The sequence below is a fragment of the Zalophus californianus genome, chromosome 17 (assembly GCF_009762305.2).
Source record: "Zalophus californianus isolate mZalCal1 chromosome 17, mZalCal1.pri.v2, whole genome shotgun sequence".
NCBI lineage: Eukaryota > Metazoa > Chordata > Mammalia > Carnivora > Otariidae > Zalophus > Zalophus californianus.
This window is the reverse complement of record NC_045611.1, coordinates 51,979,625-52,040,572: the sequence shown is the minus strand read 5'-3', so window position 1 is coordinate 52,040,572 and position 60,948 is coordinate 51,979,625. Positions and strand designations below refer to the sequence as shown.

The 60,948-nt window shown below is 49.9% G+C and overlaps 1 protein-coding gene, 1 long non-coding RNA gene and 1 pseudogene across 2 annotated transcripts; 1 reads left to right on the top strand and 2 right to left on the bottom strand.

The window, feature by feature from the left end:
* Window positions 1–2,232: 2,232 nt before the first annotated feature.
* Window positions 2,233–9,531, top strand: LOC113935489. The gene is made up of 5 exons (XR_003524046.1): window positions 2,233–2,283; window positions 4,618–4,650; window positions 6,990–7,130; window positions 7,373–7,520; window positions 9,413–9,531. It is a non-coding gene; the product is annotated as an uncharacterized LOC113935489 (long non-coding RNA).
* A 554-nt stretch (window positions 9,532–10,085) lies between these two features.
* LOC113936495 lies at window positions 10,086–10,458 on the bottom strand (annotated as a pseudogene).
* Window positions 10,459–32,102: 21,644 nt separating this feature from the next.
* Window positions 32,103–34,454, bottom strand: CRX (cone-rod homeobox). Its single transcript, XM_027619890.1, has 3 exons — window positions 34,355–34,454; window positions 33,612–33,763; window positions 32,103–32,750 (listed from the first exon to the last, which is right to left on the bottom strand). Exons 1-3 carry the CDS (start codon window positions 34,452–34,454, stop codon window positions 32,103–32,105), a joined length of 900 nt encoding a protein of 299 aa, XP_027475691.1.
* Between the last annotated feature and the right edge of the window lie 26,494 nt (window positions 34,455–60,948).

Below are 60,948 nucleotides of genomic sequence, written 5' to 3'. Positions count from 1 at the left end.
AGTCTTTAAAAAAAAGAAAAGAAACACTTTAAAAATAAATAAAATTTACCCCCCAAAAGGGAGAAATGGTGGTCTCTTCCCTGACAACAAAAACTCCAATATCTGCCGCAGACATTAGCTGATTTAAATAAGAGGTGTGGAGAACTGGTCTCACATTCTCACTGATTTTGTTTGTAGCATCCTAAATAATCGTGGTTATGGACTGGGAACAATGGTGTGATGGAAAATGATTAACTCAAAAAAAAAAAGAAAAGAAAGGAAGAGAAAGAATATTCACTGGGCTCTCGAATGGAATGTGTGTAGCCCCAACATTTCAGAGATTTGGAATACAGGCTCAGAAAGCAAAAGGAACTTTCCAGGGCCACTCAGCTGGCTGCCCGGAGTGAACCTGTGCTCTGCCACTTCTGCCTCAGTTTCCCCAGCTGTCAAGCCAGGGACACGATTCCCACCACATGAAGCTGTGTGAGACCCCTCCCAGCCTTGTGCCGGCCCTGTTGCTTATGTGGGACTAACAGGTGACCTCCCTATCTGCAGAGAGGCCAGAGGCCGCATTAAGATCCATACATTTTAGCAAAATAGCAGAACTCAAGAAACAAAAGCCTATGTGGCAGGTGGGAGAAATGCAGCTTCTCTGGGCTCTGTGCTTTTATCAAAGTTTCTCCAGTTCCATTTTCTCATCTCTATTTGGAAAAGGCAGATGTGTTTCTAACCAGGAGCCAGTCCCCCAGTGTTTGCAAATGGGCGGTAAGTGAGGTAACTCTGGGATGATCTTAGCTCAGACCGATGCTGAAGGGTGAGGTTGGTCCCCTCCCTTCCCCACGGCCAGCTGTGGTGATGTCTGTTTCAGAACTGGGGTTAAGATCTGTCCTTCACGTGGGGCACCTGGGTGGCTCAGCCGTTATGCCTCTGACTCTTGATTTCGGCTCAGGTCAGGATCTCAGGGTTGTGAGATCGATCCCTGCATGGGGCTCCGCACTCAGTGCAGCATCTGCTTGAGATTCTCTCTCTCCCTCTGCTCGTCCCCCCACTCGTGTGTGCACTCTCTCTCTCTAAAATAAGTAAATAAATAAAATCTTTTAAAAAAACAGTAATTAAGGGAGTAAATGGCACGAAATGGATATGGAAGGATCAAGCAAGCTACAGGGCAGGGGTTCCCAAACTTCAGCGAGCATTGGGGCACCTGGAGGGCTGGTTGCTATGCAGGTCCTGTCCCCAAAGTTCTAGCAGGTCTGGTGCGGGGACAAAGGATTTGCATTTCTGACTCGTGTGCAGGTGAGGGGGTTGGAGCTAGTGCAGGGAGCCCACTCTCAGCATGCTGCTATAGTGCATTCCCAGGTGGATGTTCCTGATTCTTCTATGCACCCCGCGAGTTAGGGCACGGAGAACCTGCCGTGGAGTCAGTCCTGGTGCCCTGTGCAGTGAGAGAGCAGCTCTCGTGGGAGGGGCAGAAGCAGAGCCTATAAACCAGAGGCAACGTCTGCTCCGGGGGCAGGCCGTCTGCAGGTAACTGGAGGTGATGAGAAGTCTAGTGAGCTGGCTGTCCTTGGCTGTCTGTGTGAGTGAGCTGAAAGCAGGTGGGTGAAGGAGGGGAGCTGGGGTCACGGCAGGAAGGGGAGACCTGGGGATGCAGCGGTTGTGGGTGAGCAGGGCAGGAAACAGATTCCCCCAACTGTCTCTGGGGTCTTTGACATACAGCATAACAGCTGGTGCAAAATAGAGGGTGTGGAGGCTCCGCTTATATCAAGTGTCTGAAATTGTCAGATTCCCAGAAACACAGGGCAGAGGGGCGAACGCCAAGGCTGGGGAGAAGGGAGCCGGGGGCTTGCTGTTTAGTAGGTGCAAGATGAGGGCGGTCTGCCTGCAGTCGGCAGGACTGTAATGTGGACTTGAACATGTGTTAAGAAGGTAGATCTAATGCAGAATGTTCCTACCACAATTAAAAAAAAAACAGAAGAGAAAGAGGACATTTATTATATGCTATTTTGGAAAGTTCTCTTTCACGATTTCCCTTTTGTAACTTGGTTGCCGTTTGAACCGTATAAATTGCCTCCCCAGGAAACAAATTCAGTAGACAGGAAGTGATCTTTATCTCACGTCGCTGGGGTAAGGATTAAAGCAGAAACGGTAGGCAAAACCCCTGGAACAGTCCTGCCCTGCATGCACGCACGAGCGGTCCGCGTTAGTTTCCCCGCTCTCCGGAGCCAGGGAGACCGCGCATGCGCCGGGTACCAAGGGCAGTCCACGTCGAGGGTGCTGGAACCGGCTCCGTGGTTTGGGCTCCAGGTGGGAGGTTTGGGGGCCTGGGTCAGAGAAGCCGGAGTTGATTCCATTGAGTGCTCCCAGGGAGCAGGGGTGATTCTGTGCCTGGGTGTCCACAAACCCTCTCTGAGGGGAAGGCAGACCAGAAGGAGGAGGAAGGTAGTCAGTCGGTCAAGAAGCAACCGCCACCCATTTCAGCCCAGGGACGGGTGTGGTTGGTAATCTGTGGCACAGGGAGCAGTAGAGGCCAGGCTTTTGGATGTCGGGCAGCTTTGTTTTTCCCTTTCTCAAAACCCAGTGGGCGCACTGTAGGTCCTCAGTCAGTATCCATGCTGGTGTTTCTCCAGCATCATTAGCTGGAGGAGGACCTGGAGGACCAGGTGGGAGGGGTCAAAACCATTTCTCAAATGGTAAAAATAGTCATATTTGGCCGGAGGCGTGATGTGCTAATGACCTAAAGCACGGGGACAGAAGATCTGTAAGGATTTGGTCGTATTCTGCCATATCAATAGATGGGAATGGCCAAGGACCATTTCTGGGGGCACCAGGGTCTGAAAGAAATAGCCAGTACCCTGGAACCAGACCAAGGTGGACATGAACCCGGGCTGCACCCATTTTTGACTGTGGACAATGTTTGGGTGAAAGTCTCTCTCTGCTCTTTCACCTGTAAAATGAGAAGGCTGTGGGGATTACAGACAGCAGAGATGAGAGGTGGGCGAACATTAGCCGTTGTGTTGGCAAAGCCAAGAGCACTGTGACAGACAAAGCAGAAAACTCACCCAGTGGCAGCTGGAGTTTGTAATGAAATGTCAGCACCTGTGGTTTTATGCTAAAAGTATCCTAACTCACCACCAGGACACAGAGGGGGCTCAGCTTTGTGGCAGCTCCTAGAAGGGTTTCAGGGACAGAAAGAGCACCCCCCAGAGGCAGGATCATTTTAGAGGCTCAGTTTCTGGAGCGTGAGTACCTGAACTGTTTAGTTTTGTGGCTTTGAAAGTGATTTCCCTCTGTACACCTCCATTTGTGTATCTACAAAATAGAGGTCATTATTAATACGTAACTGATAAATATATAATAATCCCAATCTTACAGGGGCAAGCATCAGTGTCAATGAGATAATTGGCATAAGGTGCTAAATACAAAGGCGGGCACCTAAAAAACCACCCCAATGACCATTTATTTAACCATGCCTTCAAAATTGTTGACATGTTTTTAGCTTCTTTCTGAAGAGCAGGGCTGCAATCCCCTAACATGGATGCCAGACACACCACACAGTAGCTCCTGAGTTAGAGTCTCATTTGAACCTACAAATTAGCATTGTTGTATCAGAGACAAAGTGAGACTCATGGATTAAGTCACTTGCGCAGGGAAGTGACAATTCCAAGATAGTATCAATATCATGTTCAGAACACAGCCTCTGAAGCCAGACTTCTTGACTTTGGACCTGGTTCCCACCAGTTGCTGGTCACCTGACTCTCTCTGTTCCTGTTTTCTCAACTGTAAACTTTTGGGGGAATGGGGAGAAAGAGAGAGCTCTAAATTAGAACCTCTCCTAAGGCTGTTTTGAAGGTCAGCTGAGGAGAGTAGCTGGAACATAGCAACAGCGCATTAGACATTGTCAATGTTATTGGGTAACAAGCCTTCATATTTCCCTTCTAGTCTTTAGCAAGGCCTAACCTGGCTTTTATGGTCTAACCTTACTCCCTAGAACAGGCTCAGGGATGATACAAGAGCAAAATTTTCCAAGAAGTGAAAACACAACAGAACAAAATCACCACTGAGGCTACACTGAACAAACAGGTTGTTTTCCTGAAACGTTGATGTGGGCAAAAGCTACAACGTTCCCTCCAATCTTCAGACTTGTGGAATTTCAACCAATGGGTAGAAGTTGGGTGACACTAGATTTACTCGAACTTACTCCGAGAAAGACCTTGAGTCTTTAACACCTGAGTTAAGTTAATGGGCCTTTCTTGGGTAGATATGAGACAGCCCGCCCCCATGGGAAGTGACCACAAGTCATCCAGAATGTGATAGCATGGGTTTTTCTGCAACACGAAGGCAGTTGGCTACATGTACTTCAAGGTATTTTAATAGTCATTAGTCAGGCACCTGGGTGGCCCAGTGGGCTAAGTGACTGCCTTTGGCTCAGGTCATGATCCTGGAGTCCCAGGATTGAGTCCTGCATTAGGCTCCCCGCTCAGCAGGGAGTCTGCTTCTCCCTCTGACCCTCCCCACTCTCTTACTCTCTCTCAAATAAATAATAATAATATAAAAAATAAAATCCTTTATAGTCATTAGTCTAGGAATGGAGTATTTTAGGAGGTGGTCTAAATTTTACCCATTTTTTTTCTCTTTCAGAATTGATTACCCATTTACACCCTCCGGTCCTAGGTAAGGAGACATCTCTCTATTCGTTAGCATCTCAAATGTTAGCCACACCGATATCATGTTCTTGAAACTCCTTGCACTTTCCACCATTTTGCTTTCTTTTGCTATTCTTCTGGCACTAAAGGCCTTCCCTAGTCATGACAGCCAACTCACATATTGATAAAATTCACCCATTTCAAGTGTACCATTCAATGATTTTTAGTAAATTTACAGAAGAGTATAAACATCACCACAATCCAGTTCTAGAACATGTTCGTCACCCCAAGAAGAGCCCTTGTATCCATTTGCCATCACCCCCCCATCCCCATCCTCAGGCACAAGCACCATGAGTCTCCTTTCCATCTCTATAGATTGGTCTTTTCTGGACATTTCATATAAATGGAATCCTACATGTGATCTTTTGTATCTGCTTTTTAAGTTAGAAAGTTAATCATGGAACTCTTACGTGCTCACCATAGATAACGTTGCCTCAGTGTCTCAGTTCTTGGAAGAAGTGGACCATTTCCACGTGTGGATGACTGGTTTTAACCTACGCACTCATGAAATCGGGGGTTTCGAGAGAAATGGAGATGTGGGAACACTTTGTCGGGTAGTCAAGCCAGTGAAAGGGAAACTTGAGTCCCAAAATGTTGGTTGGTTTCTTAACTGCTTCAATTACCAATCACTTGTTTAGGGGTTGAACCAACGTAGCCTGGAGTATGTACTGGAAAATGTGGCCCTTCAGCCCTCTTGGCTTTGGAGTCAGAAGAAAGCTATTTTCAGGGTAGTCGGCAGACAGCAGGGTGTCTATGCGTAGGGATCACATGCTGAGGACCAAAGCTGACCTTAGCAAGAGCCTCATGACAGTTCCCTGGACTGATGTGAGGATATCATTAAATGCATTAGTACTCGTAAACTATGTGTAATATGTCTGGCAGAGAGTAAGCTATATTATATAAATACATAATAATAACTAATTAATAATAAACATAACAATAACTAATGCTATACACATTGTTAAATAATTTAAAATATTAAATAATAAACATCAAAATAACAAATAACATGGTTAAATAACATAATAAGGTTGGAAACATAATTGTTAATAAATATTATTAAATAATAAATATAAATAACACATATCAATAAATAATAATTGTTAAATGATAACAATACATTAATCTTATGTCAAAATTACTTCAGGCTTATGAAGGGCCAACCAATATTCATTCATTAAGTCTCTATTGTGTGCCAGTCCCTATCGCTTGATATCATGGGTCTAGCTTTGAACAAGATACATGGGGTCACTTCTGACAAATGAGAAAGACCCTGAACAAGTCATTATGCATTAAATAATTATAAGGAGGGTGCCTGGGTGGCTCAGTTGGTTGGGCGACTGCCTTCGGCTCAGGTCATGATCCTGGGGTCCCGGGATCGAGTCCCGCATCGGGCTCCCTGCTCAGCAGGGAGTCTGCTTCTCCCTCTGACCTTCCTCCATCTCATGCTCTCTCTCTACCATTCTCTCTCTCAATAAATAAATAAAAATCTTTAAAAAAAATAAAAAATAATAATAATTATAAGGAATGGGAACCTGTACGAAAGTGCAATACAAGTGGATCTAGCATAGTTTGGATGTTCCAGAAAGTTCCATAGAGATTCACATCTAGGCTGAACCTAAGAGGGTAAAGAGGCAAAGGGTGTGTAGTGTTCCTGCCAAGCAGAGAAAATCATGTCAAAATCCCCAAGGCAAGAAAGATGGTGGCACACGCAGGACACCTAACAAAGTGTGAGCAGAGAAAACACAGGAAGGGTGATCCAAGGTGAGGCCTGAAGTCTAAGATCAAGCAGAATATCATAAGCCATTTCAATGCTACTTCTGATCCTAAGAGCAGGGGGGTATTAATAGGTTGGCGTCAGGGGCAGGCTGGTCTTTGAGAATGAACATTCTCCCTGCAGTGTGGAGAACTGATGGGACAGACAGGTTGGAGGCATCCAGAAATAAGTTATTGTCATAGTCAAGGCAAGGTGCGATGCTAGGTAGTGATAAAAGTGCAGAGATAGGTGGATAGCTTTGAGAGATACTCAGGAGCCAACTCTGGCAAGCTACCAGATTACTTTTCTAGGAGAGAGGGAGAAATGAGACTAGGAGAAAGACTCAAGAATTTTGGCTCAGGAGGTGATGTGTGGGCCCTCTGGTCACGTGTATTTTGTGCCACACACAGGGAAGACAATTAGCGAGACCAACCACATTTGGACGCGGGGCAGTGGGTGGGCAAGCATGGTGCAGATAATTGGGGCAGGTGTTAGAAAGTCAATTCCCTTTGCAAGCTTGCCCCACACCCAGCGTGTTTCCTCTTTTCCAGAGTTTGTTAACAGTACCTGCGTCTTTCCATTTCTGTATGGTGACACCATCTACTACAACTGCATCTCCATCCACAGCGATTATGATTGGTGTTCACTCGACAAGAAATTCCAAGGCAGATGGCGATACTGTACCGGGCAAGGTGAGCATCACTATGAGGGGCTGTCTTGGATGCCAAGGATCCGAGAAGCGACTGATAGTAGCTGGCTAAGTGACTTTGGTGTTGGATATACCTAAGTCCGAATCCTGATTGTTCTCCATGTGTTGACCACTTTGAAAAGAGTTGGGTGTGGTAGACAAAGCATGTGTGGTGAGTTTAGTGATGGTTGATCCTAAAACGTGCCATGTTCCTATTTCCCCTTCTGCTCCTTCCTTTCTCTGCAGATCCCCCCAAGTGTACCTTCCCCTTCTTCTACGGAAGAAAACTCTTTCACAAATGCACCAAGGAGGGCTATGTTTTGAATCGGAGTTGGTGCTCACTGACAAAAAATTATAACCAAGATGGAAAATGGAAGCAATGCTCTCCTCATGAGTAAGTTGGCTGGGGAAGAAGGGTGGGTGTGTGTGTGTGTGTGTGTGTGTGTGTGTGTGTGTGTGTGTGTGTTGCGGGGGTCTCTTAAAGTGGGGAACCTTCTAGGTTAATGGAAAGGGAAGCTTGGGGTCTACATTACCCAGTGATGGATTAGATTGGGGGTCAGCAAATGTTTCCTGAAAAGGGCCCATTCATAAGTATTTTAGGCACATAGGTCTTATGGTCTCTCACACACTCAACTCTGCCCAGTAGCACAAAAGTAGCCACAGGCAATAAAAAACAAATGAACATGGCTGTATTCCAATAAAACTTAACTTATAGACCCTGAAGTTTGAATCTCATATAATTTTCAGGTGTCACAAAGTATCAATCACCTTTTGACTTTTATTTTCAGTTAGCCACTTAAAAATAAGAAAACCAATAGCTCAAGGGTCATAAAAACAGATGGCAGGTTGGATTTGGCCTCTGAGCTCTATCTTGCTGGCCCTTGGGTTGAATGATCTGTCCTTGACCCCATGAGGATGAAGAAATGAGGTCAGTTTCCACTGAAAAGAAGATGCGGGAAGAAGAGCCTGGTCAACAGACCATGGAGAGCTCACTCATCTCCGTGCTCTTGAATTACAGTGAGGATTTTATTGAGTGTACAATAGTGTCTCAGTCAGCCTTCATGATGACCTTGGGGAATGATTACAGGTGTCATTATGCCCACAGAGAAATGAGGAAACAAGGCGCAAAGGGATAGGTTATACCCAAACTCAGTGTTAAATCCCATCATCTTTATGAGGTTTTGTGCAGAGAGCACTTACTAACTGGTCCCATTAAATGAGCCCCTATGATAGGCTCAGTTATTAGATTTCCACTCATTACCTCTTTCCCCACCAAAATCGCCTTTTTATGGATGTGGAAACAGACATCGAGAATATGCCCATCGAGATCATGACCTGAGCTGAAGGCAGATGCTTAACTGACTGAGCCACCCAGGCACCCCTGACTTTTATTTTTTTAAATACTGATTTTGATTTACACAAGTGACTCATGAACAGATGCTCACTTAAACATTGAGGCAGCACGTGAATATGGGGAGTAAAACATCACCCCTCTCTGTCCCGCTCATATTGCCTCTTTGCTTCCTACTCTCTTCCATGGCGGGAAATCCAACCAGCTGCTCAGGATGTGTTCTTCCGGGTTTATTCCATGCATTTACACAAAGATAACAATTTTAAGGTCCTTTAAAACATGAATGAATAATACTATCCCTTTTGTTCTGTGACTTGATCTTCATTTAAATATACACATTATGGCGATTTTTCCACCTGAATTCATAAACCTACCTCACTTTTCTTCATGCTTTCACCAAATTCAAAATACAGATATACTATTCTATGAAAGTATAACCTGCTTGTCTTTATTGGGTACTTTCTACATTGATGTTTAAGTGAGTGTGTGAGGGTTGGCTTTTTACAATTTATTATTAGAATAACTGAGTGGAATCACTGCGTCAAAGGGTATGTGCATCTCAAGTGTGGGTGTGACATTTTAGGTTATTCCAAATTATCCTCGTCAGCATTATTGGCCTGCCTATTTATAACTTTCTAAACACTGAAAATTACCAATTTAGTAAATTTGTTCAAATAAGAGACTATGTAACTTGTGTTAAATAACCAATAAATTAAAATGATCGATAGTGGTGTATTAAATTTGAGAGTGAGAGAGAAAGCCTTAAACCTTCCTATGGCCACTGATCAATGCACCTGTCGTTCTCCTGCTCTACTTACTCATGCTAGTTAGTTCTGAGGGGTAGACCAGATCTCCCGTTGGAGAGGCAACTGATCATCCTGTCTTGGAGGGTGACAGACTGTGATACTATCCTAATCTCTGTTTTTCTTCCACAGTCTTTAAATAAGTCTTGGTGTCCTTGAAGAGACAGAATTTGTAGGATTCATCAGCCACCTCTCAGAATATATCGTTTCCCTGATTATTGTGACAATAAAGATTTAGCGTCTCTTCCCTGTGGATGACTCCTTTCGTTGAAAAAAGGCACGGCCAATGCTTAATGGTAATCATTGCAAGGCTGACCGCGCTAGGGCGGGGAACCAGTAGGACATTTGTGGGGAGGAGCTTGCATTCAAATCAAGATCCTGGTGAATTGCTAACTGTATAAACTTTGGTGAGTTAAGTAAGTTCTCAGAGACTCAAGCTTTCCCTCATGCAATTTTTAAATGAAAGTATAATACACACTTTTAATTTTTTTGAGGTAAAATGTATGACATAGAATTACCCATTGTAATGTGAACAATTCATTGGCATTTTGTATAGTTGTGATGCTGCGCAACCACCACCTCTATCTAGATCCAAAACATGTTCATCACCGTGGAAGAAAACCCCATACCCATTAAGCAGACAGTTCCCCCTCGCCCCTCCTCCAGCCCCTGGCCACCACTCATCTTCTGTCTGTTGCTATGGATTGGCCCATTCCAGATGTTTCATATAAGTGGAATCCTACAATACATGACCTTTTGTGTCTGGCTTCCTTCACTGAGAGTAATTTTTTTGTTTTTGAAGTGAACATAACCTCAAGATTTTATTGTCTTCATAATATAACAAAATATGAAGCTTAGAACTGGATCACTTGGCCCTTTCTCTTCTTAGCTCCTCCCAGTTCAAAATGCTTGCATCTCTTAATAGCCAGCATTCTCTTAAATCTGCAATTGGGCTCAACACGTTCAAGCCTCAACACAATCTTCTTTGTAGATTTAGCCTTTTTCCGGAAAATCGGCTTAGTCTGTCCACCATAGTCACTCTGCTTCCATAACGTCATAACGCCACTTTCCCTGGCATAAAGAGAATCTTTGCCTTTCTTCTATTGTGTCACTTTGTGGGGTAGGTGCTTGCCACACTTCTTGCAGAAAAATCCGGCGGGTTTAGGAACATTCACCATGTTTGCGAGAGAGCTACCGGCACAGAAAGCTAGAATGATGTTTTTGAGGTTCATCCACTTTGTAGCACATGTATCAATACTTCATTTCTTTTTTATGGCCAAGTACTAGTCCATTCCATGGATATACCACACTTCACTTAGCCATTAATATGTATATTTTATAAAGACATAGGTGATGTATGTAGAGACGAATTTTCACAAACTAAAAAGTCCATATAACTGACAACCAGACTAAGAAACAGATCATTTCTGGGGCGCCTGGGTGCCTCAGCTGGTTAAGCGTCTGCCTTGGGCTCAGGTCATGATCCTGGGGTCCTGGAATCGAGTCCCGCATTGGGGTCCTTGCTCAGCGCGGAGCCTGCTTCTCCTCCCTCTGCTGCTCCCCCTGCTTGTGCTCTCTCTCTCTCTCTTTCTGACAAATAAAATATTTTTTAAAATAATAAAAATAAATAAAACCACACGGAGACACTGGGTGAGTTCTATAACGAAACACCCAAGACAGGGTGGCTTATAAACAACAGAACAACAGAAGTTTATTTCTCACAGTGCAGGAGGCTGGAGGTCTGAGATCAAGGCACCAGCATGATCCGGTGAGGGCCCTCTTTTGGGGGAGGGGAGAGGGGTAGACTTCTGCTTGTCTCTGAACAGGGCAGAAGAGGGGGAGCTAGCTCTCCGGGTCCTCTCTTATAAGAGCCCACTCCTAATCAATCCATCCACCCCTCTGACTTAATCACCTCCCAAAGGCCACCCACCTCCTAATACCATCACTGTGGGCATTAGGTTTTCTAGATAAGAATTTGAAAGGGGCACAAACTTCAAGCCATAACACCAGCCAGCAGAAATGCAAAATGGAAAACAAGCAGCCTCTTACCAAGTTGCCTGCTCGCCGTCAGATCAGTGTCATATTCTGTGTCTGGCTCCCTTGACCATCATCACATTCCTGAGATTCGAGCTCACCTAACAGTTATTTCACTGGGCGAATACACCGAAACTTATTTTATCCGTTTTATTCCTGACGGGCATTTGAGAAGTTGCTAGCTTGGGTTTATAATCCTTAATGCACCTTCGACTGTATCTTTCTGTACGTGTCTTGGTGTACCCCATTTCTGACGGGTATACACCAAGGACTGGGAGCATCTCTCCCATCCAGCCCAAGGTCCAGGCTCAGAAGAGCGGTGTGTGGGTGACCCCTGGTGGCCTCAGGCTGTTACAACAGGTATGTGCACACCCCGTTTCTCTGTCCCCCCAGGGTGGCCCTGAATGAACCCCATCTTTGATCTGACCTGTGTCTCTAGGCACGTTGTTTACTGTAACAACAATATTAAAGGTACACTAGTTTAGAGGTATTTCCTATTAGGCACTTATTTAGAGGAATTTCAAGTAAAGAGTAAAAAAAATGGTGTTTTTTTTTTTTTTACAAGCAAAGTCACTAGTGGATACTGTGTTCGTTTACTATAAAAAACAACTACCTTTAAAAACCTGTATTTTTGTGGCACTTGATTTTTTTTAGATGGATTTTAGCAAAAGGGATAATCAGATACAGCAATTCTGAATTTTCTTTTAGTAAAGTGAAGTCTGGTATGGTCTTAATAATGACAGCAATATTCAACTCCCTGAGTCCATCTACTCCTCAACAGAGATTTGGATTTTTTTTGAGAGAGAAAGGGAGAGAGAGAGCATGAGCCGGGGAGAGAGGCAGAAGAGGGAGAAGCAGATCCCTGCTGAGCAGGAAGCCTGACTCCGGGCTCCATCCCAGGACCCTGGGATCATGACCTGAGCGGAAGGAAGATGCTTAACCATCTGAGCCACCCAGGCGCCCTCCTCAGCAGAGATTTGACTGAGAACAGATCTCAAGCTTTGCACAGTAGACTCCCGGTGCCCGGGTCCTACCCTAGAGACATTGCTTAATTGGCCGGGACTATGGGAGTATTAAAACCCCCAGTGGGTGGCAAAGTTTGAGACACATGATTTAGAACAGTGGTTCTCAAATGGTAGTACCCAGCCCAGCAGCGTGAGCATCACGTGGGAACTGAGAAATACAGAGTCTCAGGCCCCACCTGCATGTACTGGAGCCAAACCAGGGATCTGGACTGAAAGGGGGTGTCTAACTGGAGCAGCCTCCCTGAGATGAGTGCCCTGCAGGGACCTGAGAGACTCTGGCAGACCTGGAGCTGGAGGGAGCTAGGTTCCTCGGCAGGTTGGCTAGAGGGCTCCCGTGAGCAGGTGCCAGATTAATCCAGGTGAGGTACCGAATGTCCCACCTTCCCTCTGGCCAGCTGGAGGAGCCAGCACCCCTGGGTCTCCGGCGGATGATTGTGTCCAACTCATACAGTGCTCCATCATCTGCACCAGAGGAGACTCAGAGACTCAGTTTGTTGCTCCTAGGAGATGGGTTACCTCTTCTATTTTCTCCAAGAAGTTGAGACTAGAAACTGTGATCATTCCTCCAGCCACCTGGACAGTGGCTATGTTCTTTGCATCCTTGCCACACTTTCTTCCTCCAGGATATGGAACATCTTGTGTCCCTGGGGCCAAATCTATCCCATGCCATTCCCTGGATATCTCAAAATGGGTTTCCTCTGCGCCTGCTGATTCAGAGAGCCCGTCTGTCCCTTCTGGCAAATGGTCCCTCACTTCCAGGCCCACCAGGGTTTCTGCTTGACTTCCTTCTCCCCTCTCCCCACTCCCCACCAGGTAAACACACTTCTCCCCACACCACCTCCGTCTCCAACCCAGAGCACCCAGAGGAGAATTGAGCTTCTTGAACTCAGCCCATTTGTGGAAGCTGCAAACAATGGATTCTTCATATATCGGGATTTCTTATCCTCCATACCCTGCGGCTGAGTCTGAAAGCTTCACCTTCGCCAGAGTAAAACGCAGTAGATTCTTACCTCTACCACTGATGCCGTGGATGCCAATGGACCTAAAAGGATCACCGTGAAAACCACCAAAGAGGGAGCACTCTGGATCATAAGGATCCCCATGGGTCCCACCAGATCAACAGTATCGACGGGCCACATGATTGAATGATCCACAGCGCCATCATTTTTAAATTTTATTTATTTATTTATTTATTTATTTATTTATTTATTTATTTTGCTACAAGTTGGAAAACAGAGAAATCCTTCTCGGGGGCTACCTTGAGGGATAGATATAGGGAAGTCCCAAGACCTGCCTTTTTGAGAAGTTACCATCCCCACCCCCTTCCTGAGCTGAGTGGAGGGCCCAGATGCTTCCCTTGGGGATGGTCCGGACACAGCCCAGGAAAGTTTCCTGGGGGATAACAAAAGTTCTTGGATTCAGCGGGGGGTAGGGGGGCTGGGGCTGCTTAGGTAAAAGGTCAAATGTAATTGGAAAGGTGGGAAGGGGGGAGTCTGTGCTACTTAATCCACTCACTTCCTGTGCAGCCAGTCAGGGCAAAAGCAAACTGTCTCCAATGTTACAAAATCCATCCATTTGCCATTTGGTGGTGGCTGCTGGGTGCCTGGGGGTTCCCAGGGTCACCAGCCTCCCTCCCCCTGCCCAGGGTGTGAGTCTGAATCTCATCTAACCCCCTACCCTCCATCCCCGGGAAGCCCTCAGAAATTCTACTTGTCTCAGCTCGTCTCCTGGGATAGATGCAAAATTAGATTTCTCCCAGGGACGACTGGGGTGGGGTTTCGGTGGTTTGTGTGTACATCCTTACCAGGGTCTGTCAGATAAGGAGAGGCTTTCAGTACATCTTGGCAGTGTCTCCACATCCCCATACCACACACACACACACACACACACACACACACACACACACACACACACACACACACACACACACACACCCCCCCCCCCGGAGAGCCGATCACATGAGTGTCCCTCCCCCCAAATCTGATCTAATTCTCTCTCTGCTCTGCTGAGGCTGGCCTGGCTTAAGAGGATTGCAGCATTTGCTAAATGGGACCAGGACAGGGTCAGAGAAACAGCTGTGGGGAGACCCAGGAGACAGGAGGGCCACAGGGGGTAGCAGAAGTTGGGGAGGGGGAGACAAAGGGGCCGGGAGAAGGGGTGAGAGATTCTCCTGGAGGGGTGGTTGAGAATGTCAAAGAAAGGCACAACTCTAGCTGACTCTTCAGGAGAAAGTGTTTACAAGAGGACCATGAATTTTATTACAAAGTATCAATCCCCCAAACAAGGTCCAGGTTAAGTCATTAGAATTAAAAGCATTGAACCAGGTTCCTGGATACAAAGTAAATATATCAGCTGAATCCTAGATACAGGACAAACAGATTGGAAAAATAAAATTTTCACTTATCATCTAAAAAGTCAGGCACAAGAGATAAAATACTACAACTAAACGGACGCCTGGGTGGCTCAGTTGGTTAAGCATCTGCCTTTGGCTCAGGTCCCAGGATCCTGGGATCGAGCCCCTCGTTGGGCTCCCTGCTCAGTGGGGAGCCTGCTTCTCCCTCTGCCTGCCTCTTCCCTTGTTTGTGGGCGCTCTCTCTCTCTCTCTGACAAATAAATAAAATCTTAAAAAAAAAAATACTACATCTAAACCTCCAGAAAGATGTCTATAACACCTCTGTGCTTAAAGAAGAACATTTGGTGGAGAGTCTTTGTAAACAACGAAATGAACGATAAGTAATATCCTTAGATTGGAGCACTCCGTATGGTAAAGATGTCAATTCATCCCCAAACCATTTACGGATTTCATGCAATTTTTGATTAAGTTCCCAGTGAGGTTGCTTGAGGCCTTTAGAAAGCTCTCGGCGCATCCACGAAGCAAACAGAGGGAGGGAAGCAGAGGTTCTATGGGACACCTGGGAACCTGCAGAAATGCCCACAGGCGCCCTAAGTACCAGTGGGAACACTCACAGCAGCATGACGGGTGGTGACCACAGTGAACACGAGATGCCGCCTCAGCGGGTGGGATGAACGGGGCTGTGTTCCCGCTGCAGAGGAGTAATCCGGGGTGCAGCCCGACCCGCCACCGCTGTCCCCACCCACATGGAGGCCGCGCACGAAGATGGAGGACGCCCTAGTCCCCTCTGGCCCTGTGGGAACTACAGGACTCTGTGGGGACAGATTCCCTCATAAATCCAGTAACCTCCTGAGTTCTGAGTCACTGTCATCCGCAGGGTCATCTCCCTCTTGGGATCTGGACATCAAGGGGAAGGAGGGTTCCTCCAAGGGGTCTTGGGGCAAAAGGAGGCCTGTGAAATTGGGGGCCAGCATGGGGTCTGGAGAGAGTCCGAGGCAGGGGAGCCCTGAGGCCTGGCTGGATCCGGGGCTGGGACGGGGCCTGGGCGGCAGGGACATGCTTCCAGGAGCACTGCTCTGGGTCCCGCCGGGCAGGGACCCGCGTGGGGCTGTGCTGAACCACACTGGAGATGCCTGCGATCCCTGGGAAGGCGGGGCAAGCAGGGACCCCAGCCGGGGCCCGGGAGGGGACAGGGAAGGGGGCGGGGCAAGGACAGATGCGGGGTCTCTGCGGCCCCGGGGCACAGCAGGGGCTCCCCAACCTCGCCCTTTGGGCAGTCCCTGCAGCCTGGAGTGCTTGGCCCTGCGGTTCTTGAGCCACACCTGGAGGGAGGGACAGAGGGGCCTGGGAGGAGGCGTGAACGGGCTTGCCTCATCCCAGGGGTGGGACCGCTCCGGAGAAAAAAAGCGGGCCTCCTACCGCTATGGCCCCAGGCCCAATTCAAGGCCCCTGGGGTGCGGCAGAGGGTGCAGAGGGTAGGAGGGGCAGGGTGTGGGCACCCTGGAGCCCAGGGTGCCAGGAAGGAGCCTGCCGAAGAGGGTCTCCCACCTCACGGAGGCCCCGAGCACTGGTGCCTGGAGATCCATCAGGGCTTCAGTCCGGGCAGGATCACGTTGGCTGGTTTGGACAGCACGGGGGGTGAGGTGAACTTGGAGTCCAGCCCTGGGTCTACACACGGGGCCCCTTGCTAACTTTGTGGGGCCCTCTGGCCTCAGTCTGCTCAGCGGTAGCGGGGGAGGGCTCAGCCCCCAGGAAGTGCCACCTTCTTCGGGGATCTTGTGAAGACTGGGGACACAGGGGGCGGGGTGGGGGTCGTACCTGCACTTGATGTTCATCCAGGTCGAGTCTGGCCGCCAGGCTGAGGCGTTCCCCATAGCTCGGGTAATGGTTCATCGTGAAATGTTTCCTCAGCTCCTGCAGCTGCTCCTTGAGGTACACCGTGCGCTTCTTCCTGGGCCTTGGGAGCCTTTGGGGTGCTGGGGGGCCTGGCCGAAGGAGAAACGGGGTCAGACAAGCCAGGGACAGCCCCCAGCCCGCTCTCCCCCTTCCAGCCCGAGTCCCTGGGTGCGTCTGGGCCTCAGTGTCCACGTCCTTGAAATGGGCCTGATAACAGCTCCGGTCTTGTGATTCCAGGGCCCACAGCCATGGAAGGCAGGCACGGTGGGCGCCCCAGGCTCAGCCAGGTTGCTGCCTCAGGTGGGCTCCCACCTCGCCCGGCCCCCGGCCCCTCCCACCAACGGCCAAAGCCTCCCTCACACTTGCAGGGGACGAGCACCCACCAGGTCCTCTGCTCGGCCCACCCCAAGAATTTAAGTCCACGTAGCAGCTCCACAGAAGTCCCCACAGCACAGTGTGGGATCCCCCTCCACCCCGCACAGGGGGCCTCCCCAGCCTCGGCCACAGCGGCCGGCCCCACAACCCACCCCTGGCCCAGGCCGCTCAGGCAGGCCCGGCGCACCTGCGGGAGGGTCTGGCTCCTGCATCCTCGCCGCTGCTCGGCTGCTGCGTGTGAGGCTCGGCCCACAGGACCTGGGGCTTAAATCCCACCCACCGGCAAGCTGTGCCCACCCAGACCCAGCCTGAGGGTCCTGGGACTCTCCCTCTCTCACCCGCCCTCAGCCCCACCCCTGGAGGAGTCACAGTGAGTGAGTAATCCTTTCCCCCCTGTGGGTGGGGGCGGGGCTGGGGGCTGGGGGCTGGGACCTCAGTGGCAAGACAGCCTTGGTCGCACCCTCAGGGGGCTCTCGCCCAGGGGAACCCCACGCTGCCCACGGTGCGGGGTCCCCGTCCCAGGAAAGGGCCCCTCCAGCCAGTGCCCTGGGGTCATCCCATCCCTTCCCAGTCCTGGGAGCCCCAGCCCCCCACTTCCCCATCCAGCCTCCATCCTCTCCTGCCCGGTTGGTCCAGCAGCCTCTCCCCTTGCCCCCCAACACCACTCTTGCCTTCTGGTCCCTTCTCTAAGTGGCCCCCGAGTCCTGGACAGAGGGGTGCTCAGACATGCTGGCCCCGGTGGTGGTTTGGGGTCCGTGCTGCTGGTTTTCCTACGGGATGGAGCCCGACGGGGGTGTCGGTGGACGGCTGCCCCTTCCTCTTAGTGAATGAATGAGCGGGGGCTGCTCTGTGTGCTGGAGTCAGGGGCTCGGGGCCCAGGGAGCCAGCCTCTCAAGCTGCACAGACCCACATCTAGACATCGGACTGAGCGAGGATCCTCCCTGGCGTAGGGTCTGCTCGGGACTCGAGTGGGGGGAGAAGACGGCCTACAAGGCTCAGGTCCCGGGGAGGGCTTTTATTGTCGTCGGTGAGAGAGGAAGGGTACTTCGGATAGGGGATCAGACACAAAATGAGGCAAAGCAAAGGGATCTCGTCATTCGAGGGTTGCCCCAGTACTTCACGGTGGTATTCTACCGTAAGTGGACACCGTGCCCCTTCCTTTCTGGCAAGATTCTGCCTTAATCGGACATCTTTTTCTCCTTCTTGGGCGGGTGAGAACACACAGGTCACCAAGTCAATGGCTCTGCTGTCCACGGGGGAGCGTCTAGCAATTTCCTTGGTGTATAAAGCGTGACCAGAGGCCAATTTCTCTCTCTCTCTCTTTTTTTTTTTCTGAAAGATTTATTTATCTGAGAGAGAGGGAGAGCGAGCAGGAGAAACAGTGAGCCCCCAGGGGGGGTGGGGGGCAGGGAGACAGAGGGAGAAGGAGAAGCAGGCTCCCTCTCTCATTTTTAAAAGAAATTAAATGTACCATTTTGTAGATGAGATTGGCTCGGATTGAGAAGAAGGGTCTCACCTGGGTTGGCGGGTGGGACCGTAAGAGCGCTCCCACCCATCTTAAGGGTTAACTTGTTCAAGCTGCTTGCTGGCTGACCTAAACCCCACAGTTTGTAGCAGAACAAACTAGCCTACTTCCTTGAGATCCTGCAGGCCACTGGCTTTGAGGCACAAAGGACCAGACGTTCCAGAAGGGGAGGCCCTGGAAAACAGCCAGGGGTGTCCTCAATGATCGGTTCCTGGTGCAGGGAAGAGTCTGGATGCAGGTTGTTGGGCTGACAGACCAGCCTTTACTGGGAGACACCTGGGAGCCTTGATGACTGGCCGATTACTGGGGGAATCTGGAAGCCTTGCAAGGACAGATGGTCAGCTACTGAGCATGCAGCCCCCTCCCCATTTTCTGCACCTTCCCCTTTAAACCCTCTGGCTTCCCCCCACCCACCCCCGATGAAGAGGGTGGTCTTTGAGACATTCATCCCCAGTCACCAGCCTCCTCAATAAGGCCACCTTTCCTTTCCCACCAACACTTGTGTCTTGAGTATTGGCTTTCCGGCAGCAAACAGCCAAACCTGAGTTCGGAGCCTGTCCTCTGTCCCATAACAGTGGCATGGGGAGTCTGTCTCATGCTTTTGGAGTATAGGTTGGTTTCTGAGACAGACATGGTGCTAGCTGTCAGTGTCCCTCAGCCAAGGGCCGTCAGGAGGACGTCAGGAGTTGAGCACATGTGGGTTTATCATCTCATACCTAGGGGCATCTCGGTAAGAGGGTGTTTGAAAGAACCCATACAGGACATGGGCTTGTGTTTTATGGGGCGGGAGGTTCAAAGAAAAGTGATTTTTATGCGCAAAAGAATCAAGGTCAGGGGGACGCCTGGGTGGCTCAGTCAGTTAAGCATTTGCCTTCGGCTCAGATCATGATCCCAGGGTCCTGGGATCGAGCCCCACATCGGGCTCCCTGCCTTCAGCTGGGAGTCGGCTTCTCCCTCTCCCTCTGCCTGCCACTCCCCCTGCTTGTGCTTTCTCTCTCGCTCTCTTTCTGACAAATAAATAAAATCTTTACTTATTTATTTTTAAAGATTTTATTTATTTATTTGACAGAGAGAGACACAGCGAGAGAGGGAACACAAGCAGGGGGAGTGGGAGAGGGAGAAGCAGGCTTCCTGCTGAGCAGGGAGCCCAATGCGGGGCTCGATCCCAGGACCCTGGGATCATGACCTGAGCTGAAGGCAGATGCTTAACGACTGAGCCACCCAGACGCCCCATAAATAAAATCTTTAAAAAAAAGAATTGAAGTCAGGGACTCAAGCAGATACTTGTACATCTAGAGACAGAAAGTAGATTCCAGGTTACCAGGGGCTCGTGGGGGGGCGGGCGGGGGCGTGGGGAGTTAGTGCTTAATGGAAACGGTTTCAGTTTGGGACGATGGAAAAAACCCTGGCCTGGGGGGTGGATGATGGTGATGGTCACATAACATTGTGAAAGTACTTAACACCACTGAATTGTGCATTTAAAAATGGTAAAAGGGATACATTTTGCATTCTGTAGATTTTACCGCAGTTTTTATTTTTTATTTTTCTAAATGTTTCTTTTCTTTTATTATTATTTTTTTTAAATTTGAGAGAGAGAGAATGAGAGATAGAGAGCACGAGAGGGAAGAGGGTCAGAGGGAGAAGCAGACTCCCCGCCGAGCAGGGAGCCAGATGCGGGACCCGAGCCCGGGACCCCAAGATCCTGACCTGAGCCGAAGGCAGTCGCCCAACCAACTGAGCCACCCAGGTGCCCTTACCGCAGTTTTTAAAAAAAGATTATTTTATTTTAGAGAGAGCGCGCAAGCTGGGGGCGGGGCGGGCAGAGGAAGAGGCAGAGAATCTCAAGCGGACTCTGTGCGGAGCATGGAGTCTTGATGGGGGGGGCTCGATCCCACAACCCTGAGATCGTGACCTGAGCCAAAGCCAAGAATCGGATGCTCAACCCACTGAGCCAGGAGCCCCTATTTTACCACAATTTTTTAAGGAAGGAAGCGAGGCTGTGCTCTGGGTTGGATTATGTGGAGGAACGGAGGTCATCCTACGATCAGGGGTCTCATCTAGAAGGTGAGGTGCAGGGTCGGGAGCCATGGTTAGCATGGAAAGTGTCACCCGTGCTACCTGCGTGGGGAACAGCCGTCTCTTTGGCGGTTTGGACAGTGTTCGTGTTTCTGCTCCGGAGAGAACCTGTCACAGCAGCCGGGGGAACCCACCCCTGACCCCACAGCTTTGTTCCCCCACCCAGGGCAGAGTCACTGGGTATCTGCCCGGTCTCCACCCTTTTTTTTCTTTTTTATTGTTATGTTAATCACCATACATTACATCATTAGTTTATGATGTAGTGCTCCATGATTCATTGTTTGTGCATAACACCCAGGGCTCCACGCAGAACGTGCCCTCTTTAATACCCATCACCAGGCTAACCCATCCCCCCAACCCCCTCCCCTCTAGAACCCTCAGTTTGTTTTTCAGAGTCCATCATCTCTCATGGTTCGTCTCCCCCTCCAACTTACTCCCCTTCATTCTTCCCCTCCTAACTTCTTTTTTTTTTCTTAACATATATTGCATTATTTGTTTCAGAAGTACAGATCTGTGATTCATCAGTCTTGCACAATTCACAGCGCTCACCATAGCACATACCCTCCCCAGTGTCTGTCACCCAGCCACCCCATCCCTCCCACCCCCCACCAGTCCAGCAACCCTCAGTTTGTTTCCTGAGATTAAGAATTCCTCATATTGGGTGCCTGGGTGGCTCAGTTGGTTAAGCGACTGCCTTCGGCTCAGGTCATGATCCTGGAGTCCCGGGATTGAGTCCCGCATCGGGCTCCCTGCTTGGCGGGGAGTCTGCTTCTCCCTCTGACCCTCTTCCCTCTCGTGCTCTCTATCTCTCATTCTCTCTCTCAAATAAATAAGTGAAATCTTTAAAAAAAAAAAAAGAATTCCTCGTATCAGTGAGGTCATATGATACATGTCTTTCTCTGATTGACTTATTTCACTCAGCATAACACCCTCCAGTTCCATCCACGTCATTGCAAATGGCAAGATCTCATTCCTTTTGGTGGCTGCATAATATTCCATTGTGTATATATACCACCTCTTCTTTATCCATTCATCTGTCGATGGACATCTTGGCTCTTTCCACAGTTTGGCTATTGTGGACATTGCTGCTATAAACATTGGGGTGCACATACCCCTTCGGATCCCTACATTTGTATCTTTGTGGTAAATACCCAGTGGTGCAATTCCTGGATCGTAGGGTAGCTCTATTTTCAACTGTTTGAGGAACCTCCATACTGTTTTCCAAAGTGGTTGCACCAGCTTGCATTCCCACCAACAGTGTAGGAGGGTTCCCCTTTCTCCGCATCCCCGCCAACATCTGTTGTTTCCTGACTTGTTTGGTCTCCACCCTTGATAAGAGATCACACATTATAATTGCCTGGAGAACCAGATTCCCTCCCTAGCACCTCCCTGGCAGTGATTTTCAAAATCTGTGCACATCAGAATCCCCTAGAAGGCTTGTTAAAATCCAGACTACCTGGGCCTCCCCCGACCCTCCCCCGACCAGTTTCTGATTCAACAGGTCTGGGGGCGGGACCCCGAATTTGCACTTCAGACAAGTTCTCAGATGATGCTGATGCAGCTGGTCTGAATCAGACACCATACTTTGAGAACCATCTCTGTAGGGGAATGCCTCCTTCATCCACCTGGGCCCCTACCACTGGCCTTGGTCCCAGAGCTTAGCTTCTTTTAGGGGCAGGAAGAAGCCAGTCAGGCAGAAAGGGGAGGATGGAGAGGTGAGCCGTGGCAGGATCTTGCCACCTTGGAGCAGCTCTGAGGTTATTCCCAGAAAACAGAGGAGAGACATAAGAGATAAGACAGGCAGGAGCAACAAAGGCAAACAGAAAATATATATAAGAGAGAGAAATTCAGGGCGCCTGGGTGGCTCAGATAGTTAAGCGTCTGCCTTCGGCTCAGGTCATGATCCCAGGGTCCTGAGATCGAGTCCCGCATCGGACTCCCTGCTCCTTGGGAGCCTGCTTCTCCCTCTGCCTCTCTCTCTGTCTCTCATGAATAAATAAATACAATCTTTTAAAAAAAAAGGTGAGAGAGAGAAATTCAAATGCATTTTTCTTATATGCCAGGCACTATTCTAAGTGCTTTATAATCATTAACTGGGGTCTCAGCTGGCTGCACCCCCAGTGTTAGTCCCTCCCTCTGCCCACCTGTCCGGCACGCTCTCCCCTCCCAGCTGGGTGGACAGGACACGGTCCTCCATCCCTCAGAAGACTCTCGTGGCCTGTCACTCCTTTCCGCATACATTCTCTGTACTTTCGTGCCCTCCAGAATCTTCCCTCCTGCCCCCAAATTATCCAGCTTCCAAACTCCAATACAGTTTTTTAAGATTCTGTTTCCTCCTGTCCATCCATCCGTCCACGTATCTTTCCGTCATTCCGCCCCCCGCCCCCACCTATCTATATTCCCACTGGTTCTGAGAACAGAGGTTTCTGGAACCAAATTTGAGAAGCAAACCAGAAGCCAGAAAGTGTGGACACCTGGCAAGAGGACACGGGTACAATTTTGCCCACAGCCAGGAGTGAGAAGGGGAACAGAAGCTGACACCCCACAACCCATCCCCTCTACCCCACCCCACCACCCGCAGGGAGGGGGGTCCTGTGCGACATTCCTCAGGCACTTCTGGCTGCCCTAAAAGTAAGGGGAGGGAAAAACAGAAGTTTAACTTAAAAAGATCACAGTCCTGCAGGACAGGAGTCTCCAGCAGTTTACAAATGTCTTCGTGATTTACAAGAAATTTACAAGAAAACCTGGAAGTTAGGTTATTGCTGGAGGTCCATAGATTCAATTTCCTGGAGCCCTAACATTGCCCCCCCCCCAATAGTGATGTAGAAAACCAAGGTCAAAGGAAATGCAGGTCAAATTAAATTTCCTTCTAACCTGTAGCCCAGTGACAGATATTTGAGGCAGGGTATAACCTTCCTCCAGGAAACTCCTGTCTCAACATAAATGCTTTGCTAGAGGGAAAAACAACCTTAGCTTGACAAGGGCAAGGCTTCCAATACCTTGTAGGTCCTCTTTAGCATAGGAAAGTTCTTTTGCAAGCCTCCCTTTCCCCTTACCTCCCCCAACTCCCAACTGTATAATCTGTCACCCCTCACAACCCCGAGGCAACAGCTCTTTCTGCCTCCCCACCCCAGTCCTGTGTCCGTGCCCTAATAAAACCACCTTTTTGCACCAAAGACGTCTCAAGAATTCTTTCTTAGCCGTCGGCTCCGGACCTCACCCACATTCAAAAACTGCATCAGGAGGACACACGAGGAGCTGCAGAGCTTGGGAGCCCGGAGGAATCCAATAAAGGGTATCTACAGACGAATCCTATAGAAAACATTATGTTTAATGTTTAATTAACAGGACTTCAGGGCTTGAGAGAACTTACCTGGCACTCCCTGCAAATTCCCCACAGCGCAGTTAGGAACGCTGTGAGTGTATAATAGAGAAAATAAGATCCAGTCTCTTTTTAGAAAATTGCTTCCTTTTGTTCTGATCTCTCTGGGCCACATTTCTGGGAATGATGCTTCTTCCAAATTCTTCTGAGACTCCGGTGGACTTCATGGAAGGGTAGCCCCTTTCCCATCCACTGCTCTGTAGGTTTTCTCTGAAAAACGTCTTCCCTTTAGCCCAGAAAATGGGCTTTAGCTTTATCACCCGGGGAAACATTAAAAAAAAAAAAAAATCAAAGGGAAAATTTCGCTGAAGTATCCCATTGAGGAAAATGCAACAAATTATCACATGGGTGGGGGATGGGCAAGATGGGGGATGGGTATTAAGGAGGGCACCTGTTGTCATGAGCACTGGGTGTTGTACGTAAGCGATGAATCACTGAACCCTACTCCAGAAACCAATATTGCACTGTACGTTAACTAATATAATTTAAATTTAAAAAATTATCACAGAGAATACCCTGATGTCTGCCTCCTAGAAAGAAACAGAGTATTCCCCCTCAATACTCAAGCTCCCTCATGGCAGCTCCCAGTCTCTACCAGCAGAGATAACCACAGCCTAGTCTTCTGATATTACAGGTTAGTTTCCCCTGGTTTTGAACTTCACAGGCACAGAATCACAGAACGTGTCCTCTTTTGTGTTTGCCTTCTTTCGCTCATCATTGTTTGCAAGTCAGGCCTGTTGCCTGTGACAACGGTCTGTCTGTGGTCTCATGCCCGACAAGCTTTCCGGAACATGGTATAGCACCTTTGATTTCTCCATTGCATGCGGATTCTTTTGGGATTTTCCTAGGAGTGGAATTTCTGAGCTCAGCTTCAGGAGATTCTGTTTGATAGATGCCCAAAGTGATTTTACCAGTTGATACCCCCTGGGCTTCCATATCCTCCCTCAAACTTAGCACCATCTGTCTTTTAGCTTCAGCCACCCTGATGGGTTGGCAGAGAAAGATCGTTGTGGCTTTATTTTTTATTTTCCCGATGGCCAATGCAGTTGGACACCTTATCCATTTCTGATGGGCTATGTTAGTTGGTCCTTCCAGTTGTTGTATTGTAGAGTTTTCTGCGTACGCAGATTTTGTTAGATTTTTTTCCCCCGTTTGATGTTATTGTACATTGTATCTGTTTCTAAACATTTGTTTTCTAATTATTTGTGGCTGGGATATAGGAAAGTGAGCAGTCTTTGTTGTGGTGACTTGTATCCGGTGAACTTGTGAAATTCTCGCACTCTAAACGATTATCTGTAGATTCTTGTGAGTTTTCACCTCAACAGTCATGTCACCTATAAACAAGGATAGCTTGCTTGCTTCCTTTCTAATCTGTTATAACTTTTCTTTTCCTTCTTGACCGTATTTTTACATCTTTATCGCCTGGACCTTCAGCACGGTGTTGAAGGGAAGGAAGAGGAGTGGATGTTTCTGTCTCGTTCCCAGTAATGGAAGGCTTTCAACATTCCAACATTAAACATAATGTTTTCTATAGGATTCTTTTGCAGATACCCTTTATCAGATTAAGGCATTCACTTCTCTTCCTCATTTCTAAAAGTTTGTCATTTTTCTTTTTTTTAAAGATTTATTTATTTATTTGAGGTGGGGGGGGAGAGAGAGAGAGAGAGAGCTCACGCACACAGGAGAGGGAGAAGCAGACTCCCCGCTGAGTGGGGAGCCCAATGTGGGACTCGACCCCAAGGCCCTGGGATCATGACCAGAGCCGAAGGCAGATGCTTAACTGACTGAGCTTCCCAGGTGCCCCTGTTATTTTTCATTAAAAAATTGATTTTGAGTTTTATCAAATGTTCCTCCTGCATATATTGGAATGATATGATCTTCTCTTTATTATATTAATGTGACAAATTACCTCCCTTGGTGTTTAACCAACTGAGCCACCCAGGCGCCCTACCTCCCTTGGTGTTTAAATCGGTCTTGCATTCCTGGAATAAACTCAGCTTGGGTCAGGATGTATTATCCTTTCATTATATATGCTGGATTCCATCTGATATTTTGTCTAGGATTTTGATTTCGTGATCTATAATTTTCCTTTATCTCAAAGTTCTTGCCAGGTTTTGGATATCAAGGCCTCATGAAACAAAATGAAAAATGTTTCCTCTCTTTCAGTTCTAGGGAAGCTTGATAAGATTGATGTAATTTCTTTCTCAATTGTTCTGTGAAATGCCTTGGCAAAGCCAAGTGGGCATGGTGTGTTCTTTGTATGAAAAATGTTACTTATGGATTACTCTTCTTTTTAAAAAAATAATGTACTTGTGTTTTTATTTTTATTTACTTATTTATTTTTCAGTAATCTCTACCCCCAACAGGGGGCTCCAACTCACGACCCCGAAATCAAGAGTCACACGCTCCACTGACTGAGCCAGCCAGGTGCCCCTGGATTATTCTTCTTTAATAGGACTATTTGGAGTTTTAATTTTTGTATGCACTTGTTTGGGTAAGTTGTGTTTAGCTGGGAGTTTGTCATCTAAATTTTCAAATTTCTGGGCATACAATTGTTCACAATATTCTTTTATGATCATTGATATCTTAATGTAGGATTTTTCATGATGCCCTCTCACGTGTTCATTCTTGATAGTAGTAATTTCTTTTTCTCTTTGTTAGTGTTTTTGGGAGCAACTGATTTCCAAAGCCTTTAACAAAACGGCTTGTCTTTTATTTTTTATTGTACATTTTTTATTTTATTAATTTTTGGTCTCATCTTTACTATTTCTTCCCTCATTTCTAATTTCTTGAGATGACGTTAAAGATGGTTGATTTTAGGCTTTCTTTTTATCTGGAGCTGATATATCATTTAATGCTATGGACAAATCAAACGGAAATTAGGAGATCGTGAGTAAATGTATGCCAACAAATTTGACAACGTAAGGAAAAATGGACAAATGCCTTGAGAAATACAACTTTCTGAAACTGACCCAAGAAGAGATCTTAAAATATGAACAATGGTTTATCTGTTAAATAAATTAAGCACATAAATTGCCTTCCTACAAAAAAACTCCAGGCCCATATGCTTCACTGGAGAATTCTATCTCCTACTTAAGGAAGAAGGCGTACCTTGCACAAAAGTCCCCTCCTGGCATCTGTCTTGGCTTTTCTTTCCCTACCTAATCCCTTCCTCTGCTGTGCCTTCTGTGCCTCCCTCCTGGAGCACACTTTCCTCTCCGTTTTCACCCCCCTCTTGCTGCTCCCCAACTCCTCTGTACCCTGAGGGGCTGAAAGCACCATCCCCAAGGTCACATTTGCACACGGCATGGCCCCAGCCACTCCATCCTTGCCTCCCAGCCTCTGTCCCATCTCTACTCTGAGAAGCACCAGGAAGGCTAGGGCTGGACCCCGTTTGCCGTGGGAAGGTTCCTTACCCCTTCCTGACCCATGAAGTAGGGGAGCTGGAGGTTGGAGCCCACTGCATGAAGCTGTAATGAAGATTGGGGGGGCAAAATTTAAGGAACCTGCCTAATGGTCCCTGGCACGTCACAAGCGCCCAATGAAGAGTTTGGCTGTGATTTTATTATTACTGCATGTCCTAGGCATGATTTGCCATGGAGGAAGGCATCACGTAGTTAAAACTCATTTGTAGGGGGCACCTGTGTGGCTCAGTCGGTTAAGCGTCTGCCTTTGGCTCAGTCCATGATCTCAGGGTCCTGGGATGGAGCCCCGCGTCTGGGTTCCCTGCTTCTCCCTCTCCCTCTGCCCCTTATCCCCACTTGTGCTCTCTCTCTCTTTCAAATAAATAAATAAAATATTTGTAAAAATAAATAAAACTCATTTATCTTCACGGAGCCCCTCCCCCAGGGGATCATGCATCTGAACCTAATCCCTGCTAATTCTGCTGAGGCTGGACCATCATAAGAAGATTGGAGCATTTGCTAAATTAGTCCTGTTCAGGGACGGAGGAAACAACCGGGGTGGGGGGGCTCAGAGAGCAGGAGGGGTGGGGTGCGGGGAGAACGCAGACATAAAGGGGTGAGGGGAGAGACATAAGCACACCTGAGCTTGAGACTTCGGAACAGGGAAGAATGAGCGGGGATCAAAATCGGAGGGTAGGGGATAAATACCAGCAGGGTCTGGAGGGCCCAGCAAGACGAATATAAAACCCAAGTACCTATTCCTAGTTGTGGGATCTTGGGCAGGTCACCTGACCTTCCCGCAGCCTCGGTTTTCTCATCTGTGAAATGGAGAGAATAAGAGCATCTATCTGACACAAATAGCATCTCTCCGATGGATTGTTTTGAGAATCAAGAGTGTTTGGACTGGCTTTCTCCAGTGTCTGGCAAACAGTACAGGCTCGGTGGATTTTTCTTTTTTCCTTCTAATGTATTGAGGTATAATTTATATCCTGTAAAATCTACCCATTGGAACAGTACAGTTTGAGGAGTTTAGACAATCATATACGGCCATGGAACCACCACCATAATCAAGATATAGAATACACCGGGGGTGCCTGGCTGGCTCGGTTGGAAAAGCATATGACTCTTGATCTTGGGGTTATGAGTTCGAGCCCCGTGTTGGGTGTAAAGATTATTAAGAAAATATAAATAAACTTTTCCTTTTTGTGGCCAAGTAAGAATCCATTGGATGGGGTGCCTGGGTGTCTCATTTGGTTAAGTGTCTGCCTTCAGCTCAGGTCATGATCCCAGGGTTCCGGGATCAAGTCCTGCATTGGGCTCCCCGCTGAGCAGGGAGCCTTCTCCTTCTCCCATTCCCCCTGCTTGTGCGTGCTCTCTCTCTCTCTCTCTCTCTCTCTCTCTGTCAGATAAATAAATAAATTCCTTTTTAAAAAAAAAAGTCCATTGGATGGCCCGACCACATTTTGTTTATCCATTCAATAGTTGATAGACGTTTGGCTTATTTCTGTCCTTTGCTTATTGCAAATAATGCTACAAGGAACAGGAAGCCTCAAGTTTTTGCTTGAACACCTGTTTTCAATTCTTTGGGGTATATACTCAGAGGTGGAATTACTGGGTTGCTACTTTTTTGTCGCCTAATGTACCTATTAAGCAGTCACTCCCCATTCCCTCCCTCCCAGCCAGCCCCTGGGCAACCACAACTCTGCTTTCCCTCCCTATGGATCTGCCTCTTCTGGACAGTTCATATGAATGGAATCCTACACTATGTGGCCTTTTGTGTCTGGTTTCCTCTGTGAATGTACTTAAAATCACTGAATTGCAGACTTTAAGAGCATAATAATGGGGGCACCTCATTGGCTCACTCAGTAGAGTGTGCAACTCTTGATCTTGAGGTGGTAGTTCGAGCCCTGAGTTGGGTGTAGAGATTACTTAAAAAAAAAAAAAGATCTTTTTTTGAAAAGATGACAGTAATGGTTAATTTTATGTGCTGTGTGTTTTACCACAAAAGTAAATGTTTATTGGGCACTTACCACGGACCAGAGGTTCAGGACCAGGTACTTAATGTAAGGATCTCATTTCGTTCTCTCGAGGTAAGTTTTCTCCGTGTTACAGGAGGGGAAGCTGAAGCTGGGAAAAATGAATCACCCAGGATCCTGGGACCAGAAGTGGCCAACCCAGGCTCAGACAGCAAGTGTGTCTGACCCCACCAGCCCTGCGCCCAGCCCCCCACACACACACCCACAACACACACACACACACACAAATCTTAACCTGGGACTCCGGGACGGAGAAGGACAGAAGCAGACAACAGTGACTTACATTTGGAGAAACAGAAAAATGGGCAAAGAAAAGAGAAGAAAGAGAAAGAAAAAGGTACAAATCCAGCAAAGAGAAATGGGGACCTGGGAGTCTGAGGGACAGTCAGAAGGAAAAGAGAGAAGCAGAGGTGAGAGGGACATGGTGGGGGGTACTCGAGGCTGGCTGACAGGGAGGCCCTGTGGACCCTCCCATGGGCCACTGAGGCAGGAAGCGTGGCCACCACCCCCTCCTTGCAGAGGGGCACTCAGGGGCTCGGCGAAGTCTCAGCAGGTGGAAGCTGGCATCTGGAGCCCATGTCTCTGCTTAATTGGCTTTAGGGAGATACCAAGGAAAAGACAGTGACCAGACAGAGAAAGCACGCGGACCGACCCATGTCCCCAGAGACCGGGGCGGGGGCGGTTGGAGGGACAGAGCGACCTCTTTTTCCACCTCCCCTGGTCGGCCCCTCCTCAGAAATTTAAAAAAAATAAAAATCACCCAGACTTTAGGTGGGATTCAGCATTTTAATCATTGTCACTCTGTGGGTGGCCTGGAGGGAAGGAGACTGGAGTCCCAGTGAGTGGGAAAAGGGACACAGAATGAGGGCGGCTCCCGGACGCTTCCTTCTCCCCCTTGTCACTCGCCCTGGCTTTAGGAAGTAGAACATTTGCCATCCCCAAAGTTCAGGAGGCTGGCCCCGGGAAAGGAAGCCGGAAGCTCCTGAACAGATTCACCTCTAGGAATTCTGCCTGGACCTCCCAACCCCCACCCCAGCTCGCGCTGTCCTCTGTTTATCCTTCGTGCCCCACACTGGACTCTGAGCCACTCCTGGGTCTAACGTCCCAGAGGCCAGCATGACTCAGGCCCATGAGAGAGTCACGTGGTGTGCTGAGTAAACCTTCCTTGTGGGCTCTAGTGATGGCAGTATGCCCTCAGGGCTCTCGGGGGTCTAGGCTGTGTGGACCTCTCCTGGCCTGGACCCGGAAAAACCATCTGAGGCCTCCTGACATCCCTTCCTGCACCGAGGACCTGGAGCTAGCTCCTACCAGCCCATGAGCGCAGATGGCATGCATCGGGCTCTGAGTCCCTGACCTCAGATCGGCGCCTAGATATCAGTCATAGTGGGAGAATTTGCACCATGGAAACTGGCAAATGCTAATATCAGGGCTTTTCCTCTTCTTTGGAGGGCTAGTGGTTACCACATACCAGCACACCGCCGCCTTCCTGCCTTACTTCCGGCTAACTTGTGAAGCCCCCCATGAAAGGCTCATGGCTTCTGTCTCCCCCAGGGCCAAAAACGAAAGAAAAAATCAGACTGAGGAAGCAAGGCCAAAGCACCAAACTTCCAAGAGTGTCAAAATGCTTGACTCCTTCTTAAAATTCTCTCAGGGCTTGTCTCTGTCGCTGGGGGTCAAGTTGCATGGGAAGAAAGATGGCACCGCCCCAGGGAAACTCCCTCAGGCCAGGCTCTCTGGTCCAATCCCCGCAATGGGAACAGGAAACAGAATCTAAGAGAGGAACTGTGTATTTGAAATGCAGGGCTTCCTCCAAATTCACTTCTCTCCCCTGACCCCCATCTCTTGCCTATTTACAGATGGGAAGCCTGCCACCTCCTCTTCTTTTTCGAAATACCCACAGCTAGAGTTGGGGCCCGCAGTCGGGCCAATTGCAACTACCTCAGTTCCTCCAACGCTTGGGTGAAATTCACCTTTAGAAAATCCTAAAACAAAAGGAGAAAAAGGAGACATGAAACAGGCAGCTTGCCTTCCATTCTCCCACCAAATGTGCCCATTCTGAAAGAATGCATGAATGAAGAAATGTCTTTAAGAAAAACCTAAGAAGAAGAAGAAGAAGAAGAAGAAGAAACATATATATATACATATATATATATATCAAAGAGCCCCCTAAACCTACCATATAAAACCTGACGTGTGCAATCTATAACATCCCCGAGTGGATTTTTTTAATTGAACTGTATACAGTTGGTCTAAAGCTTCCATGGTGGGGCTGCTTAAAAGTCTGTCTTTGGATTTTCTAGAAGGATCTCTAGCCATATGCTAAGGAAGTGTCCTGAGTGGAAGGTACGGAATTGAGCCTCCCTACCTGTCTCTCTGTTCAAGGGCATCTCGAGGCTGACCTCACCAGTACCCCCACATCAACTGCGAGTGTGGTTTAATTTCGTCTCGGGGCACATTCTCGGCACCAGTTTCTGGAGTCTGGGGCTCGTGGTTTACAATGGCAGCTGGGTTGAGGGTCACTAAGACCTACTGAGCCTCACCCCAGGCCCCACCCACCCACCCACCCACCGGAAAGCAAGGAGTCCCTGACGGGGGCGGGGGGGGGGGGGTACTGTGGTGAGAAAAGCCACGGCCTTTGGAGGGAAGGCCAGCTCCGAGGCTTTCCCAGGGAGGCCCGTCCCGGGGCGGGTTGAGACAAGACGCAGGAGCATATCCTCTACAAGATCTGAAACTTCCAGGCACTCTGATCCTTGTAATCCAGAGGGTCCATGGGGTTGTAGGTGAACTTCCAGGTGCCTGTGGGGTCCTTAAATTCCAAGCTGTCCACAGGACTGTACGTGCCATAGCTCTGGCCCGACAGGGAGGTGGGGGACTGGGCCAGGGAGGGCCCCACGGACGGGCCAGAAAGGGGGCTGAGAGCCGGGCCCCCCAACTGGGGCACCATGGGGGAAAGATAGGGATCCAGGCCACTGAAATAGGAGCTCGGAGACCCATAGGCTGAGGGGGAAGAGCAGAAAGCAGAAGCGGGGGCGTAGGTCATGGCGTAGGGCGCAGAGGTCAGAGGAGGCCCCGAGGCCACCAGCCCCGCCCGCTGGGCCTCCGGCAAAGGGGACTCTGAGGCCGGGCTCCAGATGGACACGGTGGCCACAGCCGTGGTGGGGGAGCCTGAGGGGCCGGGGAGAGGGGGGCTGTAGGAGTCTGAGATGCCCAGGGGGTCCGGACAGACGTCGGAGGAGGATCTCGGCGACAGGCCTGCCTTCCTCTTGGCAGGGCGAGCCTTGGTCTGCGCGCCTGGGGGCTGCAGCTGCTGTTTGTGCTGCTGGCGCTGTTGGCGACATTTAGCTCTGCGATTCTTGAACCAAACCTGGGGAGGGGGAGGGGGAGATGGCATGCGTGAGTGGGGAGGGAGCCCCGGAGAGCCCCCACGCTGCCCCGGAATGATGGTGTTAATTGGTGAGGCATGCCGGAGTCACACCGCCCCACCTTGCAGTCGGTCCTGGGGCGCCCGGTCCGTGCATCCTACCAACTATCCATCCATCCATCCCATCATTCCTATCCACAATTATACACACACACGCACAATCATACGTACATACAAATAATCACACATGCAGTTGTGCGTATAATCGTGCGCACACGCACATGCATCCATCCAATCATACAGTCATACAAATGCACATATGCACACTTATCCAGCAGTCAATTAAGAAACACGCACGAACTACGACTTTGGGGCTGCCTCCGTGGAGCTGACATTCTTGTTGAGAGTGACAGATTAGAAATCAACAGTGAGTACATTGCATAGTATTTTAGAAGGTGATCGATACTTTGGAAGAACCAGTGGAGCAGGAGGAAGGGGCAGCAGAGTAGGGTGTCAGGGGACATTGTGACTTTAAATGTGAGGGTCCATCTAGGTCCCATTGACAGACACGGTGACCCTGATTGGTCGATAAACAAAGACTTGAGCAAAGCAATGGGGAATAAACCTTCCAGGTAGAAGGAACAGAGAGTGCAAAGGGCCTGGGGCCGGAGCGTGCTTGGCAGGCGTGTTAGGGGAAGAATCGGCTGGCAAAGAGAGTGGGAGGAGGGGTAAGGGGCAGTAATGGGGGTGAAGCATTATGAGAGCTATACATGACTTCGTTATGTTACTGTATGACTACTCCCCCTCCCTTCACTCTGGGTCCCAGGAAGGGCAGGAAGGGGCCCAGGGCCCCGAGCACCCCACCTGAACCCTGGACTCGGGCAGGTTGATCTTCAGAGCCACCTCCTCTCGAGCATACACATCCGGGTACTGAGTCTTGGCAAACAGGGCCTCCAGTTCCTCCAGCTGGCTCCGGGTGAAGGTGGTCCGCTCCCGCCGCTGCTTCCTTGGGGCACCTACGGCAGGAACAGGACAACGGGACCATCCAGAGACCCGGACCTCCCAGTCTCTTTGTCCGCTGGCGGGAAGCCCTGACGTCCAGCGGGAAGCCAAGAAGCCCTTTCTGGGGGTGCATCTTCCCAAAAGAAGGGTGCATCTACTCCCTGATCTTATAGACCTCACTCTGTACCCCCCTGGGAAATGGGGCCCCTCTTGGTCCGTCATCTTGGGTCTCATGCCTCACCCCGAGAACTGGCCTTAGCCCTGTAAGCAGGTGTATGAGTTTGGTTTTTATCCCCTTTCTAAAATTTCTTACGAACAAAGGCATGTTCAGTTGAAACACGCCATTGAGAGTACTCAACGCCTTCTGGTGTAGAAGAGTGACAGGTCCAGCTAAAAGGAACCACTTCCTAAATTGCTATGAACACCCCTACGCTTTCCTGCACCCCTCAGTGACGTGGAGAAGTGTTTGGCAAATTGCAAAGAACTACATACGGCTGGTGTGTGACTCCGATATCACTCCAGTAAGTTCCCAGCTTCTTCCTGAGAATAAGGGACCCCGAGGGGCCACCGAGAGCTTGGGGGGTCAGAAGAAGGATGGTACTCACTTGGATAGGACACAGCTTGGTGCATCAGATCCACGCTGGGACCACTCAGGGCCAAGGCGTTGACCGAGTAGTGGGGCCCCGGGTTCATATACGCCATCATGATCTTCGGGGACACCGTGGCCCAGGTCTGTGGGCCTGCAAGAGAGGAGGGGGCGCTCAGACACTCCCCAGTTACCGCGTGGTGCCTGGCAGCCCAAGTCCAAGTCCTGCTTCAGACTCTTCTTAGGTGTGTGACCTTGGGCACCTATCTCTCTGTGCTTCGGTTTCCACGCCTATAAAATGGCCTTCTGCTTAAAGTGGGCAAAGCTTCCCAGAGACCCAGTCTGCAACAGCAGCTGACACTGTAATGCGAATCCTGGGCCCCAGAAACGATGTCCAGCCTCGCACAGAATCACCGACAGCAGGCTGACCCGCTGTCCCGGCCTGCTTGGGACGGGGTGGTTTCTAGAGAGGCAGGCATTTCCCCCACAAACACGGGAAGAGTCCCCGACAAACTGGGGTGGCAGAGTAGCATCCAAACAAGTGAAGGATGATCTTCCACGACCACGTGTGACCCATCAGGTGGGCAAAGATAAAAGAGGTCCCTTAGCCCCAGAGCCAGCCTGGATGCGGAGAAGCAGGCGTTCCCGTGTCCGGTCGGGAGCGCCGAGCAGCGAGCATCATCCATGCATCGGAATAAACTGGAAGCATTGATCAAAATGAAATGCCATCTTTCCTCTCCCCACCCCCTCCTTCCCCGGGGCAATTTGCCTTCGGGGCACCTCCGTCCCCTCGAGGGAAAATGGGAATGCAAATAGCATTTACATCTTTAGGTGGTTGGGTGGGTAAATCCAAGATGCGTTATCAGCTCCTTAAACTAGCACCTAACACCTCGGTCAGCGCCGCGCAGCGAGAAGCAGGGGGCGCCCCTCGCCGTTTGCAAGCGGATGTTTGCACAGACTCTGCAAGAGGATTTCCAATGCGCGCGTGTACAATCGCCAAAATGCGGAAGCAGCCTCTATGTCCACCAAAGGGGAGGTGGTAAGTAAATTATGCAACTAGATGATGTCACATGTATTCAAGGGCATTCCGTCAAGTCACTAAAAGGCCGCCGCGAACTGATTTTTACAGCTGTCTAGTAAATAGTTAAGAGAAATGATCCTACACCTGGCAATAAGAGGAGACGGTGTGTCATTTCTAGATCATCCTGGGAGCCTGTTTAACAGAACCCCTCCCAGCCCAAGGGTTATTTCATTTTCTAAGGGACGGGATCTCTGTTCGGGTTACTATTTGCTATGGATCAGCCTCTGGGCTCTGATAAGGTAATCGGTAACTTGCAAGAAGTTTGGTGGCAAATGATTTGTCTCCACAGAAAGGATGACCTCAAGGTTACAGAGGATTTGCTGCCCTGTTGCCCAGTTTCCTTTCTGTTTTCTGCACGTTCCCCGAAGAACCGAATTAGCCACTGCTCCTTGACTTTCCCCCTTTGAAACAGCTGGTTTCCTCATTTAATAACTTAAATAATATTTGATCAGGGCTTATTATGTATGTGTCTGAGAGTCAGGTTTTCCAATTTTGTTAAAATTAGGGATGCCTGGGTGGCTCAGTCGGTTAAGCGTCTGCCTTCAGCTCAGGTCATGATCTTGGGGTCCTGGGATCGAGCCCCACATCGGGCTCCCCGCACGGCAGGGAATCTGCTTCTCCCTCTCCCTCTGCCTGCCGCTCTCCCAGCTCATGCTCTCTCTGTCAAATAAAATCTTTTTTTTTAAATTCTTTTTGTTAAAATTACACTTTTTTAAAGATTTTATTTATTTATTTGACACAGAGAGAGAGACAGACAGACAGAGACAGAGAGAGAGAGAGACAGAAAGTGGGAGAGAGAGAAATCCAGGTTAGCGTGTAGCAGGCATATTGTGTATGCACAGAAAATTTCCAGGAAGGACAGAGGATACCTACAAGTGAAGCCCTCTGGAGAGGTGTCCTATATCCAAGCCTTGTTTTTGCAGTTTGGACTGCTCTGTCACCGTACGGACATATAAGCTTTTCAAAAACAAAAGCAACGGGCGCCTGGGTGGCTCAGTCGGTTGAGCGACTGCCTTCGGCTCAGGTCATGATCCTGGAGTCCCCGGATCGAGTCCCACATCAGGCTCCCTGCTCAGCGGGGAGTCTGCTTCTCCCTCTGACCCTCCCCTCTCCCATGTGCTCTCTCTCTCTCTCATTCTTTCTCTCAAATAAATAAATAAAATCTTTAAAAAAAAAAACAAAACAAAAACAAAAGCAACAATAAAATCTAAACAAAACAAAAAGCCATGAGACCCTTTCCGGGGTTCCCGATCGCCCCCACTAAGATGGCCTCGGGGAGCCTCCCAGCCTCTCTGGGTGTGTGCATAAGCCGTTCCCTGGGTCAGGAATGCCTCTTGTCTGGTCCCTGTCATAGGCAACCCCTTCTCTTCCTGCAGGCTCCAGCTCAAGCATCAACTTTCCTGGGGAGCCATCTTACATGCTAACCTGGATTTCTCTCTCTCCCTCTTTCTGTCTCTCTCTCTGTCTCTGTCTGTCTGTCTCTCTGTCTCACACACACACACCAATATTTCAGAAATAAGTAAAAGTAAAAAACAGAAGACCTTTGCTTTAGCCCCTTCCCCCCTCCCGCTCCCGCTAGCCTGTCCTTCTCATCACTCACTTGGGGGATGGTGTTCTATTTATCATAAACTGGGGTCCTACTGCCCCTCCAAGAAAAATGTTTGAGATTCCACCTTGCTGTAGGAGGTGGGGATGTAGTGAGCAATGAGGCACACAGCATGACTCTTCTCATGGGATTGAACCTCTGGGAAAATGAAATGGGGTAACAGGATAGTGATGGGGTTTGGGGCGAGGGAAAGACAGCTCATCTAGACGGATGGTCAGGGAAGGTCTCTCTGTGAGGATGGGACCTTGGGACGGAAAAGTGATGGGCTCAGTCACCGTGGGAAGATGCCTCCAGGCAGAGGGAACAGCAGCTGCAAAGCCCTGAGGCTGGGATCATTTTGTCTCGTTGGAGGAGGAAACCAGGTGCCCAATGTGACTGGAGCAGAGCGATCCAGGTGGAGAGCGAACCAGATGATGTAGGGCCTGGCCAGGAAGGTCATGGGGAAGCTCAGTGCTGGTGGTTACAATAAAAGCAAAAAGCCGCTTTAAATCCGAAGACCTGCTGGGCGTTCTAGGAAGCCCCCAATAATCTTCCCCCTGGTAGTTACCCCCTTGTGTTGTCCCCTCCCACAGAGCAGGGCTGCCATGGGCCCCCCATTCGGCACTGCAGAAATGACAGAGTGACCTCCAAGGCTGGCACTGCTCTGGGGGGAGCCGGTCGGGGTCATGGAGTGGGGTGCGTCCAGGGGGCCAGGAACTGAGGCATCCCGCCAACAGCCATGGGACCAAGCCCCACATGGAAGGTCAGTTCCAAAGCATCAGGCAAGCCCTCCAAGGACTCAGCCCTGGTCGACATCGGACTACATACAACAGTGCGAAGAGACCTGAGCCCGAATCATCCAGCGGAGCTGCCCCGGATCCCTGTCCCTCAGACACTGTATGAGACCCTAAGTGTTTGTTGTTTTAAGCAGCTAAGTTTTAGTGTGACTCATTACACAGCTAGGGCTAACTCACACACAAGCCTTCTCTATGCAGGACGCCCTTATATCAACAGAGCCTTGGAAGGCAGACTTGGCATTCCTGTTATGCTCCCATTTCACAGATGGGAACGTCTTCAGGTTCAGGCAACTTTGCTTGCCCAGGGTCACACACGGACTGTTGGGGACCCGGGATTCCAACCCTGGGTTGGAGGCTTCTGAAGGCTGTTCTCCCGGCACCCAGCCTGGGTTCCCTCTGTCCTCTCGCTCTTCTCCAGGGGAGCTTCTGGAGGGTGCAGAAACAGGGAGACCTGTGGCACTGCCCTGCTAGGGACCAGGTGCAGAGCCTGGAACGAGAGCACCCACGTTCATTGTCTTCCCCGTCGACTCTGCGCCCGGTTAACCAGGCTAAGCGGTTGGCCTTCCAGGAAAGCCCGGCATTCTGCACTGGGGTGATCCACCCCACAGACAGGGAATCTGAGACTGGGGTGAGGAAGGTGCTCACCCAAGACCAAGCAGCTGGTCATGACAATGACCTCCAGGATTGAGCGTTTGCCAGCTTCCTCAAGACAACCCGCAAGGGCTTTGTGGACAATACGTCCGCAAAGAATAATAACAAAAATAATGTCGGACATCCACTGAAATTTTTCTCTGGCAACAAGATGAGACAGCTAGTGAGATCACGGCCTCAGGACTTGCCCGCTCTACACAGGCTTTTGGTGTCCCATCCCAAGAAGCACAGACAGCAACAGCTAGGATGTCTACCTTTTGTTGAGAATTTACAATCAGCCTGACAGCAACCCTGTCATCATCCCGCGGGTGAAGTTCAAGGCAATAATGCTTCATTGTCCCAAAGGTGGGCTGAGGAACACCACTCTCCCTGCCCTGCGGATCAACCCGTGGAAGCCGAGGCTGGCACTTGGGGCTTCTGGGGTTCAGCAGCCACTGGGTCCAGGCTCCCACCTGAGCAGGTGCTCTGACAGGTAAGGCCTGAAGGCTCGCACCCACCTTGTGGGTAGTCAAGGAAACGATCCCATTCTACAGGTGGGGAAACCGAGCCTGAAGGGTACAGAGGAAGGTACCCACCCCCAGTCAGGCCGCTGACAACCATAAGGACCTCCAGTCATGATCCCCCAACTGCGCCTCGAGAACAAGATCTCAGGGAACAATCATCCCGATAAAACTTCCTCCAAGGTAGGTTCTACTATGATCCTCGCTTCACAGAGGCGGAAACCGAGGCTCAGAGAGTAGAGTCCCCTGCTCTCGACCCCCAACTCTGCCCCCGATCCCCCCAAAGCAGGATGAAGCCAGCTCCCTCTCCTGGGCTCATTGCAGGCCAGGCCTGTGACATGGGGTCCCAGTGGCTCTTCATGGCAACTTGTCATTGTCACCACTTTAGCAGACTAGGAACCTGAGGCCCAGGGAGGTCACGTGAATGGCCCAAGGCCACACAGTGAGTAAAAGGCAGGCTTTAAGCCCAGACTCAGGGGGCCCCACAACAGCCCTGGCAAGACTCCCCCAGGTCAGCCACGTTCAAGGTCCTCCTTTGCCTTGTCTGTGCCGCCCCCATGAGCTCCGCCATCCGGTGGGACGAGGAGCTGAACTATACATGCTCCTGACCCAGATGGGACTTGGGGAAGCAGGAGTCTCTAGAGTAGGGAGGCCCCCAGGTAATCACTCCACCAGCATGTGAGCCGAGAACCTCGGCGCTCCCGGCCTGGTCGGGGCCCCCCCAGGGTCTACCCTTCCTCCCTCCTGCTGCCGGCCAGTGGCTCTTGCGTTCTATTTCTGTCATTCAGCACCTACTCAAATAACTAGGCACCCCAGGCATCTCCCCCATGCCCTGTCCACCCTCACTCCCTCCTGTTGCGCTCCCAGGCCCCCTGCACCTCAGACACCAGGATGGAAATGCCATTCCCTAGAGGACCCTGCAGCAAACATCACACATCCCTTCCTCTCGGCCCCTGAGAACTAAGAACTGAGTCTCCCCTCTCTCACTCCCCCGCCCTCGGTCCCCTCTGCTACTCTTGCAGACACTCACCTTCAGAAACGGGGGGGTGGGGAGGGACAGGACGGGGCTCTCCTGGCAGGTGGCAGAGGCTGAAGGAAACGGGTCCCCTCACAGGGGGAGATTTTAAGCCCCGGCTGGGAGTGATGTCATTTGCGGTGGCCTGGATCTCAGAGGGTAATCCTGGCCCCGGGTGGGGGACTTGACTGGACGCCAGGAGGTGACATTGGCTGGGAGGGGGAGGGGCACCCGTCTGCCTAATCCCCCTCTCCTCCCCAAGGCATCTTGGCAATTAGAGCTGATGGGGACGGGAAGCCCCAGCTCCTGCCTGTGACAAGGAACCCCCACTCTTCAGGGAAGTTCTTCCTGAGGTCTAACTGGTGTCCCTCCCGCTTTGGCATCTCATCATAGAGGGAGAGAAATGCTGGGTGCTGCCGAGAGATTATTTGAAAAATAAGGGGTGCAGGGCTTTCTGCCTCCCCTCCTGGGTCACGCTTTCTCTCCCCAGCATTCTGTCTGCCGACTTATTCAAACCTGTCTGGCCCCATTGTTCGTGGCTTCTGGCTCAGTTTCCCCTTTTCTCTCTGTTGGCCTCGGCCTCCATCACTTTGGTCTCCGACCTTTCTGTCTCTAACGGACATCAGCTTCTCCTACTTGCTCTACTGGTCTTTTTGGGGGGTCTCTGTGCCTCAGTTTCTCTCTTCCTCGGGCCCCCGGCTATGCCATTCCTGCCACTTCACATGTGTGCCCCCCACCTCGTTCTCCAACTCCGTGCCCCTCTGTCCCTGTCTTGATTGATTTCCTTGCATTTCTGCCTTGGTCTCTTGTTCTCGGATCTCTCATTCCCTTTTTTTTTTTTTTTTTAAGATTTTATTTATTTATTTGACATAGAGACACAGCGAGAGCAGGAACGCAAGCAGGGGGAGTGGGAGAGGGAGAAGCAGGCTTCCCGCCGAGCTGGGAGCCCGATGCGGGGCTCGATCCCAGGACCCTGGGATCATGACCCGAGCCGAAGGCAGACGCTTAACGACTGAGCCACCCAGGCGCCCTCCTTCCCTTTCTTTCTCTGCGACTCTGTCTCTGTTTTGCTTTGGGGCACCTGTGTCTCTCTGTCCCTGTGTCCCTGCCTGTCCATCTGTCCCTGCAACTCCGGCATACCCGCTGTACCTCTATGCTTCTTTATCCAACCCCCCAAGTTCCAAGCTCTGGTCTTGTTTCTCTCTCTTTTTCACCAACACCTCGTTTGGTTCTCTGATTCTCGCTTTCTTTCTCCCACTTTCCCCCCAATTCTGCTTTTTCCCAATCTCGGTAGCCTCTCTCACTCTGTACTTGTGAGTGGCCTTGTCTCCATCTCCCGCCCTGGGTCTGTTCTATTTCGCCGAACACCCGAGCGTGCACACGCACGCGCACACACCCTCACACACGTACATACACGCGTGTGATGGTGGTAACCCTGCCTTGTGGCTGGGTCATTGTGTCTCACCATAAGGGGCTCTTTCTTTCTCCACCCACACGAACCCCCTGCCAGAGGGAGATTAAGGCCAGCAGCCTGGCTGGGGAATCAGGCAGGTCTCATTAGCTTGAAGAACCAGGGGTGACAGGGAGAGAGGGAGGGGCTGTCTGACCCTCAGTGACCAGTCAAGAGGCTACTGATGGGACAATCCAGTGCTGTTAACAGACTGTCCTGGCCCACTGGAGCAGGGAAGGAAAGGAGGCTGAGCAGGGAGAGCGAGAGAGAGGGTCCTTTCGGCCCCATGGAAGAAAAGTATCAACTTCTCCACGTCACCTCCTCCTGGGACTGTGCACCCACCTGCCTGTCAGGGCCCCCCCAGGGTGGGAGGGTGTGCAGACGTGGGTCTCAGAAGGTCATGCACATGGCCCTGGGGGGCAGTTGAGTCCACATTTAGGCCCTTCTTCGGAGCTGGATCCCCCCAGGAAAAGTCAATTTCTTTCTCATTTCCACCTAGAGACTCAGGAGGAGATTTTGTCATTTAGCCTTGCCCGCTCCCTTTTTGCTCACGTTCGTCCCACAGCCAATCCATCCCTAAATCCTGTCATCTCTTCTTTCAGCTAATTGTCCCTCTACAAACATCAAAGCTCTGCTGGGAGACGTTAAAGGAGACCCAAGTCAAGAGTGAAATAAACCAGGGATTGGGAGACTCCATATTGTTAATATATGTCAATTCTTCTCAGACTAATCGTTAGTCACTGCAATCCCAACCAAAACCTCTCAAAAGTGTGTTTTTGTAGAAACCGACAACCCGATTCAAAAATCTCTATGACAATTTAAAGAATCTTGGGGCGCCTGGGTGGCTCAGTCATTAAGCGTCTGCCTTCAGCTCGGGTCACGATCCCAGGGACCTGGGATCGAGCCCCGCATCGGGCTCCCTGCTCGGCGGGAAGCCTGCTTCTCCCTCTGCCACTCCCCCTGCTTGTGTTCCCTCTCTCACTGTGTCTCTCTCTGTCAAATAAATAAAATCTTTTTTTTTAAAGAAAATTTAAAGAATCTAGAATATCAAAACAATCTTTAAAAAAAAGCTGGAAACTTATATTACCTGACTTCAGGACTTACTGCAACGCTACGGTAATCAAGACAGCGCGATATTGCATAAGGACAAGCAAATCAATCAATGAGACAGAATACACAGTTCAGAAATTGGTCAAAAACTTTATGATTGATTTTTTGACAAAAATGCCAAAGCAAGTCAATAGGAAAGTCTTCAATACATCATGTTTGAACAATGGAATATCCACATAAGAAAAAATAAAAGAAAGAACCTCAATCACAATACACAAAAATTAATTTGAGAGAGAGCACAGTCCTAAATGTGAAAAAGCAAAAGTATAATGCCCCTAGGGGTGGGGAAAAAAACAAAAAACAGAAACATATTCTTCTTGACCTGGGGATAGGCAAAAGTCTCTTAAACAGGACAAAGAAGGCAATCACCATGAAATAGGAAATCAATAAATTAGATGTGATCAAAACTAGAAAATGCTACTCTTCAAAAGATATCATTAAGTACAAGAAAATGCTAGGCACAGTCTGTGAGAAAGCATTTGCAAAACCTATAGCTGGTATAGACCTTATATCCAGAATACAGAAGAGTCCTTCAACTCAATAATCAAACCCCTGGAAGAAACACTTCATAAAAGATATCCTGATAGCCGATGAGCCACACACACACCACAGACAACATTTGTCATCAGGGAAACACAAATTAAAACCAAAATGGCATGCCACAACACGCACACCAAAACGTTTGGTCAAGATGATAAAACCTGGAGTGGAGAGGGGTACGGCCTGCAAAGTGGCCTGAGGGAAACTCCGGTCAGTGCAATATTGTGTATCTCCAGAGGCACGGTGATGACATGAGAGCACCAATCTGTCAAAATGCATCAAACTGATCATTTAAAATGGGTGCATTTTATCGATGTAAATCGTGCCTCAATTAAAAAAAAAAAAAAAAGAGGATGAGGGAAATACCGCTATCCCCGGTGTAACCTGCTCTCACCAGCCCCACCGCTGGGAGCAGCGAAGGATTGCAGCAGGAGGCCCCGCCCCCGACCGCGGAAGCCCCGCCCCTCAGCCCCGCCCCCCGTCCCCGCAAGCGTGGGAGCCTCAGCTCAGCGTGGGAAGATCAAAGCCTCAACTCGGGCCACCACTGGAAGAAAATGCATTCTGTGCCCACCTCTGTGCGATCTGGCCTCTAACCACTCAGTCCCCTTCTGTCCCGCCGGCCTCTTCCTGTCCCCAAACTAGCCAAGAGCAGGAAAGGAGCCCAGAGGAGACTGGAGGTCACGAGGCCCCGCAGGAGACAGGGTCCTGGGGCAGCCGGGGGGTGACAGACACTGGAGGAGATCCAAGGGCTGGGAGACAAAGGGAGAGAGAGGAGAACTCTAAAGAGGAAATCAATATTCATTTGTTCAGTGATTGAATGCCGGGAGAGATGTAGAGAGGGAAAGAATCTCGGTGTTTTTCAAGGGCCGCCCAGGTCCTTGTCAACTGCAGCAGACGGGGGTAGGTTAGACTGTGGGGGGCCCTCCCCCTGCACCCCGCAGCTCCCTAGCACACTCGCACTGCTTTATTTTCTGCAGAACTCTTACCAACGGCTTGTCTCTCCTCCGCCCCTCTCGCAGGATGTGAGCTCTGGGAGGGCTGGGACCTTGGCTGTCTGGGACAGTCCCAGCACAGAGTAGGTGCTTAATAAAGGGATGGGTGAAGGGCCGAGTGAATGGCAGAGGGGCAAAGAGACACACACACAGGGCAGAGGTGGGCTGTGGTTTTATGGAAAGGGCCAAAGACCTGTGATTGCCGCCGGAGTCAGTGAGGTCCGACTTGGGAGTACCCAACAGTGTTTGCAGATGCTTCGGAGATCACATTATTGCTGAGTTGGTTAGTTCAGGATCTAACTGTCTCGGAAACCCAGGTTTTCTCCACCTCCCGTGTTGGGCAAGGTGGCATCCACCCCAGCTCCTTGTTCCCACTGGACAGGGGAGCCATCAGGGGCTGCAGAGCAAAGGTGAACCCCACGGAGCTGGGGGAGTCTTCCCAGAACCGATGTGGAGCCACGTGAGTCTGGGTTTAAAGCCTGGTTTTCACTCTGCAGTGTCTGAGCAGTTGGGACTGGTGGTCTTCAGGCTTGTCAGCTGTGTGCTGGGGGGGGCAGGGGCGGACACTTTCCTCCCCACCCTTTAGGCTCAGTCTGCCCACCTGTAAATAGGATTATCTCCTTGACCACCCACAAAGTGGGAATCAGCCTTCAGGCCTCACCTGTCAGAGCACGTGCTCAGATGGGAGGCTGGACCCAGTGGCTGCTGATCATCTGGAGCCCGGAGCGCCAGCCTCGGGTCCCACAGGTTGGCCCCCAGGGCAGGGAGAGTGGTCTCCCTTAGCCCATCCTTTGGGATTGTGAAACATCACATTGCTTTGAAATTTGCCCAGGTTGCAGAAGACTTATACAGGCATTTCAGAAGCGAAGATAGTAAATGGCCCATCAATGCATGATGCAGGGCACTGTTTCATCAGTTGCCAGGCAAATGGAAATTAAAACCTCACAGCAATACCTCTGTGTCCCACCAGATGGCTAAAATGAACGTCTGACAATTCTAAGTGTTAACTCGCACACAGCTGGTGAGCACGTAAGGTACTCCAGCCCGTCTAGGAAACCATTGGGCAGTATTGTTAAAAGGTGCACGTGTGCCTATTATATAACCCAGCCATTTCATTCCTCGGTCCATACCCAACAGGAACACGTGCTTATTTCAGGAAGAGGATGAGAAGAACGTTCAGAGCACATCCTCACAATAGCCCCAAACTGGAAGCTACTCAAAGACCCATCCAGAGCAGAACATTCCTGCCCAGAGACAGGTCCAAACTTGTTGGTCTCATGACCCCTTTACGTTCTTAAAAGTCATCCAAGACCCAAAGAGCACCTGTTTACATCAGCGGTATCTACTGCATTTACTGTATTAAAATCTAAAACTGAGGAATAAGGGGTGCCTGGGTGGCCCAGTCGTTAAGCATCTGCCTTTGGCTCGGGTCGTGATCCCGGGGTCCTGGGATCAAGCCCCACGTTGGGCTCCCTGCTCAGCGGGAAGCCTGCTTCTCCCTCTCCCACTCCCCCTGCCTGTGTTCCCTCTCTTGCTCTCTCTCTCTCTGTCAAGTAAATAAATAAAATCTTAAAAAAATAAGTAAATAAAAATAAAATCTAAAACTGAGGAATAGAAAATATATAACGCATTTCTAAGTTCATTTGAAATAAACCCATGACATGTTAACATAAAATGATATATTTCTACATGAAAAAGTAACTCTATTTTCCCGAGATGAAAGAAGTTGATGAGAAGAGCGGCACTGATTAAAATCTTGCAAATCTCTTTAGTGTCAGACCAAATAAAAGACAGCCGGGTCCCCATAGTGGCTACTGGGTTCATTTGGTCTGTTGAGGTGCATCTTGAAGCCTCTGCAAAAGCCCACTGAGGGCTGGCCAAGGAACGGAAGAAAAGGCTGATTCTATCTTAGCATTATTATGAAAGTTTTGATCTGGTGAGCGCCCCCCCATAGGGTCTCGATGACCCCCAGGGGTTCCTGGGCCACCCTTTGAGCTGCTTTTCCACAATAAAAAGGAAGACATAATGAGACATGCAAAACACAAATGAGTCTCACAACTCTTAACGCTGAGCGAAGGAAGCCAAGCACAAAAAGAGAGCACGCAGCGGAGACAGAGAGAGACTATGGTATGGTCCCGTTTACACAGATTACATCTGGCACCCCAAATCTATGGAGTTAGAAGTCAAAGTAATGGTTGCCATTGATGAGGGGAGGGGGAGCAGGTGGGGAAATCAAGAAAGCCTTTTGGGGGGACTGGTTGTGTCCATTTCTTCTTTTTTTTAAGATTTATTTATTTTAGAGGGGGAGGGGCAGAGGGAGAGGGAGAGAGAGAGAGAATCTCAAGCAGACTCCCTGCTGAGTGAGGAGCCCAACCCAGGGCTTGACCTCACGCCCCTGAGATCATGACGTGAGCCGAAATCAAAAGTGAGATGTTTAACCCACGGAGCCACCCAGGCGCCCCTGGTTGTAACCATTTCTTGATCTAGGTGTTGATAATTGAGTGTGTTCACTTTGTGAAGATTTATCAAGATGTACTCTTCTTCACACATAAAAGATAGACATGAATATGTGTGCTATACGTATTATATATCATGTATCACATAACATTGTACATTATATGCACATCATATATTACATTTATATGCATGTATATATACACGCATATATATAATACACCTTGGGCCCCAACAGTAACTGCAGGTCCTAGGGATATGAGCCCTGTAGTGACTGGACCACAGGGACACCCAGGGTTCCCAAAAGATGGGGCCCTTGAGGGACATAGGGGTGAGATGACCAACCAACCCAGTTTTCGTGGGACTGTCCTGGTTTAGCCCTGAAAGTCCCATATCCCAGGGACCCCTGAACCCAGGGAAACGGGGCAAGTTGTCCGCACACTTTGCAGAGGGGATATTGACCAAGCTCAGGAGCATATTTCGGTGTAACAGTTGGACCCTCCACGGTGGTATGTCAGCTCTGGAGGTGAGGATTATCAATGCCAGCCTTCCTACAAGGAAAACTGAGACTCAGAGAAAGGAGTGCCTGGCCCAGAGACACACAGCTAACAGGGAACAGACACAGTATCCGGGCCTTGGCTGGTTTACCATCAAAACTGTGCCCTGGGTCTGGATGGGGTTTTCACTGGGATGGACAAACCCCGGGGTCCTGTCCGGCTCTTGAAAGTTAACGAGGATATTGGTTATGTCAATCACTATTTTACTGTATTAGACATTAAAACTGAGGAACTTTTCAAATATTTTAAATAATTTTAAATTTATTTAGAATGTATTTTTTAAAAAGTAAATAAAATAAAATGTATTTAAAACTCTATGTTAAATTTTTTTTAATGCTTTCCTTGGACGCCCCAAAGCTGCATGATGCCTCATGTCAGAGGCAGACCTCAGGGCTCTGCGTAGCTTCCTGACAGGTCAGACCCTTCCAGAACATTCCCAGGTCATCTCTGAGGGCCCTGGTCCGATGCCCCCAGACCCTCACGCTTATACCCACTTTCCTGGTCTCCAGAACCCCCTGTTACTTCCAAAGGGACAGAGACAGGAGAGTGGATAGGAAATCAGGAAATAGGTTCATGATAAATCTTTAAAACCAACAGTGTTGGCCCCCTCCTAACCCTTTTAATATAGTTTCCTGAACACCGAGCCCATGTCCCGCTCTGTCCCACGCTCCTGGCTCTGCTCCCCAGGCTCCTCATCTCCTCTGCCGCCCCCCTGTGGCTGTCCTGGCCCCCGGGGTCTCCCCACCAGCCGGTTCTCTGACCCTGTCCTGGACCCATTTAGCAAATGCTCCAATCCTCTTAGGCCAGGCGGGCCTCAGCAGAGCAGAGAGAGAATTAGATCAGATTTGGGGGAGGGAAGGGGGGACACGTGACAGGCTGTGGGGGGAGAGCAGACAGACTGTCAGGATAGAATGAAAACTTCTGCTTCTCTGAAACCCCACGAGGAGGTCTGAGACCTCTCACACACTGAGACCCCGGGAGGAGACGGGGGGCAGGGAGAGGGGGAAATGGCGGGAGGCAGGGAAGACACCTGGAAGCGGAGATGTCTTGCTCCCCATGCCTGGAAAGTGTTTTCCCCACCTTTGGCTCTCACCTCCATGGTCACTGTAGAACCTAACGCTTCTGCCTACATTTTCAGGTCTCTCCTGTCCATCGAGACCCTGTTTTGTCCTCCAGAATTATTAATTCCTGGCATGTGTGTTTTTAGGGGATGGATGTTGCTTGCCCTCAGCAGCCACACCCCCACCTTCCTTCATATACAGCAGCTCCGACAGTGGTTAGACTAGGGAAGGGTTTTCAGAGCAGAGGAGAAGGTCGCCCCCAAGGACAGTCAGTTCCTTTAGCATCTGATGAATGTTCTGGACCTCTTCCCAATGACACCATTCTGAAGAGACCCCCCCCACACACACACCCAGGAACTCACAAACCACATTCTTTCCAGAACCTTCTGAACAGGGCAGTGCAAGGCATCAAGAAGAACCTACCGAGGCAGACGGCTGTCTGGTCAGGGAACCAATGTTATGTTCAGCTCTTCCCATGTACCTGGAACTTTGCTGGGAATTTCTGGAACTCCTCCCCCACCTGATTAGATCCCGGCCCTTATCACAGCCCCTCCCTGTAAAGCTCAGATTCAAGCTGACTTTTTTTATTTGGTTTTTTTTTTAAGTAGGCTCCACGCCCAGCTCAGAGCCCAACAACGGGCTTGAACTTACGACCCTGAGATCATGACCCGAGCCGAGATCAAGGGTTGGACACCTAACCGACTGAGCCACCCAGGCACCCCTCAAGTTGACTTTTAACATGCTTTGCTGTGATCCTTTGAGTACCTATGTTCTATGAAGTCACCTCAAACACCGAAGTAGCAAATTTGGTTGTGCTCTTAGTTTCCTGCAAGCCTCTGGTCACATTTTCATCCACTCATCAGCGTATCACCTTGTTTAATGCATTCTGTTTAAAGAGCTGCTATTTACTATATATTGTCGATTTCTTCACATTGAACTCATGGCCAACAGCACTCTAACTCCCGCCGGAAGGAAGGTCATCTAACGCACAGATTTTTCTCCCGAAGGCGCATCCCAGCCTTCTTGCACCTAGGACTACCGGATAGCACCTTGGTGCTATGCATTTTAAACAGCACAATCACCAACAGCAAGCGCAAAAATGCCCTATGACCCAGCAAGTCCACCCCTGGGTATATTCTGCAAAAAAACTGAAAGCATCCACTCAAAACAGATACGTGTATACTCGTGTTTGCAGCAGCACTATTCACAACAGCCGAAAACAACCCAACGTGCCTCAACAGGTAAATGGAGAAACACAATGTGGTCTACCCATACGGTGGAATATTATCCAGCCACAAAAAGGAAGGACATGTTTATACATGCTACAGTGTGGAGGAACATTGAAGATACTATGCTGGGGCACCTGGCTGGCTCAGTCAGAAGAGCGTGAGACTCTCTCTCTTTTTTTTTAAGATTTTATTTATTTATTTGAGAGAGAGAGAGAGAGAGAATCACAAGTGGGGGGGGGGGGTAGAGAGAGAAGCAGGCTCCCCACTGAGCAGAGAGCCCGCTGCGGGGCTCCATCCCAGGACCCCTGATTCTACTTATATGAGGTACTTAGTCAAATTCATAGAAATGGAGAATGGATTGTACATTATCAGGGGCTGAGAGAAGGCGGAAAGATGAGTTCTTGTTTCTGTCCCGGGAAGGATGCAGAAGTTTTAAGTATGGGCAGTGGTGACGGTTACACAATATCGTAACCATTTTAATATTATGATTGTATTTAATGCCACCGAATAGTATACTTACGGATGGTTAAAATGATAAGTATTGTGTATAATATATATATATATATAAAACCACAATTTTTAAGAGCACAAAAATATTTAAAAATATTAAAAGCACTAAATATTCCTCAAAAGGACACTTGTTTACAGTATAAGAGCTGAAACGAAAAGGCGGCTGGAAACAGTGTGAAGCTGATCACTCGAATTTTTCACCGCTCTGCACGTTGTCTGTGAACGACCAGGAAAACGCCGGGAGCATTCGTTTTGGGGTGACAAATTTTAGCGAGTAGGGAGATTCACAAATACGGAGTGCATGAACAAGGAGGAGGGGGTGTATTTCAAAAAACGAAAGAGGAAGCAGAGAACAAAGTCCAGAGACACAGGAAGGAATGGCAATCACAGAAAGCCCAGAAGGTTCTAGAAGGCAGAGACCAGCTCCCCCGCCCCCATCAGTCCATCTCTCCAATGTTGTCTTCAAAGTTCCGCTTGCTCGTCTTTGACCACTCTACCTGGGGCCCCCTCTCCCTCGGGGAGTGATGCCTCTCCATTGCACAGAGAACAGGGAGGGGTCTGGCGGTCTGTGAGCATCTCCTGGGCAGGAGGCGGAGATGAGTCAGCCTTTCTGAGAGGACCCAAATCAGGGCTTGCCTGGGAGGGGTTGCAGAGGAGATAAGGAATTGATAGATGGGGAAGGAGCCATTGTTTCCATTCTGATTGAATCAAAAATCAGTGGATTAATTCTTTCTTCTTAGCCCACATTTCCACCAACTCCCTTCCTACCTCCCTCTCTGTGCAGGTAGATTCTGGGCTACAGACGACATCCCCATCCATCTGAATCTGGGAAGCCCAATGAGGAACTCCTGCTCCCCCAGCTGGTTTCCATCCAGCCCTGGAAGGAGTCAGGTCAGAAGAACGGAGAGCCGAGCATCGATGTGCCCCGTGCAGCATCCAAAGCCAGAAGCTGTCCCTGGTTTTCCTGCTTGCCAATCAAATAATAAATAATAATAATAATAATAATAAGCAGTAGAAAAGAGAGAAAATGAGCGTCTGCATTCTCCATAATTCTGGGCTAATTAATTTTTGCTGGCGTTTGCATAATATATTATGTGTATACTTATCTTTTGAGTTGTTTATTAAATGCCTACATTCTCAGAAATGAACAGTGTGCCTGAGACATTACCTGGTGTCAGAAACTGCAGGCTCGTTCAATCATTTAACACATTAGTCATTAACTTTGTGCCTTTCTAAGTCTCTGCCACTCAAACAAAATAAAAAATACATTACAAATCATCAACTGTTACTAAAAGTTCTACCCCAATTCCTTTTCACTATTAAGTATCTTTCCACAGTCCGAGGTGGCCGAGAAGTATTTAATCATCCTCTTAGTGGTGAACATGAGCTCCTGTAACGAACTCAGTTCCTTGAAATTTCAAATAGATATATTGGCGCTTGTTCACAATAGACAAACATCTCCCAGGATAAACCTCTTATGATAAAACCACCGAGTCAGAGGGCACTGTGCTCATTCAATCCTTTACCAAATCCTCACTGGCACCAACTCCAAAATCTCCAAAAATTCTTTGTTACCAACCTCGACTCCATCAATGGTGACGGAAAGCCGCGTTCCCACCCTCCGCCCCACCAGCTCTAGGTGCAAGCCGTCACTCAGATCTTCATCAATCCGGTGGGCAATATAATAAGCATTTCATCAATGTATTTTTTAATTGATCTGTATCCACATAATATAAAATTCTCCCACTTAAGGTGTACAATTCAATGTTTTGTTTTGTTTTTTTTACTGGGCATCCAGCACCACGATCAACCATAGACCATGACATCACCCCAAATTGAAACCCTGTAACCATTCAAGGTAGTCCCAATTTTCCCCTCCCCCGATCATTGCTGTCTCCGTGGATTTCTCTATCGTGCCCATTTCATGTACCTGGAATCATATCTATGTGACCTCTTGTGTCTGGCTTCTTTACGTTCACGTGACATTCGCAAGGTGCATCCATGTAGCATGAGTGAGTACTCCCTTTTATGGTTGGAGTTAAATAATGTTCCATTGTGTGAATACAGGGCATTGTATCACTTCATCAGTTGACGGACATTTCAGTTTGTTTCCACCCTTTTGCTATTCTGAATGGTGCTGCCATGACTTTCTTATATTTAAATGTATATTTTCACAGCATAGATGGACTTGTCCATCCGTTCACGCCTCTCTTGGACAAATAAATTGCTGCATAGCAAAACTTGGGAGGGCAGAGATATTATTTCCCTGGTCACCACTGTGTTCCCAGAGTATTTATGAGGTGTCATGCCTGTTTGACGAGGAAGAGTGGATGGGTTATGGTACTTTCCACCAAGGAAGTCTAAGTAGAGGATCAACATTGACCCCCACTCTCTCACCCCCTTACCCCACTCCGGAGAAGTCACAGTGACTGATCAGTCCTTTCCCCCTGTGGGACTGGGGGCTGGGACCTCAGTGGCAAGACAACTTTGGTCCCACCCCCCAGGGGGCTTTAACCCAGGGGAGCTGGACTTACAATAACGATGAGCTAGACCTACAATAACAATTGTAGATAGACCTAAAATAACGATGTTCGTATGCTTTGTTTAATTTTGAACTTGATCTTCTGTGTAATACATTCCAAAAGCATGAGAAGGTCAGATTCCCCATCCTCCTACCCGCCAACCCCAGCTGTGACCCCTCTTCTCAATCTGTGCCTATCCACCAACAAAATGTTACATTTCATTTCTTTTTTTTAATTTTTTTAAAATATTTTATTTATTTATTTGACAGAGAGAGAGAGAGACAACACAAGCAGGGGGAGCGGGAATGGAAGAAGCAGGCTCCCCACTGAGCAGGGAGCCCGATGCCGGGCTTCCAGGACCCCGGGATCATGACCGGAGCCAAAGGCAGACACTTAACCAACTGAACCACCTCGGCGCCCCTCATTTCTTTTAAAAATGAGACAGGAGGTGGCCTCTGGTCACGCCTTATACACCAAGGAAATTGCTCCCTCGTGGACAGCAGAGCCATTGACTTGGTGACCCGTGTGTTCTCACCTGCCCAAGAAGGAGAAAAAGATGTCCGATTAAGGCAGAATCTTGCCAGAAAGGAAGGGGCACGGTGTCCACTTACGGTAGAATACCACCGTGAAGTACTGGGGCAAACCTCGAATGACGAGATCCCTCTGCTTTGCCTCATTTTGTGTCTGATCCCCTATCCGAAGTACCCTTCCTCTCTCACTGACGACAGTAAAAGCCCTCCCCGGGACCTGAGCCTTGTAGGCCGTCTTCTCCCCGCACTCGAGTCCCGAGCAGACCCTACGCCAGGGAGGATCCTCGCTCAGTCCGATGTCTAGATGTGGGTCTGTGCAGCTTGAGAGGCTGGCTCCCTGGGCCCCGAGCCCCTGAGTCCAGCACACAGAGCAGCCCCCGCTCATTCATTCACTAAGAGGAAGGGGCAGCCGTCCACCGACACCCCCGTCGGGCTCCATCCCGTAGGAAAACCAGCAGCACGGACCCCAAACCACCACCGGGGCCAGCATGTCTGAGCACCCCTCTGTCCAGGACTCGGGGGCCACTTAGAGAAGGGACCAGAAGACAAGAGTGGTGTTGGGGGGCAAGGGGAGAGGCTGCTGGACCGACCGGGCAGGAGAGGATGGAGGCTGGACGGGGAAGTGGGGGGCTGGGGCTCCCAGGACTGGGAAGGGATGGGATGACCCCAGGGCACTGGCTGGAGGGGCCCTTTCCTGGGACGGGGACCCCGCACCGTGGGCAGCGTGGGGTTCCCCTGGGCGAGAGCCCCCTGAGGGTGCGACCAAGGCTGTCTTGCCACTGAGGTCCCAGCCCCCAGCCCCCAGCCCCGCCCCCACCCACAGGGGGGAAAGGATTACTCACTCACTGTGACTCCTCCAGGGGTGGGGCTGAGGGCGGGTGAGAGAGGGAGAGTCCCAGGACCCTCAGGCTGGGTCTGGGTGGGCACAGCTTGCCGGTGGGTGGGATTTAAGCCCCAGGTCCTGTGGGCCGAGCCTCACCCGCAGCAGCCGAGGAGCGGCGAGGATGCAGGAGCCAGACCCTCCCGCAGGTGCGCCTGGGCCTGCCTGAGCGGCCTGGGCCAGGGGTGGGTTGTGGGGCCGGCCGCTGTGGCCGAGGCTGGGGAGGCCCCCTGTGCGGGGTGGAGGGGGATCCCACACTGTGCTGTGGGGACTTCTGTGGAGCTGCTGCGTGGACTTAAATTCTTGGGGTGGGCCGAGCAGAGGACCTGGTGGGTGCTCGTCCCCTGCAAGTGTGAGGGAGGCCTTGGCCGTTGGTGGGAGGGGCCGGGGGGCCGGGCGAGGTGGGAGCCCACCTGAGGCAGCAACCTGGCTGAGCCTGGGGCGCCCACCGTGCCTGCCTTCCATGGCTGTGGGCCCTGGAATCACAAGACCGGAGCTGTTATCAGGCCCATTTCAAGGACGTGGACACTGAGGCCCAGACGCACCCAGGGACTCGGGCTGGAAGGGGGAGAGCGGGCTGGGGGCTGTCCCTGGCTTGTCTGACCCCGTTTCTCCTTCGGCCAGGCCCCCCAGCACCCCAAAGGCTCCCAAGGTCCAGGAAGAAGCGCACGGTGTACCTCAAGGAGCAGCTGCAGGAGCTGAGGAAACATTTCACGATGAACCATTACCCGAGCTATGGGGAACGCCTCACCCTGGCGGCCAGACTCGACCTGGATGAACATCAAGTGCAGGTACGACCCCCCCCCCACCGCCCCCTGTGTCCCCAGTCTTCACAAGATCCCCGAAGAAGGTGGCACTTCCTGGGGGCTGAGCCCTCCCCCGCTACCGCTGAGCAGACTGAGGCCAGAGGGCCCCACAAAGTTAGCAAGGGGCCCCGTGTGTAGACCCAGGGCTGGACTCCAAGTTCACCTCAACCCCTGTGCTGTCCAAACCAGCCAACGTGATCCTGCCCAGACTGAAGCCCTAATGGATCTCCAGGCACCAGCGCTCGGGGCCTCCGTGAAGCCCCACCCCAGGGCTCCGGGGTGACCACGCCTCTGCACCCTCCCCTGCAGCCTCCTGCACCCCACACCCCAGGGGCCTCAAATTGGACCTAGGGCCATAGGGAGCGGTATGAGGCCAGCTTTTTATTATTATTTAAATTCAATTAATTAACATATAGTGTATTAGTTTCAGAGGCAGAGTTCAGTGATTCATCAGTCTTAGATAACACCCAGTGCTCATCAATCACATCATGTGCTCTCCTTAATGTCCATCACCCAATTACCCCATCCCCCCACCTCCTCCCCTCCAGCAGCCCTCAGTTTGTTTCCTATGATTAAGAGTCTCTTATGGATTGTCTCCCTCTCTGATTTCATCTTGTTTTATTTTTTCCTCCCTTCCCCTATGCTCCTCTGTTTTGTTTCTTAAATTCCACATCTCATTGAGATCATATGATAATTGTCTTTCTCTGACTGACTTATTTCACTTAGCATAATACCTTCTAGCTCCATCCACTTCATTGCAAATGGCAAGATTTCTTTTTTGATGGCTGCGTAATATTCTAGTGTGTGTGTATGTGTGTGTGTGTGTGTGTGTGTGTAAAACATCTTTATCCATTCATCTGTCGATGGACATCTGGGCTCTTCCCACAGTTTGGCTCTTGTGGACATTGCTGCTATAAACATTGGGGTGCACGTACCCCTTCCAATCACTACATTTGTATCTTTGGAGTAAATACCCAGTAGTGCAATTGCTGGGTCGTAGGGTAGCTCTATTTTCAACTTGAGGAACCTCCACACTGTTTTCCAGAGTGGCTGCACCGGCTTGCATTCCCACCAACAGTGTAGGAGGCTTCCCCTTTCTCCACATCCTCCCAACATCTGTCTTCTGACTTTTTAATTTGAGCCATTCTCACTAGGGTGAGATGGTATCTGTTGTGGTTTTGGTTTGCATTTCCCTGATGAGATGGGCTTTTTTTCTCCTGAGCAGCCCCACCCCTGGGATGAGGCAAGCCCTTTCACACCTCCTACTTGTCACCTCTGTCCCTCCCTCCAGGTGTGGTTCAAGAACCATCGGGCCAAGCACGCGAGGCTGCAGGGACTGCCCATAGGGCGAGGTGGGGGAGGCGGTGCTGGGCCCCAGGGCCCTGGAGCCCCCACCCCTGATTCTATCCCTGCCCCTGCCCCCGCCCCAGTCCCTTTTCCCTTCCCTGCTCCTTTGCCTGTCCCTGTCCCTGCCCCTGTTCCTGCCCAGGATCCCGCCTCGGTCCCGGTCCCTGGGAGACCCATGTTCCCAGGGAGCCTCTGCATCTGCAGCCCCGCTCGGCTCAGCCTCACACGGGTCTCCCCGGCAGCAGATTCCAGCATCTACAGCCTCCGCCGGGCCTGGTGGGCCCCAGAGCAGGGCTCCCAGGGCCACGTCCCCACTGCCCAGGCCCGTGCCCCGGCCCTGGCCTGGCCTCAGAACTCCTTCGCCTCGGACTTCTCGCCAGACCCCGTGCTGGCCCCCAATTTCCCAGGGCTCCATTTGCCCCAAGACCCCTTGGAGGAACTCCCTTTCCCCTTGATGTCCGGATCTCAAGAGGGAGATGACCTGGAGGATGACAGTGACTCAGAACTCAGGAGGTTACTGGATTTATAGGGGAGTCTGTCCCCACGGAGTCCTGCAGTTCCCACGGGGTCAGAGGGGACGAGGGTTTGATCAGCCTGCAGTTAGCCGCCCGTGGGTGAGGACAGGGGTCGTGATCAGGTGCACTCAGGTGCTCTGTGGTGGGAACACACCCCCATTCACCCCACCTGTGGAGGTGGCATCTTGTGTTCACTGTGAGCCCACCCACTCACTGTGGGAGCCCCCACAGCATTATTTAGGGCGCACACGGGCATTTGTGTGGGATCCCAGGGGTCACGTGATACCCCTGCTAACAGCCTCTGTTTGCTTCGCAATGCTCCAAGAGCTTTCTACCGGCCTTGACCGGCCTGATTGACCCAGCCGTCCTCTGAGGGTCGGCGTCCTTGGAAACCTTTAGGATGTGGGACTTTTTGATGCTTGCCTGTCGGCTGGCTTGAGGCATCACTGTGGTGATCATCCATTTACTGATGATCAAAGAAGTTACGCCCTCTCACGTGTTAGTCGGACATTAGGAATAGTCACAGCGTTTTCTGGGTTTTTTAGCCCATTTTTCTTTAAAGTAAGCTTTACTCCCGGTGTGGGGCTTGAACTCAGGACACTGAGGTCAAGAGTCACATGCTCTATACCCACGGAGTCAGCCAGGTGCCCCATTTTTATCTTTAACCCATTTATCCTTACATCCCTTTTGATTGCAAATATTTTTCCTATTTGTATTTTTTTCATAAATAAAATTTTGTGATTTGAATGTCGTCTAGTTCAGTGCTTCTGATTATCTGTTCTTACGGACCAGTTTCTTTTCTCCTTACTGTCAGTGGCACAGTGATATGCTGTAAAGCAAAATAAAATTATTAACAAAAAGGAAAAATGACTTAAAACAAAATAAGCCCCATTTTCAAATTGACATAAAAGTTTATAAAAGCTGACATCCCATGGGTCTACATGCCTTGTCCAAAACTGTCGAAACAGTTTACAGAGGGCATCGGTTTGAGATCCCTGGGGTACCGCTTTGACTATAGCTCAGGTTTGATTTGGTTTGGCTTCCTTTTTCTGCTCTAAGTTCATGCTTTTTGCTTTTGCTTTCTTGTTTAAGAAATCTTTCCAGCGGGGCGGGGGGAGGGGTGTCTTTCATTAGCACTTGATCATAAAGATAGTCTGTTTTGTCCTCTAAAATCTTTATAGTTTTATCTCATGTTTAGGAGGTCTTGAATACATGTAGAATTGGTTCTCTATGGTGTGAGGTAGGGACTCAGGGATTTTTTTTCTTCTTTTTCAGAGATTTTCAGTGGTCAGTGGATGAAGGGCCTGGTAATTTGTCATAAATCAAGTGTCCTTTCACGTATGGGTCAGGATCTACAAAGTCTATATTTGGGGTCCATGGTCTCTTTTACCAATTCCATGCTCCCTCTTGGCCTCAGCCTCCAGCTTCTCTGCTGCCCCCGGGTGGCTGTTCTGGCCCCTGGGTCTCCCCACAGCTGTTTCTCTGACCCTGTCCTGTTCCTATTTAGCAAATGCTCCAATCCTCTTAGACCAGGCCAGCCTCAGCAAAATATAGGGAGAATTAGCAGGGATTTAGAGGGACACATGACAGACTGGGGTGGGGAGTGTGCAATTAACCCCTCCTGCTTATGAGAGAGCCCCTGGTAGAAATGTACACAGGAAAACACACTAAGACCCCACGAGGAGACGGAGGGGCAGAGAAACGGGAAGAGAGGGTAGACATGGGGGGAGGGGGACAGAAAGAAGGGGAAACTGAGGCACTGGAATTTCTTGCTCTCAAAACCAGAACATGCAGCCCCCCTCCCCCAGCATGTCACTTCCCATGTGACAGCAGCTGTCCTATATGCTCTAATATCCTTACAAAAAGGTCCTTTAAGGCAGGCAGCTTAATCCCTCGCCTCCAGGAGGTCACACCAAACATCAGAGCATTCGAGTGCCTTTCTGAGAAGACAGGAAGCGCCCGAGCTGCATGGGCAAGCACCAGGCCGCCCAGCTGGAGAGCATAGCCCTTAACCTTCTGCGCCAGCAAATTGTGCCAAGCCCATCTGCTTCTTGGACTCTTCGGAATGGGACATGTAGACAGCTGGACGTCCGTCCATGGGACTCTGGATAACAACCACACCCTCTCCACATGCGCGGGTGTGAGTCATACGGAGTGTGCCATTTATACCCTCAGCACAGAGCCTGATTTACAGGAAGTGCTGAGCAAATGGGTGGTCTTACCCTTCTGCCACCAGACAAGCCCCCACCCCCCACATCTCTTCCCTCTTCTCCCACCTCTCTGCCCTGCCCGCACCCATGTTTCCCATTTCCTCTCCTTCTCTGGTCTCCCCCTCCCCCGCCCCACCCATCCCCCAGTCCTTGGGCTTCTCCCCAGCAGGTTTCCTTGGTCTTGACCCGACTTACCACCTGCCCCCACCCTCTTAGGCCAGGTCAGCATGTGCAGAATCCAAGAATGTTCATAGCAGCTCTATTCATGGCGGACAAAAATGGGAGACAGCCCGAGTGGATGGACTGACAAAATTATGGTATATCCATGCAGCAGGTGCCTCTTGGCAATGGAAAGGAACAAACTATGGATACACACAGCAATATGGGAGAATCTCAAAATCCTTATACTGGGTGGGGAAAAAAGCCAGGCACAAGAGATGATATACTATGTGATTTCGTTTCTGTGAAATTCTATAGGAGGCAAAAACACATCTATTGTTAACAGAAAGCAAATCGGTGGTCTCCAAGGTTGGAAGCATGGAGAGAAAAGGACTACAAATATGCCCCAGGGAGCTTTTTGGGGTAATGGGTGCTGATATCGAATCAATTACACTGAACACTTCAGACCTGTATACTTTATTTAATGCAGATTAAATAACAATTTTAAAAGCTTAAGGAAAGATTTTTTAGAAGTGTGTAAACTTTTTTTTTTAAAGATTTTATTTATTTATTTGACAGAGAGAGAATGAGAGATAGAGAGCACGAGAGGGAAGAGGGTCAGAGGGAGAAGCAGACTCCCCGCCGAGCAGGGAGCCCGATGTGGGACTCGATCCCGGGACTCCAGGATCATGACCTGAGCCGAAGGCAGTCGCTTAACCAACTGAGCCACCCAGGCGCCCCAGAAGTGTGTAAACTTTTAATGTGAGGGTTTCTTGGTGAGAAGGGATTTGAGAAGGATTAAATGAGTCAAATCATACAATTTTTTTTTTAAGGAAGGGGGCAGAGGGAGAGAGAGAATCCCAAGCAGGCTCCATACCGAGAACGGAGCCTGATGCAGGGCTCGATCTCACGATGATCATGACCTGAGCCCAAATCCAGAGTCAGACGCTTAACCAACTGAGCCACCCAGACCCCCCAAATCATAGAAATCTTAGCCAAGCCTGAGCTTCTAAGTGCCCAACAAATAGCATCCGCCCGGACGATGGTTAATGATAGCATCGCATAAAGAACTTTCTCGTTGTCTTTTTCTGCTTCCTTCTCTCTCCAACCCTCCACCTGTTGCATCCCTTCTCTGCCTTCTTCTCTGGGTCCCCAGTCTCCATCTGTCACTCAACTCCTCCCAGGTTCCCATCTTCTTTATCTGTTCCTCACCCCCCTCCTCTCCCCTCCTGCATTTTGGACTCTCATCTCTCAGTCTCTGTATCTCTTTCACCCTGAGTCTCTGTAGCATAGACTAACTCAGGGCTGGAGCAGACCCCGGCAGCACCAGGTATCTACTGTGTGACTTGGCGCGGGCAACTATACCTCTCTGAGCCTCAGCAGTCTCAGCTGGACACGCAACAGGCTGCATGTAGTGACTTCCTTCCCAAGAGCACAACTGGATAGACCCTACCACAGCCAGATGATTGTGTAGCCTTGATCTGACGTGAACTCTGCGGTCTTCCTCTCCAGACCCATAACCCCAATCTAGTCATGAGGAAAACTTCAGGCAAATTCCATAGAGGGGCGTTCTCCAAAATATCTGACCCATACTCCTCAACACCATCCAGGTAATCAAAACAAGGGAAGTCTGAGAAACTGCCCAAGCTGAATGGAGCCTAAGGAGACGCGGAATGTGGTGTCCCGGACAGAATCCTGGAACAGAAAAAGGACATTCGGGAAAAACTAAGGAAAATTGAATAAACTAAGGGCTTTAGTTAATAAGAGTGTATCGATATTGGTTTACTCATTGTAATAAATGCACCTGCTCAGGTAAGATGTGAATGGAGCGCTGGATATGTATCTTCTTGATTTTTCTGTAAATCTGAAATCACCCCCCACCCCCAACCCTCCTTCCCAGACTTTCCCCCTCCCTCGGTTTCTCCTCTCTGGTGGGTGCACCCCTCGCCCCCTCTGCTGGGGCGCTGTCTCCCCGGCTCCCGCTTCCCTCTGCTGCCCCCCTGTGGCTGTCCGCAGCAAGCGGTTCTCTGACCCTGTCTCGGTCCCATTTAGCAAATGCTCCAAACCTCTTAGATCCGCCCCGCCTCAGCAGAGCAGAGAGAGAATTAGATC

Excerpts from the sequence above, each read along its gene's own strand:
- CRX (XM_027619890.1), bottom strand. The coding sequence starts at position 34,454 with ATGATGGCGTATATGAACCCGGGGCCCCACTACTCGGTCAACGCCTTG. Across the intron at positions 33,764-34,354 it reads CCAAGCTGTGTCCTATCCAA|GTGCCCCAAGGAAGCAGCGG; the intron begins GTGAGTACCATC and ends TTCCTGCCGTAG. Across the intron at positions 32,751-33,611 it reads TGCCCGAGTCCAGGGTTCAG|GTTTGGTTCAAGAATCGCAG; the intron begins GTGGGGTGCTCG and ends CCCCCTCCCCAG.